Source organism: Coregonus lavaretus, assembly GCF_964263955.1.
Source record: "Coregonus lavaretus genome assembly, contig: HAP1_SCAFFOLD_933, whole genome shotgun sequence".
Taxonomy (NCBI): Eukaryota; Metazoa; Chordata; class Actinopteri; order Salmoniformes; family Salmonidae; genus Coregonus; species Coregonus lavaretus.
This window is the reverse complement of record NW_028160863.1, coordinates 99832-170827: the sequence shown is the minus strand read 5'-3', so window position 1 is coordinate 170827 and position 70996 is coordinate 99832. Positions and strand designations below refer to the sequence as shown.

The following is a 70996-nucleotide window of genomic DNA, read 5'->3' as shown; positions in this document are numbered from 1 at the left end:
TAAGGGTAGGTTGTTAGTGGTTAGAGCCAAAATCAATGACCTTGTCTTTGCTTTCCAAAATGTGTCTGCACCTAGTACAGGGCTCAGTTCTCTGTTTCACCAGGGCCCAGGCAGGTGGGTCTCCCGAGTGGCCCAGTGGTCTAAGGCACTGCATCACAGTTCTAACTGTGCCACTAGATCCTGGTTCGAATCCAGGCTCTGTCGCAGCCGGCCGTGACCGGGAGACTCATGGGCGGCGCACAATTGGCCCAGCGTCGCCCAGGGTAGGGGAGGGAATGGCCGGCAGGGATGTAGCTCAGTTGATAGAGCATGGCGTTTGCAACGCCAGGGTTGTGGGTTCGCTTCCCACGGGGGGCCAGTATAAAAAAAATAATATATATATATATATATATATATATATATGTATTCACTAACTGTAAGTCGCTCTGGATAAGAGCGTCTGCTAAATGACAAAAAAAAAAAAAAAAAAAAAGGTGTCCTATTGGAAATTCCATGTCAAGCTCTTCCAAGATGTCACTTTTTGCTCAAACTTCCAAGGCTTTTGGGAGAGGTGGGGACAGCAGAAGGGGGAGTAACTTCTGTTGTGGGGGAGATGAGGGAGCCTGATGGGTGGGTAACTTCTGTTGTGGGGAGATGAGGGAGCCTGATGGGTGGGTAACTTCTGTTGTGGGGAGATGAGGGAGCCTGATGGGTGGGTAACTTCTGTTGTGGGGAGATGAGGGAGCCTGATGGGTGGGTAACTTCTGTTGTGGGGAGATGAGGGAGCCTGATGGGTGGGTAACTTCTGTTGTGGGGAGATGAGGGAGCCTGATGGGTGGGTAACTTCTGTTGTGGGGAGATGAGGGAGCCTGATGGGTGGGTAACTTCTGTTGTGGGGAGATGAGGGAGCCTGATGGGCGGGTAACTTCTGTTGTGGGGAGATGAGGGAGCCTGATGGGTGGGTAACTTCTGTTGTGGGGAGATGAGGGAGCCTGATGGGTGGGTAACTTCTGTTGTGGGGAGATGAGGGAGCCTGATGGGTGGGTAACTTCTGTTGTGGGGAGATGAGGGAGCCTGATGGGTGGGTAACTTCTGTTGTGGGGGAGATGAGGGAACCTGATGGGTGGGTAACTTCTGTTGTGGGGAGATGAGGGAGCCTGATGGGTGGGTAACTTCTGTTGTGGGGGAGATGAGGGAACCTGATGGGTGGGTAACTTCTGTTGTGGGGAGATGAGGGAGCCTGATGGGTGGGTAACTTCTGTTGTGGGGAGATGAGGGAGCCTGATGGGTGGGTAACTTCTGTTGTGGGGAGATGAGGGAGCCTGATGGGTGGGTAACTTCTGTTGTGGGGAGATGAGGGAGCCTGATGGGTGGGTAACTTCTGTTGTGGGGGAGAGGAGGGAGCCTGATGGGTGGGTAACTTCTGTTGTGGGGAGAGGAGGGAGCCTGATGGGTGGGTAACTTCTGTTGTGGGGGAGATGAGGGAGCCTGATGGGTGGGTAACTTCTGTTGTGGGGAGATGAGGGAGCCTGATGGGTGGGTAACTTCTGTTGTGGGGAGATGAGGGAGCCTGATGGGTGGGTAACTTCTGTTGTGGGGGAGATGAGGGAGCCTGATGGGTGGGTAACTTCTGTTGTGGGGAGATGAGGGAGCCTGATGGGTGGGTAACTTCTGTTGTGGGGAGATGAGGGAGCCTGATGGGTGGGTAACTTCTGTTGTGGGGAGATGAGGGAGCCTGATGGGTGGGTAACTTCTGTTGTGGGGAGATGAGGCTGTGGAGTTGTACTCTGATTTATAGAGGGCAGAACTCTGTGGTCCTCTGTAGCTCAATTGGTAGAGCATGGCGCTTGTAATGCCAGGGTAGTGGGTTCGATCCCCGGGACCACCCATATGTAAAAATGTATGCACATGACTGTAAGTCGCTTTGGATAAAAGCGTCTGCTAAATGGCATATTATTATTATTATTATTATTATCCTGGGTGTTCTCAGGTTCTGCTCACAGACCTTTCCAAACTCTCTCTGTCACAGAGAATTGACATTTCCCTGGCCTTTCACAAACTCTCAGCTGCCGTCTCTCAGACGGTCTGCCTCTGATTTTTTTTTTTAAAGGTCTGGGAAGTTATTGGACGTGTGTTGCGTGAGTGCGTCGGGGTGGGGGAGCTGCTGCTAAGCTGTAGACGGGAGGCCCAAAAAAGGGGATTTGAGCAACATAAAGAACTGGAGGCCTGTGGCATTGCTCTGTTTGGACTATAAGATGGACCAAACGTACTGTGTACCAGGACACCTAATCACAGACTATCTGTTCATAATCAGGAGAAAGCCTTTGATAGGGTGGACCATGAATATCTGTTCAATGTGTTGTTTGTGTTGTGGGGAGAATTTTGTGGCCTGTGTTCAAATGCTGTACGCTGGGGCTTCATGTATGGTCAAGGTGTGGGGAGGGCTCAGTAGGCCAGTCTGGGTAGGGAGGGGCATTCACCAGGGATGCCCTCTGTCTGGGCAGCTATACACTCTTGTTATTGAGCCCTTTCTGGGCCTGCTACGCAGGAGGCTACAGGGAGTGTGGGAGCCAGGCATAGGGTTGGGGACAGGTATAGCAGTGTCAGCATACGCTGATGACGTCTGTGTTGGTTAGGGATGAGCAGAACCTACAGGCCCTGGAGAATAGTTTGAGGGTGTACGAGGGGGCGTCTTCTGCTTAGGTAAACTGGGGCAAGAGTGAGGCTCTGTTATGTGGGGCATGGAGGGACAGGGCACCTCCGCAGCTTCCAGGGGGGTTGCAGTGGGGCTGTGAGTGGCTCAAGATGCTTGGGGTGTATCTGGGCACGGAGGGTTGGGATAGGAAGAACTGGGAAGGAGTGTCACAAGCGGTGGTGTCGAGGCTGACGAAGTGGAGGTGGCTCATCTCCCAAGTGGCATACAGAGGGACGGTGCTGATCATCAACAACTTGGTGGCATCCTCTCTATGGCTTAAATTGGCCATTCTCAACGCCCCCGGTGGTCTGCTTGTGGACCTGCAGCGCAAGTTAGTGAATATTTTCTGTTCAGGGCGGCAGCGTTCTGACTCAACAGCACAGAGGATACTGTACCGTACGGAGGTGGGCTGGAGGGAACCAGCATGTGCTCTGTTGAGGAGGGCTGGTGGTTTGGGGCTGGATCAGCAGATCTTCATCATGCGGCCGGAGAGACTCAATACAGCAGGGGTCTCTGATTTCTATGCTGCAGTACTGAGGGCTGGAGCAGCCTGAGGAGGGGCCACCACCGTTTCCACCACTGCAAGGGACAGCAGAGACTGGGGACTGGCAGGAGAGTCCGGAGGACTTACTGACTTTTAACACTCTGAGCTTAGTGGGAGTGAAGGGGCATCAGTGGCAGGGGGTTGTGGGGGCTGAGAGCATGGCAGGGTATAGGTGGAGGGTGCTCTATAAGCTCCCAGTGCTGGAAAGGTCAGGGGTCGTCCAGTGGAGGGTATTACATGGAGCCCTGGACACCAATAGCTGGTTGGCTCGGGTTGACCTGGGAGTTGGGGAGGGGTGTCCGTTTTCTGCAATGACAGACTGTTCATCATGTTTTTTCTGTGTTGCCAGGGTAATGCCATTACTGTTGACGCCTTAGGGTTGAGTTTGAGTTGTACAAAATGATCAACAGTGTGGAGATGTTTCAGGAGGTATGGGGGCTCAGGGGGGCTGTCTGTACGGCTGGAGAGGAGGGGTTGGATGGACGGTTGGAATGTGGTGCTGGATGGTGTATTGTTCTGTGGTGTTGGGTACTGGATAATGTGATTGTGTGGAGGTTGTGGTGGCACGCAATGTGCTTTTAGGAGGGGGGGTGTTAGTGTAATGAGGATGGCTCATTAAAGTAAGACAAGTCTCTCTCTCTCTCTCTTAACAGCGCTCTGCACAGGCAGCAGTGGAGGACAGTGATAAGATCTTTACCGAGCTGATCCGCTCCATTGAGAGAAGGCGCTCTGAGGTGAAGGAGCTGATCAGAGCCCAAGAGAAGGCTCAAGTGAGTCAAGCTGAAGGACTCCTGGAGCAACTGGAGCAGGAGATAGCTGAGCTGAGGAAGAGAAGCACTGAGCTGGAGCAGCTCTCACACACAGAGGATCACATCCATTTCCTCCAGGTAACTCAACTGCCTTGATACATGTGATATGAAATTAACTTAATGTGAAACTCTCAATCATTTGGTTCTGTTCTCTCTCTCTCTCCCCCCAGAGTTATCAGTCTCTCTCCGGTACCAGTGTATCTTCAGACTTACCCAGCATCGTTGTCCGTCCTCTTCAGTACTTTGGAGATGTGAGTAAGACTGTGTCTGAACTGAGAGAGAAACTAGAAGACGTCCTTAAAGGAGAATGGACCAAGATCTCCACTACAGGTGGGTTGAAAATAATAAGAACATCAACTTTAGACCATTGAAAGTTCCCTACTAGTCATATACATGTGGAATATGGTATGATGATAACATTCCCTCTCTCTGTGAATGTGTTTGTGTGTCTGTAGTGAATATAGTGGATGTTGTACTGCCTCCAGAGCCCAAGACCAGAGAACAGTTCTTACAATGTGAGTCTCTTTATTCTGAAGTAACTAACAGTCTCTTTTTACTGACACTCCTAACAATCCCTCTAGAAATATATAGCAATAGTAGATCTAATCAAAGACTGGGTATCTATCTGACTCCTCATATTTCTCTGATTTGATCTCTGCTGTGCTCTAATCAAAGACAGGGTAGATACAGTATCTGACTTCACTTATTGTTCTAACTCCCCTCATTGGTCTCTGCTCTGCTCTTCTCCCAGATTCCTGTCAGCTCACACTGGACCCAAACACAGCATACACACACCTCTCTCTGTCTAAAGGGAACAGAAAGGTGACCTATACAGACCAAGAACAACCATATCCTGTTCATCCAGACAGATTCACCAACTACTGTCAGGTTCTGTGTAGAGAGGGTCTGTCTGGACGCTGTTACTGGGAGGTGGAGTGGAGTGGGTGGTATGTTTATACAGCAGTCTCATATAAAGACATCAGCAGAACAGGGAAAGGTAGTGGATTTGGATACAATAACAAGTCCTGGAGTTTAGAGTGCTCTAGATGTGATTATTGTTTCAGACACAATAATGTTGAGACTGAAGTATCAGGCCCTCAGTCCTCCAGAGTAGGAGTGGACCTGGATCACAAGGCAGGTACTCTGTCCTTCTACAGTGTCTCTGACACAATGACCCTCCTCCACAGAGTCCAGACCACATTCACTCAGCCCCTCTATCCTGGGTTTAATATCTCTGGTACTGCTGAGCTGGTTAAACTGTAGTAGGGTCCACATAGATACTAGTCATGCTGGTGTAGTCTATAGCTGAGCTGGTTAAACTGTAGTAGGGTCCACATAGATACTAGTCATGCTGGTGTAGTCTATAGCTGAGCTGGTTAAACTGTAGTAGGGTCCACATAGATACTAGTCATGCTGGTGTAGTCTATAGCTGAGCTGGTTAAACTGTAGTAGGGTCCACATAGATACTAGTCATGCTGGTGTAGTCTATAGCTGAGCTGGTTAAACTGTAGTAGGGTCCACATAGATACTAGTCATGCTGGTGTAGTCTATAGCTGAGCTGGTTAAACTGTAGTAGGGTCCACATAGATACTAGTCATGCTGGTGTAGTCTGTAGCTGAGCTGGTTAAACTGTAGTAGGGTCCACATAGATACTAGTCATGCTGGTGTAGTCTATAGCTGAGCTGGTTAAACTGTAGTAGGGTCCACATAGATACTAGTCATGCTGGTGTAGTCTATAGCTGAGCTGGTTAAACTGTAGTAGGGTCCACATATATACTAGTCATGCTGGTGGTGATGGTCCCCAGATGTGATGATTCATTCTGCTCTGTTTTTATGAACAATGATTTGATTGATTTGATCTTCAGAAGATGTTATGAATTACAATTCAATGCATTCATATTTTTTTAAGTGCAATGTTTTAATCTTATATATTCACATTAATCATGATGTATGCTGTTAATGTATGTTGGTTGTCATTCAGAACCATTGAAATGTTTTCTCAATTGGTTCTCTGTCTCAATGTCATTTTCCTCAGTATCATGGAACAGGTAGTGTTACTTACTTGCTAATTGAACTATATGGGCCGGTTTCCCGGACACAGATGAAGCCTAGTCCTAGACTAAAAAGCATGTTCAATGGAGATGTCCGGGAAACCGGCCCTAAATTTGGCATATTTTATTCTCCCATACTGCTCAGTCAAGCAACATTAAACCTGTCCAGCAGGTGGTGGTATTAACCAAACAATAAAAACATCAGATATCTTGACTTACCACTCAGTATATCAGTAATGTTCAGAATTGTACTTTAATATCATTGGAGATTGATGGTCTTTTTAATCCACTACCCAGAGTCAGGAACAGATGAAGTTAGGTCTGTTACTGTTCAGTTATTAAATATGATTCATGGTGATGGGAAATAAAAAATCCATCTAGTAGTAGTTTTCCTTTGCTATTTATTCCAAGGTGTGTCTTTAACTTGTGAATGGATTGTGTTGAAGCTGGCATGTGGTTGTGGATGATAGAATAGAGTGAATAGAGGAGAGAAGAGAGGAGGAGAGAGAACATCATATAGAAGACAGATAAGATAGAGAGACAATTCATACCCAGGGGAGTTACTGACTCTGGCCCAAATGACACCCTGTTCCCTAGCTAGTGCACTAGGCTACTTCTGACCAGATCTAAAGTAGTGCACTACATAGGGAATAGGATGGAGATTGGAGATTTGCTCACTGTCATTAGAATGAAGATTTCCATACAGGAGTTACTGTCTCTGTCCCAAATCTCTCCCTGTTCCCTACGTAGTGCACTAGGCTTCTTCTGACCAGAACTAAAGTAGTCTTCTAGATTTTAATGTTTTCTCCCTGTCGTTAGAAATGACAATATGGTAATGACTTTAGTGGTTTCCTCCCCCTTTGTTTTTATTGGTTGTGTGTTATGTGTGTTGTTGTGTTAGGTTTTCCCCCTGTGTTCCTAATGGAAAATCCATTAACAATGAATCACAAACAAATTATATTCCAGTTGTGTTTAGACAACTTCATGGCTGACATCCCTCCGTTCTGTTAAGACCCATTGAACTGGGTCACATTCTAAATGGTCACTTGTATTGATAGTCCATACTGGGCCTAACTGGGTTAACCATACTGGAGGGTTTCTTTCTGCACACATATTCCCTCATCTCCAGAACTTTACCTGTTTCCTGTCTCTCTCTCTCTCTCTCTCTCTCTCTCTCTCTCTCTCTCTCTCTCTCTCTGCCTCTCTTTCTCTCTCTCTCTCTCTCTCTCTCTCTCTCTCTCTCTCTGCTCTCTCTCTCTCTCTCTCTCTCTCTCTCTCTCTCTCTCTCTCTCTCTCTCTCTCTGCTCTCTCTCTCTCTCTCTCTCTCTCTCTCTCTCTTCTCTGTCTTGTCTCTGTCTCTCTCTCTCTCTCTGTCTCTCTCGCTCTCTCTCTCTCTCTCTCTCTCTCTCTCTCTCTCTCTCTCTCGCTTCTCTCGCTCTCTCTCGCTCTCTCTCTCTCTCTCTCTCTCTCTCTCTCTCTCTCTCTCTCTCTCTCTCTCTCTCTCTCTCTCTCTCTCTCTCTCTCTCTCTCTCTCTCTCTCTCTCTCTCTCTCTCTCTCTCTCTCTCTCTCTCTCTCTCCCATCAAACCGTATAGAAAGCAGCCAACCTCAATATGGTTCCATTCCTGTAGTTATCAGGACACATGAGGTGTGGAACTATTATCTCCTTTCTAAGTGTGAACTTGTCCTCTTCCCTTCATGGATTTAAAAGGAAATGACTGGTATATGTAAACTCCCTCTACCCCATGCCAACATCAATCCAATGCTGTACAATTAATTCCATAGCTTAACATGGGAAATGCTCACTGCCTCCCATAAGAGTCATTGAAGCGTTGGATGAGATAGGACCCTGCCTTCACCAGGGGATATTTGTTGGACCCGTCACAACAGGTGAGGAGGGCCTCATCCTCCAGCTGCCCAAAGAAAGCCAGGGACTGCCTTGTGCTCCAGTCTCCAGCAGGGGGCAGCAAAACCCTATAGACCTGAAAGGGAAAGTGAGGAGTAAAAACCTAAGGTGAATTTACATTGATGTTTCCATAGAGACCTGAGTCTTATTCACTAGGCACCAAACTGAAGAAAATTAAATAAAACAGGGAGGGACTAACTGAAAATAAACGTTTGTTTACGTTTTCTGTTGCAAAATGTTTTGCTACAGTGTTCCCTAATGAATACGACCCTGGATTCAAATACTATTTGAAATATTACAAAGACTTTGAGCATTTCCTTTAATCTTCCAGGTGGGCGGGGTTAGCTTATACTTTTAGGACTTTTCTATTTGTTCCGTTGGAACAGGAAAACTCAATCAAAATTATTTTAAATAGTATTTGAACACAGGTCTGTTTCCACGTGCAATAAGCCTGTAACATCTTGTATGATCTTATGAGTTAACAATGTGTCAAATGGAAGGACAAGTCTCACCACTGAGAGGAAAACATCACTGGTCCACCTCTGGATCAGGTCAGCTATGTTGATCAGTACTGTCCCAGGGATGCTGGGAGCAGAGATGAACTCCCCTGACCTGATACCCACCTATGGAGTTGTCATTTTAATATCAGTTTAACCCCATCACTGCTATAACACACACAAGCCATGTTAATAGAATGAAATGGATCCAGGTTCCATTTATTCTACAATAGATTTACTGCCTGTGGAACACTTCTCAAAAGTGGTCTTAAATCAAGGTGACTGCAGGTCTCAATCCCAAACGAATGGGGGAAGAATTAATGAAATGGCCACCCGGACTATTTACATTGACCCCCCCCCCCCACCCCCTTTTTGATTTTACACTGCTGCTACTTGCTGTTTATCTATGCATAGTCACTTTACAAATGACCTCAACTAACCTGTGCCCCCACACATTGACTGGCAGAGCTACTCCACCTCTAGAATGACCCCCTGTATATAGCCTCATTATTGTTATGTCATTTTATTGTGTTACTTTTTGATTTGATTTGATTTTTAAATTTAGTTTAATTTCTGAACTGTATTTCTTGAACAGCATTGTTGGTTAAGGGTTTGTAAGTAAGCATTTCACGGTAAGGTCTACACCTGTTGTATTCGGCGCATGTGACAAATGTAATTACATTTTATTTTATTTTATTTGAAAATGGCACCATCTAGAAAGATGGCATTTTGAGGTATGGAGAAACAAGATTCACACAACAGAGCTGACCACAACTGGACTGGACTGGCTGGGATATTTTCTTTACACATTGTCCTTTCAAGGATGGTTCCAGAACTTGGCTTGACTCAGCTCTGTAGTGTTAGCCAGCCCAGTTTGGCCCTGCTTGACTCAGCTCTGTAGTGTTAGCCAGCCCAGTTTGGCCCTGCTTGACTCAGCTCTGTAGTGTTAGCCAGCCCAGTTTGGCCCTGCTTGACTCAGCTCTGTAGTGTTAGCCAGCCCAGTTTGGCCCTGCTTGACTCAGATCTGTAGTGTTAGCCAGCCCAGTTTGACCCTGCTTGGCTTGACTCAGCTCTGTAGTGTTAGCCAGCCCAGTTTGGCCCTGCTTGACTCAGCTCTGTAGCGTTAGCCAGCCCAGTTTGGCCCTGCTTGGCTTGACTCAGCTCTGTAGTGTTAGCCAGCCCAGTTTGGCCCTGCTTGGCTCAGCTCTGTAGTGTTAGCCAGCCCAGTTTGGCCCTGCTTGACTCAGCTCTGTAGTGTTAGCCAGCCCAGTTTGGCCCTGCTTGACTCAGCTCTGTAGTGTTAGCCAGCCCAGTTTGGCCCTGCTTGACTCAGCTCTGTAGTGTTAGCCAGCCCAGTTTGGCCCTGCTTGACTCAGATCTGTAGTGTTAGCCAGCCCAGTTTGACCCTGCTTGGCTTGACTCAGCTCTGTAGTGTTAGCCAGCCCAGTTTGGCCCTGCTTGACTCAGCTCTGTAGCGTTAGCCAGCCCAGTTTGGCCCTGCTTGACTCAGCTCTGTAGTGTTAGCCAGCCCAGTTTGGCCCTGCTTGACTCAGCTCTGTAGTGTTAGCCAGCCCAGTTTGGCCCTGCTTGACTCAGCTCTGTAGTGTTAGCCAGCCCAGTTTGGCCCTGCTTGACTCAGATCTGTAGTGTTAGCCAGCCCAGTTTGACCCTGCTTGGCTTGACTCAGCTCTGTAGTGTTAGCCAGCCCAGTTTGGCCCTGCTTGACTCAGCTCTGTAGCGTTAGCCAGCCCAGTTTGGCCCTGCTTGGCTTGACTCAGCTCTGTAGTGTTAGCCAGCCCAGTTTGGCCCTGCTTGGCTCAGCTCTGTAGTGTTAGCCAGCCCAGTTTGGCCCTGCTTGACTCAGCTCTGTAGTGTTAGCCAGCCCAGTTTGGCCCTGCTTGACTCAGCTCTGTAGTGTTAGCCAGCCCAGTTTGGCCCTGCTTGACTCAGCTCTGTAGTGTTAGCCAGCCCAGTTTGGCCCTGCTTGACTCAGCTCTGTAGTGTTAGCCAGCCCAGTTTGGCCCTGCTTGACTCAGCTCTGTAGTGTTAGCCAGCCCAGTTTGGCCCTGCTTGACTCAGCTCTGTAGTGTTAGCCAGCCCAGTTTGGCCCTGCTTGACTCAGCTCTGTAGTGTTAGCCAGCCCAGTTTGGCCCTGTTTGACTCAGCTCTGTAGTGTTAGCCAGCCCAGTTTGGCCCTGCTTGACTCAGCTCTGTAGTGTTAGCCAGCCCAGTTTGGCCCTGCTTGACTCAGCTCTGTAGTGTTAGCCAGCCCAGTTTGGCCCTGCTTGACTCAGCTCTGTAGTGTTAGCCAGCCCAGTTTGGCCCTGCTTGACTCAGTTCTATAGTGACAAACCGTCATCAGTGTGTTGGAGGGGATCAGTCTGATCAAGGAGAGGCACAGAATCACTGATCTGGACCACTTAGTGAGTCAATATTTGAGATGCAAGTGGATTTTCTAGATTAGTGAGTCTGTGCAGTTCACCGCAATGGATTTGATCTAAAACATGCACAATGTCATGAAGACCACTGCTACTCCATAGAATGAAACCATCCCCTATGAGGACTAATGACCAACTCTGAAACTCACCACACTATGCTGGACTGACAGCATCATCATCACACTAGCATTAATGTTCACACTCTGGGGCTCATTTGTCCACATTTAAACTGGTCTAGGTCTCCTTACAGGTAAGACACATTTAAACTGTTATTCTGGTCCAAGATGAATGCTGATATAGAGCAGACAGTCAGAGCCTGTATACAGTACCAGTCAAAAGTTTGGATACCTTCACTACTGGTCAAACGTTTTAGAACACCTACTCATTCAAGGGTTTTCCTTTATTTGACTATTTTCTACATTGTAGAATAATAGTGAAGACATCTAAACTATGAAATAACACATGGAATCATGTAGTAAAAGTGTTCAATCAAATCAAAATATATTTTAGATTTTAGATTCTTCAAAGTAGCCACCCTTTGCCTTGACAGCTTTGCACACTCTTGGCATTCTCTCAAACCGCTTCATGAGGAATGTTTTTCCAACAGTCTTGAAGGAGTTCCCACATATGCTGAGCACTTGTTGGCTGCTTTTCCTTCACTCTGCGGTCCAACTCATCACAAACCATCTCAATTGGGTTGAGGTCGGGTGATTGTGGAGGACAGGTCATCTGATGCAGCACTCCATCACTCTCCTTCTTGGTCAAATAGCCCTTACACAGCCTGGAGGTGTGTTGGGTCATTGTCCTGTTGAAAAACAAATGATAGTCCCACTAAGACCAAACCAGATGGGATGGCGTATCGCTGCAGAATGCTGTGGTAGCCATGCTGGTTAAGTGTGCCTTGAATTCTAAAGAAATCCCAGACAGTGTCATAAGTAAAGTACCCCCACACCATCACACCATCTACTCCATGCTTTACGGTGGGAACCACACATGTGGATATCATCCGTTCACCTACTCTGTGTCTCACAAAGACACTGCGGTTGGAACCCAAAATATCAAATTTGGACTCATCAGACCAAAGGACAGATTTCCACCGGTCTAATGTCCATTGCTTATGTTTCTTGGCCCAAGCAAGTCTCTTCTTCTTATTGGTGTCCTTTAGTGGTGATTTCTTTGCAGCAATTTAACCATGAAGGCCTGATTCTCCTCTGAACAGTTGATGTTGGGATGTGTCTGTTACTTGAACTCTGTGAAGCATTTATTTGGGCTGCAATCTGAGGTGCAGTTAACTCTAATGAACTTATCCTCTGCAGCAGAGGTAACTCTGGGTCTTCCTTTCCTATGGCGGTCCTCATGAGAGCCAGTTTCATCATAGCGCTTGATGGTTTTTGCGACTGCACTTGAAGAAACTTTCAAAGTTCTTGAAATGTTCCGTATTGACTGACCATGTTTTAAAGTAATGATGGACTGTCGTTGCTCTTTGCTTATTTGAGCTCTTCTTGCCATAATATGGACTTGGTCTTTTACCAAATAGGGCTATCTTCTGTATACCACCCCTCCCTTGTCACAACACAACTGATTGGCTCAAACGCATTAAGAAGGAAAGAAATTCCACAAATTAACTTTTAAGAAGGAACACCTGTTATTTGAAATGAATTCCAGGTGACTACCTCATGAAGCTGGTTGAGAGAATGCCAAGAGTGTGCAAATCTATCATCAAGGCAAAGGGTGGCTATTTGAAGAATCTCAAATATATAAAATATATTTTGATTTGTCTAACACTTATTTGGTTACTACATGATTCGATATGTGTTATTTCATAGTTTTGATGTCTTCACTGTTATTCTACAATGTATAAAATAGTCCAAATAAAGAAAAACCCTTGAATGAGTAGGTGTTCTAAAACTGCCTTATTGCTATTAACGTACCAACGTAATTAGAGCAGTAAAATAAATGTTTTGTATACGGTCTGATATACCACGGCTGTCGGCCAATCAGCATTCAGGGCTTGAACTACCCAGTTTATAAATATATTTACACTCCAGACTCCTACATTGCTCGTCCTAATATTTATATATTTCTTAATTCCATTCCTTTACTTTTTAGATGTGTGTATTGATCGTTATTACTGCCCTGTTGGAGCCAGGAACACAAGCATTTCGCTACACCTGCAATAACATCTGCTAAATATGTGTATGCGACCAATAATTTGATTGGATTTTTGAAAGTGTTACATCATTCTCAATCCGCGTTGCGTTGTGCCTAAGAACAGCCCTTAGCTGTGGTATTGTATATTGGCCATATACCACACCTCCTCAGGCCTTATTGCTTAAGTAGAACACATTAGCGTATTATAAGGCATTATAAAGGTCATTAAAATAATTATACATATGTTCTTCATAGAAACTGTTATCCTTTATATATTCTAACAACTCACATTTTAAGATTCATTATTTCATTTGTTCCATGTTAAGGACTGTAACCTAGGAACAAAACTATTTGTCTCCCTCTTCCTGTTGCATGCAGTTCCTCTCTCTCTTCCTCCCTTCTTCTAACCCTTCCCTCCCTCCTTTTAACCCCACCCCTCTGGCAGAACCAGGAAGTCCCTCCCCTCCACAAACTCTATTCTGAGGAAACGAAACTGATCTGAGTCTCTGTGTCGTCTGTCTGTGTGAGAGTGAACAACCGTCCAAATGGCTCAGCAGGGAGTTCTGCTGGACCAGGACCAGTTCTGTTGTTCTGTCTGTCTGGATCTACTGAAGGAGCCGGTCACTACTGCCTGTGGACACAGTTACTGTAGAAGCTGTATTGAGGACTGCTGGGATCAGGATGTTCTGAAAGGTGTCTATAGCTGTCCTCAGTGCAGAGAGACCTTCACTCCAAGGCCTAATCTGAGGAAAAATAACATGTTGGCTGAGTTGGTGGAGAAACTGAAGAAGACAGGACTCCAGGCTGCTCCCCCTCCTGCTCTGTGCTATGCTGGACCTGGAGATGTGGCGTGTGATTTCTGCACTGGGACCAGAAAGCAGAAAGCCCTCATGTCCTGTTTGGTGTGTCTGGCCTCTTACTGTGAGACTCACCTCCAACCTCACTATGAATTTCCTGGTTTCAAGAAACACAAGCTGGTCAAAGCCACCGCACAACTACAGGAGAAGATCTGCTCTCATCATGACAAACTGCTGGAGGTTTTCTGTCGTACCGATCAGCAGTGTATCTGTTATCTGTGTACAATGGATGAACATAAAGGCCATGATACAGTGTCAGCTGCAGCAGAGAGGACTGAGAAACAGGTAAGACCAGAACTACTTGTTGGTGACTGTCTGATAAACAAAGAATTAAAGATACAGTAGGAACTAAGGCTGTTTGAATATGAGATCATTCAAATTATCCACGGCAGAACAGATATGAACACAAACCTTGATTATATAGATATGTTAACCCAGATTCTCCAAATGTATCACCATTTTCTAAAGTCAAACACCATTATCAAACACCATTATCATTCGTTATCAAACACCATTATCATTCGTTATCAAACACCCAATCAGCTCCCCCTGTTTTGTGCACTGTTAAAACTATAATCATTCACATAACAATATAATAATATAATTTCACACAGACTCTTCCTCAACATATTAATCTCTATCTTCTATGGGCCCTATGTCCCATTACTATACTATTGATCTACTGGACAAATAAAGCTTGATAGCTCATTGAAGAGTGATTCTCCACAGAGGCAGCTGGGGATGAGTCAGCAGAAGGTCCAGGAGAGATTCCAGGAGAGAGAGAAGGAGATGAAGGAGCTCCAACAGGCTGTGGAGTCTCTCAAGGTGAGTATTGTTGACCAGAGGAGACACACCATTTCACTTCTCACTTCCAGTCAGAGAGAGAGAGAGGCCCCTATCCAATCCCACTGTTGGGAACAGGCTGTCTGGACCCCTTTCAGAGAATAGACTGCTTAATGTAACCGGTGGGATATGAACCCAGGTCTACTGAGGAGAGAAACCAACATCTTGACTGTTTCACCAAGAGGTCATTCCCCATTAGGCTGACACTGATTTTGACGTCGCAAGAGGGGTTACCTCATCACATAACCTTGAGTAACCATGAAAGACTCAAGTCCCCTATACATTAACATGGAGCTCTCTCTCTCTCTCAATTCAATTGAATTCAAAGGGCTTTATTGGCATGGGAAACATATGTTTACATTGCCACAGCAAGTGAAATAGATAATAAACAAAAGTGAAATAAACCACCAGAAATGAACAGTAAACATTACACTCACAAAAGTTTCAAAGGAATAGAGACTTTCAAATGTTATAACTCAAGTGCAAACAGAGTGAGTCAGACCGAGTTCTGGAGGTGAAATGGAAATGAATGAGGGAGAGTTAAGTGAGGTAGAATTTGTGGTGAAGAGCTCAGAACCAGAGCCTGGTATCAATGGACATGATAAAGAAGAATTGGGTGCAGCAGGAATTACATTTTTGGAGAAAGTGGATCCATACCTTTTGGTAGATCCATTTGCGGTTTCAGGGTGGGTGGGAAAGGAGTTGGGTGCAGTTGAATCAGTGAAGGTAACCTGTAGTGGACTTGTGATATTTGTTTGTGTTTCTTCTGACCAGAGGGAGTGGGCGCTCCGTGTCACGCAACTTGGGTCAAGATCTGTTTCTTGCTTTGCTCTTAGGAACAGGGCACCATTGAAAGGAGTGATTTCTGGGGTAGCGTTAAGTGTGGAGGTGGAGAAATTGAAGATGAAGATTCCTGGTGTTTGTGATTCCCGCCGTTTGGTGGGACGCAGACCCGGTGGTGAGCGTGGTGAAACATAGGAGTCAGTCCTTTTGAGTTTTGAGTCTTTACCAGAGAAAGTCATGTTATGATATATCAGTTATCTTGATTCAAGCTTTTGTGGCAAATCCATAAATTCAGGTGCAACGTTTATGGTCATTTCGCAGCAGTTTGTGGGAGGGAAATTCCAAGATGTTTTATGTGTGCGGAAGAGAATGGGATAAAGGATTGTTCTGGTGAATAAAGTGTGTGTCAACTGTTGGGATACCCATGTTGCTGGGGATCGGAAGTGTCCGGTGCGAGAGAGGCAGGTTGAGGTGGCTGGAGTCAGAGTAGTGCAGAAGGTGTCGTATGCTGAGGCAGTGAAGGAAGTAGAGGAGGATGGGTCAAGGGTGAGAGATCCTGAGAGGATCCCTGTGAGTAGTAGATCTGTGCCAGCACAGAGGGATAGGCCAACGAGTGATATATGCTTTAGTAAAGTTAGCTTCTTAGCGTTCATAGCAATGGTTATCAACTGTACCGCACAAATGGAATGTAAATCACAGAAAATAGATGTTGTGGTGGCAGCTGCAGAGAAGTATTTGGGCATACAAGATTAGACTTCAGAAGAGTTACAGGGTGTGTTGAGTGGTGGTGTCCCGTCCTCCCAGGCCGTTGGCATGGTGCAGGAGCAGATAGGGTCAAAGTAGTGGAATGGGGTAGTGGTTTATTTAATGAGTGTAGGGTTAGTTGGAAGGTTTTTAATTAAATGTTCCTTTCCCCTTTTCCCATTTTGTATAACAAAGTATAATGGATTTATATTATAGTCCAGTTGGGGACGGTAATGCAACATATTGGATGCCAACCGCCGTTAAACTCCAAAGAAGAAGAAACGTTACATTATGGCAATGTACAGTGTTCCACTGGGTAGAGGTGAGGCCAAATGTAAGATCAGAGCCATTTTGATAGATGTGTGGTAGAAGAGATGGTACTCTGAGCACAAGGGCCGGCATTTATATGAATAGTTGAGTAGAAAATTGTACATTGATCTCGTCATTACATCTGGTTGGCAAGCATGGGAATGGTTTGTGTCTGGAGGGTACGGTCGATGAAACGGTGGAGCATGTGTTGTTATATTGTTGTAAGTATGTTGAAGAGAGGGAAAGATTGAAGTGTAGGGTCATTGAGGTTGGACGGGGTTGGGGGGGTTTGGAAGGGATTTTGGGGATGGGGGAGGGTCTATTAGAAGTTAGTAGGGCTCTTCTTTATTTTCTCAGAAGTACTGAGTTAGGTAGGAGGATTTAGAAATGTTGGAAACCGTGATTGACCACACACTCCAGCACAGTAGGTGGCGGCATGCACCTTTAACGTTGGTTTGTGGACCGCCATTATATCATAGAAGAAGAAGTTGTTGCTGTGAGAGATTTGTGGTTCGTGAGGAGGGCTACTATTCTTTTTTCTTTTGGTTCTTGCGTATTTTCTGAATGTATTTTCTGATGGTGGAGGGTTTGTTTATTGGTTTCCACTGTTTATTGTTTAGAGTTGAGGGGGGAGTAGGGGTAGTTTGTTAGGGCGGCGTGATGGCCTCAACCGAGTGGAGAAGAAACGCTGTCGCTTCGGGTCCGTTCCGGAGAAAGGTGTGGAGGAAGTTTTGCTCATGGTCAGCGAACAGGTTGGAGCGGAACATCTGGACTCTGCATCCAGAATGAACAAGGCGGTGGTTGTGTTAATGAAAAAGGTTTGTCTTGTTGTGAGGGGTGTGTTGGTGCAGATGTCGCCTCTTTCGATAAGAGTTGTGGTGGCTAATCTGCCTCCGTTTATTGCTTCCGAACAGACCCCAAGTAGTTGGTTAGTTTTGGTAAATTTGCAAGTGGTTTCCGTGTGCTCTCGGCTGGGTGCCAAGCGGAATCCGTTAAACATGTCTCTTTTCGTAGACAAGTGTTTGTTTCTTAACAAACTTCAAGGTTACACAGGGGAGGGGTGGAACACAGGGTTTGCTAGCACAGATAGTTTTGGGTGTTTCTAGTGTGGGGATCATCAGTTATAGGCTACAAGCAGCAATATGATTGATAGGTAGGACAGGTATTGAACCCAAATAATCCCTACTCAGATGCGCTAACCTCAACCCTAGTAAACATGCATTATAAAAACCTTCTATATAAAATTATCTCATATTGGGAGTAAATAGCCTCTGAATAGAAAAGAAAAAACACTGCATCTTCCAGCCCACCAATAAATGACATAATGCAACCTTGGCGGATAGCATATTTACCTCAACATGCCCCTCGCTTGCCTGAGAAGGCAGAGTGCTCGATGCTGGTTGATGAATTTGACAATTAATGTACTAGGAAAATACGTTTTTGTCGACCAGAGGTGACTGAATTAATGTTTAGGCTTATTGATAATCATTATAGTAATGAAGTATAATTTCAAAACATGAAAGTTGTCAAGTGGTGGTGGTACCAGGAGGGAGGAGAGTAGAGCAGGGTCAAGTGGTGGTGGTACCAGGAAGGAGGAGAGTAGAGCAGGGTCAAGTGGTGGTGGTACCAGGAGGGAGGAGAGTAGAGCAGGGTCAAGTGGTGGTGGTACCAGGAGGGAGGAGAGTAGAGCAGGGTCAAGTGGTGGTTTTACCAGGAGGGAGGAGAGTAGAGCAGGGTCAAGTGGTGGTGGTACCAGGAAGGAGGAGAGTAGAGCAGGGTCAAGTGGTGGTGGTACCAGGAGGGAGGAGAGTAGAGCAGGGTCAAGTGGTGGTGGTACCAGGAGGGAGGAGTGTAGAGCAGGGTCAAGTGGTGGTGGTACCAGGAGGGAGGAGTGTAGAGCAGGGTCAAGTGGTGGTGGTACCAGGAGGGAGGAGTGTAGAGCAGGGTCAAGTGGTGGTGGTACCAGGAGGGAGGAGAGTAGAGCAGGGTCAAGTGGTGGTGGTACCAGGAGGGAGGAGTGTAGAGCAGGGTCAAGTGGTGGTGGTACCAGGAGGGAGGAGAGTAGAGCAGGGTCAAGTGGTGGTGGTACCAGGAGGAGAGTAGAGCAGGGTCAAGTGGTGGTGGTGGTACCAGGAGGAGAGTAGAGCAGGGTCAAGTGGTGGTGGTCGTACCAGGAAGGAGGAGAGTAGAGCAGGGTCAAGTGGTGGTGGTACCAGGAGGGAGGAGAGTAGAGCAGGGTCAAGTGGTGGTGGTACCAGGAGGGAGGAGAGTAGAGCAGGGTCAAGTGGTGGTGGTACCAGGAGGGAGGAGAGTAGAGCAGGGTCAAGTGGTGGTGGTACCAGGAAGGAGGAGAGTAGTGCAGGGTCAAGTGGTGGTGGTACCAGGAGGGAGGAGAGTAGAGCAGGGTCAAGTGGTGGTGGTACCAGGAAGGAGGAGAGTAGAGCAGGGTCAAGTGGTGGTGGTACCAGGAAGGAGGAGAGTAGAGCAGGGTCAAGTGGTGGTGGTACCAGGAAGGAGGAGAGTAGAGCAGGGTCAAGTGGTGGTGGTACCAGGAAGGAGGAGAGTAGAGCAGGGTCAAGTGGTGGTGGTACCAGGAAGGAGGAGAGTAGAGCAGGGTCAAGTGGTGGTGGTACCAGGAAGGAGGAGAGTAGAGCAGGGTCAAGTGGTGGTGGTACCAGGAAGGAGGAGAGTAGAGCAGGGTCAAGTTGTGGTGGTACCAGGAGGGAGGAGAGTAGAGCAGGGTCAAGTGGTGGTGGTACCAGGAGGGAGGAGAGTAGAGCAGGGTCAAGTGGTGGTGGTACCAGGAAGGAGGAGAGTAGAGCAGGGTCAAGTGGTGGTGGTACCAGGAGGGAGGAGAGTAGAGCAGGGTCAAGTGGTGGTGGTACCAGGAGGGAGGAGAGTAGAGTAGAGCAGGGCCAAGTGGTGGTGGTACCAGGAGGGAGGAGAGTAGTGCATGGCCAAGTGGTGGTGGTACCAGGAAGGAGGAGAGTAGAGCAGGGTCAAGTGGTGGTGGTACCAGGAAGGAGGAGAGTAGAGCAGGGTCAAGTGGTGGTGGTACCAGGAAGGAGGAGAGTAGAGCATGTTCAAGTGGTGGTGGTACCAGGAGGGAGGAGAGTAGAGCAGGGTCAAGTGGTGGTGCGCAGGCTGTGGAGAAAGCGGTGGTGGGGAGGGTTGCAGCTGGGCTACATGAGCTGAGGCAGGTTTCTGTAGTAACAGAGACTCCGGTGGGCGAAGGCTTGGTGGGCTCATCCCAGGAAATATTGCCTGTCATTGGGGAAGAGGCACTGATCATGGGGGAAGTGCAGGGGGGCAGAGACTGGGGAGGAGGAGGACGGTACCGTGCCAATGGAGGAGGAGGAAGAGGGGGGTGGTGAGTCTGCGGGAGCGGAGGACAAGGCGTCTCGTTTTCAGACGGCTCATTGGATCCAGAGCTGACAGCCAGTCAGGCTGAGGGCCCAGTATATACGGTGAGAGAACTTTCTACCTTCCTGATGGAGACTAAAGGGGAAAATGAAGGTTCTGCTGGAGTCTTATTTGAATGATCCTGGAAGGTTTGTAAGGTCAGTACAACACGTGATGAAGAATGAGGGGTTTAGTGTCCTCTCACCCAGGAAGCGGTATAGGCTGAGAAAATGGGTCATGGGTTCTTAAGGGCATGTCTTCAGAATCTGCTTAAATGGATGGTTTTTTCTGGCATGGCGGCTTTATGGGCTTCTCTACTGGTTTCTGATTGTGGTGATTTTCGGCCAAAAACATTTAAACGTGATTTTTTTGCAAGAGACACACAGTGATGTGATTAATTAAGTGTATTGGGGGTCTGGTGGAAAGGGGGCGCAGGTGCTGAGCCATGGCACAAATCTTAGTGCAGGGGTAGCAAAAGAGGTGTGTAAGGGTAGGTTGTTAGTGGTTAGAGCCAAAATCAATGACCTTGTCTTTGCTTTCCAAAATGTGTCTGCACCTAGTACAGGGCTCAGTTCTCTGTTTCACCAGGGCCCAGGCAGGTGGGTCTCCCGAGTGGCCCAGTGGTCTAAGGCACTGCATCACAGTTCTAACTGTGCCACTAGATCCTGGTTCGAATCCAGGCTCTGTCGCAGCCGGCCGTGACCGGGAGACTCATGGGCGGCGCACAATTGGCCCAGCGTCGCCCAGGGTAGGGGAGGGAATGGCCGGCAGGGATGTAGCTCAGTTGATAGAGCATGGCGTTTGCAACGCCAGGGTTGTGGGTTCGCTTCCCACGGGGGGCCAGTATAAAAAAAAATATATATATATATATATATATATATATATGTATTCACTAACTGTAAGTCGCTCTGGATAAGAGCGTCTGCTAAATGACTAAAAAAAAAAAAAAAAAAAAGGTGTCCTATTGGAAATTCCATGTCAAGCTCTTCCAAGATGTCACTTTTTGCTCAAACTTCCAAGGCTTTTGGGAGAGGTGGGGACAGCAGAAGGGGGAGTAACTTCTGTTGTGGGGGAGATGAGGGAGCCAGATGGGTGGGTAACTTCTGTTGTGGGGAGATGAGGGAGCCTGATGGGTGAGTAACTTCTGTTGTGGGGGAGATGAGGGAGCCAGATGGGTGGGTAACTTCTGTTGTGGGGAGATGAGGGAGCCTGATGGGTGGGTAACTTCTGTTGTGGGGAGATGAGGGAGCCTGATGGGTGGGTAACTTCTGTTGTGGGGAGATGAGGGAGCCTGATGGGTGGGTAACTTCTGTTGTGGGGAGATGAGGGAGCCTGATGGGTGGGTAACTTCTGTTGTGGGGAGATGAGGGAGCCTGATGGGTGGGTAACTTCTGTTGTGGGGAGATGAGGGAGCCTGATGGGTGGGTAACTTCTGTTGTGGGGAGATGAGGCTGTGGAGTTGTACTCTGATTTATAGAGGGCAGAACTCTGTGGTCCTCTGTAGCTCAATTGGTAGAGCATGGCGCTTGTAATGCCAGGGTAGTGGGTTCGATCCCCGGGACCACCCATATGTAAAAATGTATGCACATGACTGTAAGTCGCTTTGGATAAAAGCGTCTGCTAAATGGCATATTATTATTATTATTATTATTATCCTGGGTGTTCTCAGGTTCTGCTCACAGACCTTTCCAAACTCTCTCTGTCACAGAGAATTGACATTTCCCTGGCCTTTCACAAACTCTCAGCTGCCGTCTCTCAGACGGTCTGCCTCTGATTTTTTTTTTTAAAGGTCTGGGAAGTTATTGGACGTGTGTTGCGTGAGTGCGTCGGGGTGGGGGAGCTGCTGCTAAGCTGTAGACGGGAGGCCCAAAAAAGGGGATTTGAGCAACATAAAGAACTGGAGGCCTGTGGCATTGCTCTGTTTGGACTATAAGATGGACCAAACGTACTGTGTACCAGGACACCTAATCACAGACTATCTGTTCATAATCAGGAGAAAGCCTTTGATAGGGTGGACCATGAATATCTGTTCAATGTGTTGTTTGTGTTGTGGGGAGAATTTTGTGGCCTGTGTTCAAATGCTGTACGCTGGGGCTTCATGTATGGTCAAGGTGTGGGGAGGGCTCAGTAGGCCAGTCTGGGTAGGGAGGGGCATTCACCAGGGATGCCCTCTGTCTGGGCAGCTATACACTCTTGTTATTGAGCCCTTTCTGGGCCTGCTACGCAGGAGGCTACAGGGAGTGTGGGAGCCAGGCATAGGGTTGGGGACAGGTATAGCAGTGTCAGCATACGCTGATGACGTCTGTGTTGGTTAGGGATGAGCAGAACCTACAGGCCCTGGAGAATAGTTTGAGGGTGTACGAGGGGGCGTCTTCTGCTTAGGTAAACTGGGGCAAGAGTGAGGCTCTGTTATGTGGGGCATGGAGGGACAGGGCACCTCCGCAGCTTCCAGGGGGGTTGCAGTGGGGCTGTGAGTGGCTCAAGATGCTTGGGGTGTATCTGGGCACGGAGGGTTGGGATAGGAAGAACTGGGAAGGAGTGTCACAAGCGGTGGTGTCGAGGCTGACGAAGTGGAGGTGGCTCATCTCCCAAGTGGCATACAGAGGGACGGTGCTGATCATCAACAACTTGGTGGCATCCTCTCTATGGCTTAAATTGGCCATTCTCAACGCCCCCGGTGGTCTGCTTGTGGACCTGCAGCGCAAGTTAGTGAATATTTTCTGTTCAGGGCGGCAGCGTTCTGACTCAACAGCACAGAGGATACTGTACCGTACGGAGGTGGGCTGGAGGGAACCAGCATGTGCTCTGTTGAGGAGGGCTGGTGGTTTGGGGCTGGATCAGCAGATCTTCATCATGCGGCCGGAGAGACTCAATACAGCAGGGGTCTCTGATTTCTATGCTGCAGTACTGAGGGCTGGAGCAGCCTGAGGAGGGGCCACCACCGTTTCCACCACTGCAAGGGACAGCAGAGACTGGGGACTGGCAGGAGAGTCCGGAGGACTTACTGACTTTTAACACTCTGAGCTTAGTGGGAGTGAAGGGGCATCAGTGGCAGGGGGTTGTGGGGGCTGAGAGCATGGCAGGGTATAGGTGGAGGGTGCTCTATAAGCTCCCAGTGCTGGAAAGGTCAGGGGTCGTCCAGTGGAGGGTATTACATGGAGCCCTGGACACCAATAGCTGGTTGGCTCGGGTTGACCTGGGAGTTGGGGAGGGGTGTCCGTTTTCTGCAATGACAGACTGTTCATCATGTTTTTTCTGTGTTGCCAGGGTAATGCCATTACTGTTGACGCCTTAGGGTTGAGTTTGAGTTGTACAAAATGATCAACAGTGTGGAGATGTTTCAGGAGGTATGGGGGCTCAGGGGGGCTGTCTGTACGGCTGGAGAGGAGGGGTTGGATGGACGGTTGGAATGTGGTGCTGGATGGTGTATTGTTCTGTGGTGTTGGGTACTGGATAATGTGATTGTGTGGAGGTTGTGGTGGCACGCAATGTGCTTTTAGGAGGGGGGGTGTTAGTGTAATGAGGATGGCTCATTAAAGTAAGACAAGTCTCTCTCTCTCTCTCTTAACAGCGCTCTGCACAGGCAGCAGTGGAGGACAGTGATAAGATCTTTACCGAGCTGATCCGCTCCATTGAGAGAAGGCGCTCTGAGGTGAAGGAGCTGATCAGAGCCCAAGAGAAGGCTCAAGTGAGTCAAGCTGAAGGACTCCTGGAGCAACTGGAGCAGGAGATAGCTGAGCTGAGGAAGAGAAGCACTGAGCTGGAGCAGCTCTCACACACAGAGGATCACATCCATTTCCTCCAGGTAACTCAACTGCCTTGATACATGTGATATGAAATTAACTTAATGTGAAACTCTCAATCATTTGGTTCTGTTCTCTCTCTCTCTCCCCCCAGAGTTATCAGTCTCTCTCCGGTACCAGTGTATCTTCAGACTTACCCAGCATCGTTGTCCGTCCTCTTCAGTACTTTGGAGATGTGAGTAAGACTGTGTCTGAACTGAGAGAGAAACTAGAAGACGTCCTTAAAGGAGAATGGACCAAGATCTCCACTACAGGTGGGTTGAAAATAATAAGAACATCAACTTTAGACCATTGAAAGTTCCCTACTAGTCATATACATGTGGAATATGGTATGATGATAACATTCCCTCTCTCTGTGAATGTGTTTGTGTGTCTGTAGTGAATATAGTGGATGTTGTACTGCCTCCAGAGCCCAAGACCAGAGAACAGTTCTTACAATGTGAGTCTCTTTATTCTGAAGTAACTAACAGTCTCTTTTTACTGACACTCCTAACAATCCCTCTAGAAATATATAGCAATAGTAGATCTAATCAAAGACTGTGTATCTACCTGACTCCTCATATTTCTCTGATTTGATCTCTGCTGTGCTCTAATCAAAGACAGGGTAGATACAGTATCTGACTTCACTTATTGTTCTAACTCCCCTCATTGGTCTCTGCTCTGCTCTTCTCCCAGATTCCTGTCAGCTCACACTGGACCCAAACACAGCATACACACACCTCTCTCTGTCTAAAGGGAACAGAAAGGTGACCTATACAGACCAAGAACAACCATATCCTGTTCATCCAGACAGATTCACCAACTACTGTCAGGTTCTGTGTAGAGAGGGTCTGTCTGGACGCTGTTACTGGGAGGTGGAGTGGAGTGGGTGGTATGTTTATACAGCAGTCTCATATAAAGACATCAGCAGAACAGGGAAAGGTAGTGGATTTGGATACAATAACAAGTCCTGGAGTTTAGAGTGCTCTAGATGTGATTATTGTTTCAGACACAATAATGTTGAGACTGAAGTATCAGGCCCTCAGTCCTCCAGAGTAGGAGTGGACCTGGATCACAAGGCAGGTACTCTGTCCTTCTACAGTGTCTCTGACACAATGACCCTCCTCCACAGAGTCCAGACCACATTCACTCAGCCCCTCTATCCTGGGTTTAATATCTCTGGTACTGCTGAGCTGGTTAAACTGTAGTAGGGTCCACATAGATACTAGTCATGCTGGTGTAGTCTATAGCTGAGCTGGTTAAACTGTAGTAGGGTCCACATAGATACTAGTCATGCTGGTGTAGTCTATAGCTGAGCTGGTTAAACTGTAGTAGGGTCCACATAGATACTAGTCATGCTGGTGTAGTCTATAGCTGAGCTGGTTAAACTGTAGTAGGGTCCACATAGATACTAGTCATGCTGGTGTAGTCTATAGCTGAGCTGGTTAAACTGTAGTAGGGTCCACATAGATACTAGTCATGCTGGTGTAGTCTATAGCTGAGCTGGTTAAACTGTAGTAGGGTCCACATAGATACTAGTCATGCTGGTGTAGTCTGTAGCTGAGCTGGTTAAACTGTAGTAGGGTCCACATAGATACTAGTCATGCTGGTGTAGTCTATAGCTGAGCTGGTTAAACTGTAGTAGGGTCCACATAGATACTAGTCATGCTGGTGTAGTCTATAGCTGAGCTGGTTAAACTGTAGTAGGGTCCACATATATACTAGTCATGCTGGTGGTGATGGTCCCCAGATGTGATGATTCATTCTGCTCTGTTTTTATGAACAATGATTTGATTGATTTGATCTTCAGAAGATGTTATGAATTACAATTCAATGCATTCATATTTTTTTAAGTGCAATGTTTTAATCTTATATATTCACATTAATCATGATGTATGCTGTTAATGTATGTTGGTTGTCATTCAGAACCATGGAAATGTTTTCTCAATTGGTTCTCTGTCTCAATGTCATTTTCCTCAGTATCATGGAACAGGTAGTGTTACTTACTTGCTAATTGAACTATATGGGCCGGTTTCCCGGACACAGATGAAGCCTAGTCCTAGACTAAAAAGCATGTTCAATGGAGATGTCCGGGAAACCGGCCCTAAATTTGGCATATTTTATTCTCCCATACTGCTCAGTCAAGCAACATTAAACCTGTCCAGCAGGTGGTGGTATTAACCAAACAATAAAAACATCAGATATCTTGACTTACCACTCAGTATATCAGTAATGTTCAGAATTGTACTTTAATATCATTGGAGATTGATGGTCTTTTTAATCCACTACCCGGAGTCAGGAACAGATGAAGTTAGGTCTGCTACTGTTCAGTTATTAAATATGATTCATGGTGATGGGAAATAAAAAATCCATCTAGTAGTAGTTTTCCTTTGCTATTTATTCCAAGGTGTGTCTTTAACTTGTAAATGGATTGTGTTGAAGCTGGCATGTGGTGTGGATGATAGAATAGAGTGAATAGAGGAGAGAAGAGAGGAGGAGAGGAGAACATCATATAGAAGACAGATAAGATAGAGAGACAATTCATACCCAGGGGAGTTACTGACTCTGGCCCAAATGACACCCTGTTCCCTAGCTAGTGCACTAGGCTACTTCTGACCAGATCTAAAGTAGTGCACTACATAGGGAATAGGATGGAGATTGGAGATTTGCTCACTGTCATTAGAATGAAGATTTCCATACAGGAGTTACTGTCTCTGTCCCAAATCTCTCCCTGTTCCCTACGTAGTGCACTAGGCTTCTTCTGACCAGAACTAAAGTAGTCTTCTAGATTTTACATGTTTTCTCCCTGTCGTTAGAAAATGACAATATGGTAATGACTTTAGTGGTTTCCTCCCCCTTTGTTTTTATTGGTTGTGTGTTATGTGTGTTGTTGTGTTAGGTTTTCCCCCTGTGTTCCTAATGGAAAATCCATTAACAATGAATCACAAACAAATTATATTCCAGTTGTGTTTAGACAACTTCATGGCTGACATCCCTCCGTTCTGTTAAGACCCATTGAACTGGGTCACATTCTAAATGGTCACTTGTATTGATAGTCCATACTGGGCCTAACTGGGGTTAACCATACTGGAGGGTTTCTTTCTGCACACATATTCCCTCATCTCCAGAACTTTACCTGATGTCCTGTCTCTCTCTCTCTCTCTCTCTCTCTCTCTCTCTCTCTGCCTCTCTTTTTCTGCCTCTCCTCTCTCTCTCTCTCTCTCTCTCTGCCTCTCTCTCTCTCTCTCTCTCTCTCTCTGCCTCTCTCTCTCTCTCTCTCTCTCTCTCTCTCTCTCTCTCTCTCTCTCTCTGCCTCTCTCTCTCTCTCTCTCTCTCTCTCTCTCTCTCTCTCTCTCTCTCTCTCTGTCTCTGTCTCTGTCTCTGTCTCTGTCTCTGTCTCTCTCTCTCTCTCTGTCTCTCTCGCTCTCTCTCTCTCTCTCTCTCTCTCTCTCTCTCTCTCTCTCTCTCTCTCTCGCTCTCTCTCGCTCTCTCTCGCTCTCTCTCTCTCTCTCTCTCTCTCTCTCTCTCTCTCTCTCTCTCTCTCTCTCTCTCTCTCTCTCTCTCTCTCTCTCTCTCTCTCTCTCTCTCTCTCTCTCTCTCTCTCTCCCCCATCAAACCGTATAGAAAGCAGCCAACCTCAATATGGTTCCATTCCTGTAGTTATCAGGACACATGAGGTGTGGAACTATTATCTCCTTTCTAAGTGTGAACTTGTCCTCTTCCCTTCATGGATTTAAAAGGAAATGACTGGTATATGTAAACTCCCTCTACCCCATGCCAACATCAATCCAATGCTGTACAATTAATTCCATAGCTTAACATGGGAAATGCTCACTGCCTCCCATAAGAGTCATTGAAGCGTTGGATGAGATAGGACCCTGCCTTCACCAGGGGATATTTGTTGGACCCGTCACAACAGGTGAGGAGGGCCTCATCCTCCAGCTGCCCAAAGAAAGCCAGGGACTGCCTTGTGCTCCAGTCTCCAGCAGGGGGCAGCAAAACCCTATAGACCTGAAAGGGAAAGTGAGGAGTAAAAACCTAAGGTGAATTTACATTGATGTTTCCATAGAGACCTGAGTCTTATTCACTAGGCACCAAACTGAAGAAAATTAAATAAAACAGGGAGGGACTAACTGAAAATAAACGTTTGTTTACGTTTTCTGTTGCAAAATGTTTTGCTACAGTGTTCCCTAATGAATACGACCCTGGATTCAAATACTATTTGAAATATTACAAAGACTTTGAGCATTTCCTTTAATCTTCCAGGTGGGCGGGGTTAGCTTATACTTTTAGGACTTTTCTATTTGTTCCGTTGGAACAGGAAAACTCAATCAAAATTATTTTAAATAGTATTTGAACACAGGTCTGTTTCCACGTGCAATAAGCCTGTAACATCTTGTATGATCTTATGAGTTAACAATGTGTCAAATGGAAGGACAAGTCTCACCACTGAGAGGAAAACATCACTGGTCCACCTCTGGATCAGGTCAGCTATGTTGATCAGTACTGTCCCAGGGATGCTGGGAGCAGAGATGAACTCCCCTGACCTGATACCCACCTATGGAGTTGTCATTTTAATATCAGTTTAACCCCATCACTGCTATAACACACACAAGCCATGTTAATAGAATGAAATGGATCCAGGTTCCATTTATTCTACAATAGATTTACTGCCTGTGGAACACTTCTCAAAAGTGGTCTTAAATCAAGGTGACTGCAGGTCTCAATTCCAAACGAATGGGGGAAGAATTAATGAAATGGCCACCCGGACTATTTACATTGACCCCCCCCCCCCACCCCCTTTTTGATTTTACACTGCTGCTACTTGCTGTTTATCTATGCATAGTCACTTTACAAATGACCTCAACTAACCTGTGCCCCCACACATTGACTGGCAGAGCTACTCCACCTCTAGAATGACCCCCTGTATATAGCCTCATTATTGTTATGTCATTTTATTGTGTTACTTTTTGATTTGATTTGATTTTTAAATTTAGTTTAATTTCTGAACTGTATTTCTTGAACAGCATTGTTGGTTAAGGGTTTGTAAGTAAGCATTTCACGGTAAGGTCTACACCTGTTGTATTCGGCGCATGTGACAAATGTAATTACATTTTATTTTATTTTATTTGAAAATGGCACCATCTAGAAAGATGGCATTTTGAGGTATGGAGAAACAAGATTCACACAACAGAGCTGACCACAACTGGACTGGACTGGCTGGGATATTTTCTTTACACATTGTCCTTTCAAGGATGGTTCCAGAACTTGGCTTGACTCAGCTCTGTAGTGTTAGCCAGCCCAGTTTGGCCCTGCTTGACTCAGCTCTGTAGTGTTAGCCAGCCCAGTTTGGCCCTGCTTGACTCAGCTCTGTAGTGTTAGCCAGCCCAGTTTGGCCCTGCTTGACTCAGCTCTGTAGTGTTAGCCAGCCCAGTTTGGCCCTGCTTGACTCAGATCTGTAGTGTTAGCCAGCCCAGTTTGACCCTGCTTGGCTTGACTCAGCTCTGTAGTGTTAGCCAGCCCAGTTTGGCCCTGCTTGACTCAGCTCTGTAGCGTTAGCCAGCCCAGTTTGGCCCTGCTTGGCTTGACTCAGCTCTGTAGTGTTAGCCAGCCCAGTTTGGCCCTGCTTGGCTCAGCTCTGTAGTGTTAGCCAGCCCAGTTTGGCCCTGCTTGACTCAGCTCTGTAGTGTTAGCCAGCCCAGTTTGGCCCTGCTTGACTCAGCTCTGTAGTGTTAGCCAGCCCAGTTTGGCCCTGCTTGACTCAGCTCTGTAGTGTTAGCCAGCCCAGTTTGGCCCTGCTTGACTCAGCTCTGTAGTGTTAGCCAGCCCAGTTTGGCCCTGCTTGACTCAGCTCTGTAGTGTTAGCCAGCCCAGTTTGGCCCTGTTTGACTCAGCTCTGTAGTGTTAGCCAGCCCAGTTTGGCCCTGCTTGACTCAGCTCTGTAGTGTTAGCCAGCCCAGTTTGGCCCTGCTTGACTCAGCTCTGTAGTGTTAGCCAGCCCAGTTTGGCCCTGCTTGACTCAGCTCTGTAGTGTTAGCCAGCCCAGTTTGGCCCTGCTTGACTCAGCTCTGTAGTGTTAGCCAGCCCAGTTTGGCCCTGCTTGACTCAGTTCTATAGTGACAAACCGTCATCAGTGTGTTGGAGGGGATCAGTCTGATCAAGGAGAGGCACAGAATCACTGATCTGGACCACTTAGTGAGTCAATATTTGAGATGCAAGTGGATTTTCTAGATTAGTGAGTCTGTGCAGTTCACCGCAATGGATTTGATCTAAAACATGCACAATGTCATGAAGACCACTGCTACTCCATAGAATGAAACCATCCCCTATGAGGACTAATGACCAACTCTGAAACTCACCACACTATGCTGGACTGACAGCATCATCATCACACTAGCATTAATGTTCACACTCTGGGGCTCATTTGTCCACATTTAAACTGGTCTAGGTCTCCTTACAGGTAAGACACATTTAAACTGTTATTCTGGTCCAAGATGAATGCTGATATAGAGCAGACAGTCAGAGCCTGTATACAGTACCAGTCAAAAGTTTGGATACCTTCACTACTGGTCAAACGTTTTAGAACACCTACTCATTCAAGGGTTTTCCTTTATTTGACTATTTTCTACATTGTAGAATAATAGTGAAGACATCTAAACTATGAAATAACACATGGAATCATGTAGTAAAAGTGTTCAATCAAATCAAAATATATTTTAGATTTTAGATTCTTCAAAGTAGCCACCCTTTGCCTTGACAGCTTTGCACACTCTTGGCATTCTCTCAAACCGCTTCATGAGGAATGTTTTTCCAACAGTCTTGAAGGAGTTCCCACATATGCTGAGCACTTGTTGGCTGCTTTTCCTTCACTCTGCGGTCCAACTCATCACAAACCATCTCAATTGGGTTGAGGTCGGGTGATTGTGGAGGACAGGTCATCTGATGCAGCACTCCATCACTCTCCTTCTTGGTCAAATAGCCCTTACACAGCCTGGAGGTGTGTTGGGTCATTGTCCTGTTGAAAAACAAATGATAGTCCCACTAAGACCAAACCAGATGGGATGGCGTATCGCTGCAGAATGCTGTGGTAGCCATGCTGGTTAAGTGTGCCTTGAATTCTAAAGAAATCCCAGACAGTGTCATAAGTAAAGTACCCCCACACCATCACACCATCTACTCCATGCTTTACGGTGGGAACCACACATGTGGATATCATCCGTTCACCTACTCTGTGTCTCACAAAGACACTGCGGTTGGAACCCAAAATATCAAATTTGGACTCATCAGACCAAAGGACAGATTTCCACCGGTCTAATGTCCATTGCTTATGTTTCTTGGCCCAAGCAAGTCTCTTCTTCTTATTGGTGTCCTTTAGTGGTGATTTCTTTGCAGCAATTTAACCATGAAGGCCTGATTCTCCTCTGAACAGTTGATGTTGGGATGTGTCTGTTACTTGAACTCTGTGAAGCATTTATTTGGGCTGCAATCTGAGGTGCAGTTAACTCTAATGAACTTATCCTCTGCAGCAGAGGTAACTCTGGGTCTTCCTTTCCTATGGCGGTCCTCATGAGAGCCAGTTTCATCATAGCGCTTGATGGTTTTTGCGACTGCACTTGAAGAAACTTTCAAAGTTCTTGAAATGTTCCGTATTGACTGACCATGTTTTAAAGTAATGATGGACTGTCGTTGCTCTTTGCTTATTTGAGCTCTTCTTGCCATAATATGGACTTGGTCTTTTACCAAATAGGGCTATCTTCTGTATACCACCCCTCCCTTGTCACAACACAACTGATTGGCTCAAACGCATTAAGAAGGAAAGAAATTCCACAAATTAACTTTTAAGAAGGAACACCTGTTATTTGAAATGAATTCCAGGTGACTACCTCATGAAGCTGGTTGAGAGAATGCCAAGAGTGTGCAAATCTATCATCAAGGCAAAGGGTGGCTATTTGAAGAATCTCAAATATATAAAATATATTTTGATTTGTCTAACACTTATTTGGTTACTACATGATTCAATATGTGTTATTTCATAGTTTTGATGTCTTCACTGTTATTCTACAATGTATAAAATAGTCCAAATAAAGAAAAACCCTTGAATGAGTAGGTGTTCTAAAACTGCCTTATTGCTATTAACGTACCAACGTAATTAGAGCAGTAAAATAAATGTTTTGTATACGGTCTGATATACCACGGCTGTCGGCCAATCAGCATTCAGGGCTTGAACTACCCAGTTTATAAATATATTTACACTCCAGACTCCTACATTGCTCGTCCTAATATTTATATATTTCTTAATTCCATTCCTTTACTTTTTAGATGTGTGTATTGATCGTTATTACTGCCCTGTTGGAGCCAGGAACACAAGCATTTCGCTACACCTGCAATAACATCTGCTAAATATGTGTATGCGACCAATAATTTGATTGGATTTTTGAAAGTGTTACATCATTCTCAATCCGCGTTGCGTTGTGCCTAAGAACAGCCCTTAGCTGTGGTATTGTATATTGGCCATATACCACACCTCCTCAGGCCTTATTGCTTAAGTAGAACACATTAGCGTATTATAAGGCATTATAAAGGTCATTAAAATAATTATACATATGTTCTTCATAGAAACTGTTATCCTTTATATATTCTAACAACTCACATTTTAAGATTCATTATTTCATTTGTTCCATGTTAAGGACTGTAACCTAGGAACAAAACTATTTGTCTCCCTCTTCCTGTTGCATGCAGTTCCTCTCTCTCTTCCTCCCTTCTTCTAACCCTTCCCTCCCTCCTTTTAACCCCACCCCTCTGGCAGAACCAGGAAGTCCCTCCCCTCCACAAACTCTATTCTGAGGAAACGAAACTGATCTGAGTCTCTGTGTCGTCTGTCTGTGTGAGAGTGAACAACCGTCCAAATGGCTCAGCAGGGAGTTCTGCTGGACCAGGACCAGTTCTGTTGTTCTGTCTGTCTGGATCTACTGAAGGAGCCGGTCACTACTGCCTGTGGACACAGTTACTGTAGAAGCTGTATTGAGGACTGCTGGGATCAGGATGTTCTGAAAGGTGTCTATAGCTGTCCTCAGTGCAGAGAGACCTTCACTCCAAGGCCTAATCTGAGGAAAAATAACATGTTGGCTGAGTTGGTGGAGAAACTGAAGAAGACAGGACTCCAGGCTGCTCCCCCTCCTGCTCTGTGCTATGCTGGACCTGGAGATGTGGCGTGTGATTTCTGCACTGGGACCAGAAAGCAGAAAGCCCTCATGTCCTGTTTGGTGTGTCTGGCCTCTTACTGTGAGACTCACCTCCAACCTCACTATGAATTTCCTGGTTTCAAGAAACACAAGCTGGTCAAAGCCACCGCACAACTACAGGAGAAGATCTGCTCTCATCATGACAAACTGCTGGAGGTTTTCTGTCGTACCGATCAGCAGTGTATCTGTTATCTGTGTACAATGGATGAACATAAAGGCCATGATACAGTGTCAGCTGCAGCAGAGAGGACTGAGAAACAGGTAAGACCAGAACTACTTGTTGGTGACTGTCTGATAAACAAAGAATTAAAGATACAGTAGGAACTAAGGCTGTTTGAATATGAGATCATTCAAATTATCCACGGCAGAACAGATATGAACACAAACCTTGATTATATAGATATGTTAACCCAGATTCTCCAAATGTATCACCATTTTCTAAAGTCAAACACCATTATCAAACACCATTATCATTCGTTATCAAACACCATTATCATTCGTTATCAAACACCCAATCAGCTCCCCCTGTTTTGTGCACTGTTAAAACTATAATCATTCACATAACAATATAATAATATAATTTCACACAGACACTTCCTCAACATATTAATCCCTATCTTCTATGGGCCCTATGTCCCATTACTATACTATTGATCTACTGGACAAATAAAGCTTGATAGCTCATTGAAGAGTGATTCTCCACAGAGGCAGCTGGGGATGAGTCAGCAGAAAGTCCAGCAGAGATTCCAGGAGAGAGAGAAGGACCTGAAGGAGCTCCAACAGGCTGTGGAGTCTCTCAAGGTGAGTATTGTTGACCAGAGGAGACACACCATTTCACTTCTCTACTCCAGTCAGAGAGAGAGAGGGGCCCCTATCCAATCCCACTGGCCCCACTGTTGGGAACAGGCTGTCTGGACCCCTTTCAGAGAATAGACGGCTTAATGTAACCGGCGGGATATGAACCCGGGTCTACTGAGGAGAGAAACCAACATCTTGACTGTTTCACCAAGAGGTCATTCCCCATTAGGCTGACACTGATTTTGACGTCGCAAGAGGGGTTACCTCATCACATAACCTTGAGTAACCATGAAAGACTCAAGTCCCCTATACATTAACATGGAGCTCTCTCTCTCTCTCTCAATTCAATTGAATTCAAAGGGCTTTATTGGCATGGGAAACATGTTTACATTGCCACAGCAAGTGAAATAGATACTAAACAAAAGTGAAATAAACCACCAGAAATTAACAGTAAACATTACACTCACAAAAGTTTCAATGGAATAGAGACTTTCAAATGTTATAATTCAAGTGAAAACCGAGTGAGCCGTGCGCCAGACCGAGTTCTGGAGGTGAAATGGAAATGAATGAGGGAGAGTTAAGTGAGGTAGAAGGTGTGGTGAAGAGCTCAGAACCAGAGCCTGGCATCAATGGACATGATAAAGAAGAATCTGGTGCAGTAGGAGTTACATTGTTGGAGAAAGTGGATCCATACCTTTTGGTAGATCCATTTGTAGTTTCAGGGTGGGTGGGAAAGGAGGTGGGTGCAGTTGAATCAGTGAAGGTAACCTGTAGTGGACTTGGGATATTTGTTTGTGTTTCTTCTGACCAGAGGGACTGGGCGCTCCGTGTCACGCAACTTGGGTCAAGATCTGTTTCTTGCTTTGCTCTTAGGAACAGGGAACCATTGAAAGGAGTGATTTCTGGGGTAGCGTTAAGTGTGGAAGTGGAGCAATTCAAGTTTAAGCTTCCTGGTGTTTGTGATATCCGCCGTTTGGTGCAACACAGACCCGGTGGTGAGCGTGGTGAAACAGAGGAGTCACTGTCAGTCCTTTTGAGTTTTGAGTCTTTACCCAACAAAGTCATGGTAGGATATATCAGTTATCCTGTTAGAGCTTTTGTGGCGAATCCACTGCTTTGTTTCAGGTGCAACGTTTATGGTCAGCAGTTTGTAGGAGGGAGATCCAAGATGTGGGAAGATTTGGGCATACAAGATTAGACTTCAGAGGAGTTACAGGGTGTGTTGAGTGGTGGTGTCCCGTCCTCCCAGGCCGTTGGCATGGTGCAGGAGCAGATAGGGTCAAAGTAGTGGAATGGGGTAGTGGGTATTTAATGAGTGTAGGGTAAGTAGGAAGGTTTTTAATTAAATGTTCCTTTCCCCTTTTCCCATTTTGTATCACAAAGTAAAATAGATTTATATTATAGTCCAGTTGGGGCGGTAATGCAACATATTGGATGCCAACCGCCGTTAAACTCCAAAGAAGAAGAACCGTTATATTATGTCTATGTACAGTATTATAACGATGTTCATGTCTCTCTCATTCATTAACTTGTGCTCTCGGCTGGGTGCCAAGCTGAATCCGTTAAACATGTCTGTTTTCATAGACAAGTGTTTGTTTCTTAACAAACCTCAAGGTTACACAGGGGAGGGGTGGAACACAGGGTTTGCTAGCACAGATAGTTTTGGGTGTTTCTAGTGTGGGGATCATCAGTTATAGGCTACAAGCAGCAATATGATTGATAGGTAGGACAGGTATTGAACCCAAATAATCCCTACTCAGATGCGCTAACCTCAACCCTAGTAAACATGCATTATAAAAACCTTCTATATAAAATTATCTCATATTGGGAGTAAATAGCCTCTGAATAGAAAAGAAAAAACACTGCATCTTCCAAACCACCAATAAATGACATAATGCAACCGTCGCGGTTAGCATATTTACCTCAACATGCCCCTCGCTTGCCTGAGAAGGCAGAGTGCTCGATGCTGGTTGATGAATTTGACAATTAATGTACTAGGAAAATACGTTTTTGTCGACCAGAGGTGACTGAATTAATGTTTAGGCTTATTGATAATCATTATAGTAATGAAGTATAATTTCAAAACATGAAAGTTGTCAAGTGGTGGTGGTACCAGGAGGGAGGAGAGTAGAGCAGGGTCAAGTGGTGGTGGTACCAGGAGGGAGGAGAGTAGAGCAGGATCAAGTGGTGGTGGTACCAGGAGGGAGGAGAGTAGAGCAGGGTCAAGTGGTGGTGGTACCAGGAGGGAGGAGAGTAGAGCAGGGTCAAGTGGTGGTGGTACCAGGAGGGAGGAGAGTAGAGCAGGGTCAAGTGGTGGTGGTACCAGGAAGGAGGAGAGTAGAGCAGGGTCAAGTGGTGGTGGTACCAGGAGGGAGGAGAGTAGAGCAGGGTCAAGTGGTGGTGGTACCAGGAGGGAGGAGAGTAGAGCAGGGTCAAGTGGTGGTGGTACCAGGAGGGAGGAGAGTAGAGCAGGGTCAAGTGGTGGTGGTGGTACCAGGAGGGAGGAGAGTAGAGCAGGGTCAAGTGGTGGTGGTACCAGGAGGGAGGAGAGTAGAGCAGGGCCAAGTGGTGGTGGTACCAGGAGGGAGGAGAGTAGAGCAGGGTCAAGTGGTGGTGGTACCAGGAAGGAGGAGAGTAGAGCAGGGTCAAGTGGTGGTGGTACCAGGAGGGAGGAGAGTAGAGCAGGGTCAAGTGGTGGTGGTACCAGGAGGGAGGAGAGTAGAGCAGGGTCAAGTGGTGGTGGTACCAGGAGGGAGGAGAGTAGAGCAGGGTCAAGTGGTGGTGGTACCAGGAGGGAGGAGTATAGAGCAGGGTCAAGTGGTGGTGGTACCAGGAGGGAGGAGAGTAGAGCAGGGTCAAGTGGTGGTGGTACCAGGAAGGAGGAGAGTAGAGCAGGGTCAAGTGGTGGTGGTACCAGGAGGGAGGAGAGTAGTGCAGGGTCAAGTGGTGGTGGTACCAGGAGGGAGGAGAGTAGAGCAGGGTCAAGTGGTGGTGGTACCAGGAGGGCGGAGAGTAGAGCAGGGTCAAGTGGTGGTGGTACCAGGAGGGAGGAGAGTAGAGCAGGGTCAAGTGGTGGTGGTACCAGGAAGGAGGAGAGTAGAGCAGGGTCAAGTGGTGGTGGTACCAGGAGGGAGGAGAGTAGAGCAGGGTCAAGTGGTGGTGGTACCAGGAAGGAGGAGAGTAGAGCAGGGTCAAGTGGTGGTGGTACCAGGAAGGAGGAGAGTAGAGCAGGGCCAAGTGGTGGTGGTACCAGGAGGGAGGAGAGTAGAGCAGGGTCAAGTGGTGGTGGTACCAGGAGGGAGGAGAGTAGAGCAGGGTCAAGTGGTGGTGCGCAGGCCGTGGAGAAAGCGGTGGTGGGGAGGGTTGCAGCTGGGCTACATGAGCTGAGGCAGGTTTCTGTAGTAACAGAGACTCCGGTGGGCGAAGGCAAATATTGCCTGTCATTGGGGAAGAGGCTCTGATCAGGGGGGAAGTGCAGGGGGGCAGAGACTGGGAAGGAGGAGGACGGTACCGTGCCAATGGAGGAGGAGGAAGAGGGGGGAGGTGAGTCTGCGGGAGCGGAGGACAAGGCGTCTCGTTTTCAGACGGCTCATTGGATCCAGAGCTGACAGCCAGTCAGGCTGAGGGACCAGTATATACGCTGAGAGAACTTTCTAGGTTCCTGATGGAGACTAAAGGGGAAAAAGAAGGTTCTGCTGGAGTCTTATTTGATTGATCCTGGAAGGTTTGTAAGGTCAGTACAACACGTGATGAAGAATGAGGGGTTTAGTGTCCTCTCACCCAGGAAGCGGTATAGGCTGAGAAAATGGGTCATGGGTTCTTATAATAATAATATAATATGCCACTTAGCAGACGCTTTTATCCAAAGCGACTAACAGTCATGAATGCATACATTTTTACATATGGGTGGTCCCGGGGATCAAACCCACCACCCTGGCATTACAAGCACCATGCTCTACCAATTGAGCTACAGAGGACCACATTTAGCAGATGCTCTTATCCAGAGCGACTTACAGTTAGTGAGTGCATACATTTTCATACTGTCCCCCCATGGGAAACGAACCCACAACCCTGGCATTGCAAGCACCATGCTCTACCAATTGAGCTACAGAGGACCACATTTAGCGCTTGTAATGCCAGGGTAGTGGGTTCGATCCCCGGGACCACCCATATGTAAAAATGTATGCACATGACTGTAAGTCGCTTTGGATAAAAGCGTCTGCTAAATGGCATATTATTATTATTATTATTATCCTGGGTGTTCTCAGTTTCTGCTCACAGACCTTTCCAAACTCTCTCTGTCACAGATAAATCAAACAGACATTTCCCTGGCCTTTCACAAACTCTCAGCTGCTGTCTCTCAGACGGTCTTAAGGGCATGTCTTCAGAATCTGCTTAAATTGATGTTTTTTTCTGGCATTGCTGCTTTATGGGCTTCTCTACTGGTTTCTGATTGTGGTGATTTCCCTCCCACCTCTTATGGAGATTTCACGGTTAGACTTCCTTAACATGAACGGCGGCAAAGACTGGGGGAATATGTAAACCAAAAACATTTAAATGCCATGGCAGAAATCTTAGTGCAGGGGTAGCAAAAGAGGTGTGTAAGGGTAGGTTGTTAGTGTTTAGAGCCCAAATAATGACCTTGTCTTTGCTTTCATCAATGTGTCTGCACCTGGTCCTCTGTAGCTCAGCTGGTAGAGCACGGCGCTTGTAACGCCAGGGTAGTGGGTTCGATCCCCGGGACCACCCATACACAACAAAAAAAAATATATATATATATGCACGAATGACTGTAAGTCGCTTTGGATAAAAGCGTCTGCAAAATGGCACATTATATTATATTATAGTACAGGGCTCAGTTCTCTGTTTCACCAGAGGGGTTGGAAAAACAGAGTGGGGAAACCAAGAAAATCCCTTGTTTTACGTTTGTCTGATGGGTGGGTAACTTCTGTTGTGGGGAGATGAGGGAGCCTGATGGGTGGGTAACTTCTGTTGTGGGGAGATGAGGGAGCCTGATGGGTGGGTAACTTCTGTTGTGGGGAGATGAGGGAGCCTGATGGGCGGGTAACTTCTGTTGTGGGGAGATGAGGGAGCCTGATGGGTGGGTAACTTCTGTTGTGGGGAGATGAGGGAGCCTGATGGGTGGGTAACTTCTGTTGTGGGGGAGATGAGGGAGCCTGATGGGTGGGTAACTTCTGTTGTGGGGAGATGAGGGAGCCTGATGGGTGGGTAACTTCTGTTGTGGGGAGATGAGGGAGCCTGATGGGTGGGTAACTTCTGTTGTGGGGAGATGAGGGAGCCTGATGGGTGGGTAACTTCTGTTGTGGGGAGATGAGGGAGCCTGATGGGTGGGTAACTTCTGTTGTGGGGGAGATGAGGGAGCCTGATGGGTGGGTAACTTCTGTTGTGGGGGAGATGAGGGAGCCTGATGGGTGGGTAACTTCTGTTGTGGGGAGATGAGGGAGCCTGATGGGTGGTTAACTTCTGTTGTGGGGGAGATGAGGGAGCCTGATGGGTGGGTAACTTCTGTTGTGGGGAGATGAGGGAGCCTGATGGGTGGGTAACTTCTGTTGTGGGGGAGATGAGGGAGCCTGATGGGTGGGTAACTTCTGTTGTGGGGAGATGAGGGAGCCTGATGGGTGGGTAACTTCTGTTGTGGGGGAGATGAGGGAGCCTGATGGGTGGGTAACTTCTGTTGTGGGGGAGATGAGGGAGCCTGATGGGTGGGTAACTTCTGTTGTGGGGAGATGAGGGAGCCTGATGGGTGGGTAACTTCTGTTGTGGGGGAGATGAGGGAGCCTGATGGGTGGGTAACTTCTGTTGTGGGGAGATGAGGGAGCCTGATGGGTGGGTAACTTCTGTTGTGGGGAGATGAGGGAGCCTGATGGGTGGGTAACTTCTGTTGTGGGGGAGATGAGGGAGCCTGATGGGTGGGTAACTTCTGTTGTGGGGAGATGAGGGAGCCTGATGTGTGGGTAACTTCTGTTGTGAGGAGGTGAGGCTGTGGAGTTGTACTCTGATTTATAGAGGGCAGAACTCTGTGGGCCTCTGTAGCTCAATTGGTAGAGCATGGCACTTGTAGTGCCAGGGTAGTGGGTTCAATCCCCGGGACCACCCATATGTAAAAATGTATGCACATGACTGTAAGTTGGTGTACGAGGGGGCGTCTTCTGCTTAGGTAAACTGGGGAAAGAGTGAGGCTCTGTTATGTGGGGCATGGAGGGACAGGGCACCTCCGCAGCTTCCAGGGGGGTTGCAGTGGGGCTGTGAGTGGCTCAAGATGCTTGGGGTGTATCTGGGCTCGGAGGGTTGGGATAGGAAGAACTGGGAAGGAGTGTCACAAGCGGTGGTGTCGAGGCTGACGAAGTGGAGGTGGCTCATCTCCCAAGTGGCATACAGAGGGAGGGTGCTGATCATCAACAACTTGGTGGCATCCTCTCTATGGCTTAAATTGGCCATTCTCAACGCCCCCGGTGGTCTGCTTGTGGACCTGCAGCGCAAATTAGTAAACATTTTCTGGTCAGGGTGGCAGCGTTCTGACTCAGCAGCACAGAGGATACTGTACCGTACGGAGGTGGGCTGGAGGGAACCAGCATGTGCTCTGTTGAGGAGGGCTGGCGGTTTGGGGCTGGATCAGCAGCTCTTCATCATGCGGCAGGAGAGACTCAATACAGCAGGGGTCTCTGATTTCTATGCTGCAGTACTGAGGGATGGAGCAGCCTGAGGAGGGGCCACCACCGTTTCCACCACTGCAAGTGACAGCAGAGACTGGGGACTGGCAGGAGAGTCCGGAGGACTTACTGACGTTTAACACTCTGAGCCTGGGGGAGTTTGAGGAGGTGGGGGGTAAGGTGCTGTACACCCTCAGTGTCAAGGTTAGACACCTCAGGAGCTTAGCGGGAGTGAAGGGGTGTTAGATTAATTTGGATTTTAAGTATAATGACTAAAGGATTTCACCCCAAACACAGTATAAATGTTAGAATTATCATGTAGTGTCAACCCACTAACAGAAGGAGCGGTACTAACCATTCAAGGGGGAAGGCGGAAACTGTTTAGAAAAGTCACCTAAAGGTGGGAGGAGTCAAGTCCAGGAGGTATAAAATCGTCTGTTTGTGTCATTGGCGGAAGAGCTCTCTCCATGAATAAAAATACAGATAAGACTTGTGGGTTGTGGACCTTGAATCATTGATGATTAAAACCAGAGCCTTACAACCTCTGGTAATGATTCAAGCTTAGGTTGAATTAGAGATAGAAATTCACATGACAAGGGGCATCAGTGGCAGGGGGTTGTGGGGGCTGAGAGCATGGCAGGGTATAGGTGGAGGGTGCTCTATAAGCTCCCAGTGCTGGAAAGGTCAGGGGTCGTCCAGTGGAGGGTATTACATGGAGCCCTGGACACCAATACCTGGTTGGCTCGGGTTGACCTGGGAGTTGGGGAGGGGTGTCCGTTTTCTGCAATGACAGACTGTTCATCATGTTTTTTCTGTGTTGCCAGGGTAATGCCATTACTGTTGACGCCTTAGGCTTGAGTTTGAGTTGTACAAAATGATCAACAGTGTGGAGATGTTTCAGGAGGTATGGGGGCTCAGGGGGGCTGTCTGTACAGCTGGAGAGGAGGGGTTGGATGGACGGTTGGAATGTGGTGCTGGATGGTGTATTGTACTGTGGTGTTGGGTACTGGATAATGTGATTGTGTAGAGGTTGTGGTGTCACGCAATGTGCTTTTAGGGGTGGGGGTGTTAGTGTAATGAGGATGGCTCATTAAAGTAAGACAAGTCAGTCTCTCTCTCTCTCTCTCTCTCTCTCTTAACAGCGCTCTGCACAGGCAGCAGTGGAGGACAGTGATAAGATCTTTACTGAGCTGATCCGCTCCATTGAGAGAAGGCGCTCTGAGGTGAAGGAGCTGATCAGAGCCCAAGAGAAGGCTCAAGTGAGTCAAGCTGAAAGACTCCTGGAGCAACTGGAGCAGGAGATAGCTGAGCTGAGGAAGAGAAGCACTGAGCTGGAGCAGCTCTCACACACAGAGGATCACATCCATTTCCTCCAGGTAACTCAACTGCCTTGATACATGTAATATGAAACTAAAACTCAATGTGAAACTCTCAATCATTTGGTTCTGTTCTCTCGCTCTCTCTCTCTCTCTGTCTCTAGAGTTATCAGTCTCTCTCCAGTACCAGTGTATCTTCAGACTTACCCAGCATCGTTGTCCGTCCTCTTCAGTACTTTGGAGATGTGAGTAAGACTGTGTCTGAACTGAGAGAGAAACTAGAAGATGTCCTTAAAGGAGAATGGACCAAGATCTCCACTACAGGTGTGTTGAAAATAATAAGAACATCAACTTTAGACCATTGAAAGTTCCCTACTAGTCATATACATGTGGAATATGGTGTGATGATAACATTCCCTCTCTCTGTGAATGTGTTTGTGTGTCTGTAGTGAATATAGTGGATGTTGTACTGCCTCCAGAGCCCAAGACCAGAGAACAGTTCTTACAATGTGAGTCTCTTTATTCTGAAGTAACTAACAGTCTCTTTTTACTGACACTCCTAACAATCCCTCTAGAAATATATAGCAATAGTAGATCTAATCAAAGACTGGGTATCTATCTGACTCCTCATATTTCTCTGATTTGATCTCTGCTGTGCTCTAATCAAAGACAGGGTAGATACAGTATCTGACTTAACTTATTGTTCTAACTCCCCTCATTGGTCTCTGCTCTGCTCTTCTCCCAGATTCCTGTCAGCTCACACTGGACCCAAACACAGCAGGCACACACCTCTCTCTGTCTGAAGGGAACAGAAAGGTGACCGATACAGGCCAAGTCCAACCATATCCTGTTCATCCAGACAGATTCACTAACTACTGCCAGGTTCTGTGTAGAGAGGGTCTGTCTGGACACTGTTACTGGGAGGTGGAGTGGAGTGGGGAGTGTGTTTATACAGCAGTCTCATATAAAGACATCAGCAGAACTGGGACAGATGGTAGATTTGGATACAGTGACAAGTCCTGGAGTTTACTGTGTTATAGTGGTGGTTATTGGTTCAGACACAATAATGTTGTGACTAAAGTATCAGGCCCTCAGTCCTCCAGAGTAGGAGTGGACCTGGATCACAAGGCAGGTAATCTGTCCTTCTACAGTGTCTCTGACACAATGACCCTCCTCCACAGAGTCCAGACCACATTCACTCAGCCCCTCTATCCTGGGTTTTATCTCTGTGGTACTGCTGAGCTGGTTAAACTGTAGTAGGGTCCACATAGATACTAGTCATGCTGGTGTAGTCTATAGCTGAGCTGGTTAAACTGTAGTAGGGTCCACATAGATACTAGTCATGCTGGTGGTGATGGTCCCCAGATATAATACTCTGTTTTTCTGTACAATTATTTTTGTCTGACTGATTTAATCTTCAGAGTTTAATTAAAACTTAACGTATTTTTATCAAATGCAATGTTTTAATTGGCTACATTTACATTAATTATGATGTTTGCTGTTAATGTATGTTGGTTTTCATTCAGAACCATTGAAATGTTTTCTCAATTGGTTCTCTGTCTCAATGTAATTATCCTCAGTATCATGGAACAGGTAGTGTTACTTACTTGCTAATTGAACTATATGGGCCGGTTTCCCGGACACAGATGAAGCCTAGTCCTAGACTAAAAAGCGTGTTCAATGGAGATGTCCGGGAAACCGGCCCTAAATTTGGCATCTTTTATTCTCCCATACTGCTCAGTCAAGCAACATTAAACATGTCCAGCAGGTGGTGCTATTAACCAAACAATAAAAACAGCAGATATCTTGACTTGTCACTCAGTATATCAGTAATGTTCAGAATTGTACTTTAATATAATTGGAGATTGATGGTCTTTTTAATCCACTATCTAGAGTCAGGAACAGATGAAGTTAGGTCTGCTACTGTTCAGTTATTAAATATGATTCATGGTGATGGGAAATAAAAAATCCATCTAGTAGCAGTTTTCCTTTGCTATTTATTCCAAGGTGTGTCTTTAACTTGTAAATGGATTGTGTTGAAGCTGGCATGTGGTGTGGATGATAGAATAGAGTGAATAGAGGAGAGGAGAACATCATATTTACATTTTACGTCATTTAGCTGACGCTCTTATCCAGAGCGACTTACATTATTATTTTCATACTGGCCCCCCGTGGGAAACAAACCCACAACCCTGGCGTTGCAAACACCATGCTCTATCAACTGAGCTACCTCCCTGCCTGCCATTCCCTCCCCTACCCTGGACCAATTGTGCGCCGCCCCATATGTCTCCCGGTTGCGGCCGGCTACAGCAGAGCCTGGATTCGAACCAGGATCTCTAGTGGCACAGCTAGCACTGCGATGCAGTGCCTTAGACCACTGCGCCACTCGGAAGACAGATAAGATAGAGAGACAATTCATACCCAGGGGAGTTACTGACTCTGGCCCAAATGACACCCTGTTCCCTACGTAGTGCACTAGGCTACTTTTGACCAGATCAAAAGTAGTGCACTACATAGGGAATAGGGTGGAGATTGGAGATTTGCTCACTGGCATTAGAATATTAGAATATCATACTGTAATGTTAGTGGTTGCCTCATTAGAATATCATACTGTAGTATTATTGGTTGCCTCATTAGAATATCATACTGTAATGTTAGTGGTTGCCTCATTAGAATATTAGAATATCATACTGTAATGTTAGTGGTTGCCTCGTTAGAATATCATACTGTAATGTTAGTGGTTGCCTCATTAGAATATTATACTGTAATGTTAGTGGTTGCTTCATTAGAATATCATACTGTAATGTTAGTGGTTGCCTCATTAGAATATCATACTGTAATGTTAGTGGTTGCCTCATTAGAATATCATACTGTAATGTTAGTGGTTGCCTCATTAGAATATCATACTGTAATGTTAGTGGTTGCCTCATTAGAATATCATACTGTAATGTTAGTGGTTGCCTCATTAGAATATCATACTGTAATGTTAGTGGTTGCCTCATTAGAATATTAGAATATCATACTGTAATGTTAGTGGTTGCCTCGTTAGAATATCATACTGTAATGTTAGTGGTTGCCTCATTAGAATATCATACTGTAATGTTAGTGGTTGCCTCGTTAGAATATCATTGTAATGTTAGTGGTTGCCTCATTAGAATATCATACTGTAATGTTAGTGGTTGCCTCGTTAGAATATCATACTGGAATGTTACAGTGAGGGAAAAAAGTATTTTTATCCCCTGCTGATTTTGTACGTTTGCAAACTGACAAAGAAATGATCAGTCTATAATTTCAATGGTAGGGTTATTTGAACAGTGAGAGACAGAATAACAAAACAAAAATCCAGAAAAACGCATGTCAAAAATGTTATAAATTGATTTGTATTTTAATGAGGGGAATAAGTATTTGACCCCTCTGCAAAACATGACTTAGTACTTAGTGGCAAAACCCTTGTTGGCAATCACAGAGGTCAGACGTTTCTTGTAGTTGGCCACCAGGTTTGCACACATCTCAGGAGGGATTTTGTCCCACTCCTCTTTGCAGATCTTCTCCAAGTCATTAAGGTTTCGAGGCTGACGTTTGGCAACTCGAACCTTCAGCTCCCTCCACAGATTTTCTATGGGATTAAGGTCTGGAGACTGGGTAGGCCACTCCAGGACCTTAATGTGGTTCTTCTTGAGCCACTCCTTTGTTGCCTTGGCCGTGTGTTTTGGGTCATTGTCATGCTGGAATACCCATCTACTTCCCTCAACCAGGGCATTGAAAATCACCCAAGATTTGACGGTACATGGCCCCGTCCATCGTCCCTTTGATGCAGTGAAGTTGTCCTGTCCCCTTAGCAGAAAAACACCCCCAAAGCATAATGTTTCCACCTCCATGTTTGACGGTGGGGATGGTGTTCTTGGGGTCATAGGCAGCATTCCTCCTCCAAACACGGCGAGTTGAGTTGATGCCAAAGAGCTCCATTTTGGTCTCATATGACCACAACACTTTCGCCCAGTTCTCCTCTGAATCATTCAGATGTTCATTGGCAAACTTCAGACGGGCATGTATATGTGCTTTCTTGAGCAGGGGGACCTTGCAGGCACTGCAGGATTTCAATCCTTCACGGCGTAGTGTGTTACAAATAGTTTTCTTGGTGACTATGGTCCCAGCTGCCTTGAGATCATTGACAAGATTGGTAGGCTGATGGATGCCACATTGGCAAAGGTGTCATCATTCTCCTCAATGGCCTGCTTTATTTCAGACAGACGTATGTCATTCCTGGCCCTCACCATTTCCACCACTGCCCACTCCTGCTGGTCGGTTTAGCACACGACCACCACTATAGGGTCTTCTGTCAATTCTGAGGGTAGAACAAAAGTATACTGTCAGTAGATCATACTGTAAGAATACTGGAACATGTTTTGTGAATTTACTAAGAGTTGTGAAACTTTACCACACACTTGTGAAAATAGTACCAAGACAACACTGGGGAACAGGTTGTCTGGAATCCAGTAACAGTGGAAATTGACCCCCTCCTCTCTCTCTGTGAGTTATCAGTGCTCTGTACAGGTAGAAGCTAGTAAGTATGAGACAATCTTTACTGAACTGATCGGGTCCATTGAGAGAATACTCACTGAGGTGAAAAGGTTGATTAGAGGCCAGGAGAAGACTACAGTGAGACGGGTTAAAGGACTCCTGGAGCAACTGGAGCAGGAGATAGCTGAGCTATGGAAGAGAAGCACTGAGCTGGAGCAGCTCTCACACACAGAGGATCACATCCATTTCCTCCAGGTAACTCAACTGCCTTGATACATGTGATATGAAGTTGCATTTTTTAATAGTGACAGAATTCGAAATGTCTCCTGAGCTGAAGACCAAAGAAGAGTTGTCCCTCTGTAAGTGATATTCAAACACCCTCTCAAAGACAACATACATGTTCTTTCTTTTACTTATTGGGTTTTGTTGTTCATCAGTCAGACGTCCTCCAGCTGACATTGGATCTGAAAACAGCTCATCCAGAACTCGGCCTGTCTGAGGGAAACTGGAAGGTGACAGCCACTGATAAAGCTCAGCCCTATCCTGACTACTGGAGACAGCTGCTGTGTAGAGAGGGCCTGTCTGGAGTCTGCTACTGGGAGGTAGAGTGGAGCGGTGGATGGGTTGAAATAGCAGTGTCATATAGAGGGATCATCAGGAAAGGAAAGGTCCCAGAGTCTACATTTCTAGGTAACAGTCAGTCCTGGACTTTGGAGTGCTATCCCCCCCCATTGTAGGGTTTGGCACAATGCTAATAAAACAGAAATATCTGTCCCCTGGTCCTCCAGAGTAGGAGTGTACCTGGACCACAGGGCAGGTACTCTGTCCTTCTACAGCGTCTCTGACACAATGACCCTCCTCCACAGAGTCCAGACCACATTCACTCAGCCCCTTTATCCTGGGTTTGGGATTGGTACAAAATCATATCTCAATAATTACCAGTAGGTACAGATGATTTCAACCATTTCAGACATGTTGATGCAGAGCTTCTGGGTTATTAACAGTCTTCCGGTAGGCCTATGATCTGGTTCAATTCCCCTTTTTTAACGTTATTGTAAAAATAAAAATAAAAGCCTGGTCCCAGATCTGTTAGTGCTCTTGCTTAACAGATGGCATGATGGCACATACAGACTGACACTCAGGCTTCAGACTTTTACTGTCTACCTGATCACCTCTTGGCTGTTGCAATCCTCTGGAAATGGGTCTCTTTTTCTCTTGATGTAAACTGTAGTACTGGCAAACCAGTCAAATCAGAAACTCTACGTAGCAGTATATCCACAGGGGGAGGAAGTGCAGGGAGATGCCTCTGATATGACTGGGTGTCAGGTGGAAGGAGATCACAGAGCCTGGAACAGAGAAGAGAGGAAGGCTGGGAAGAGAAAGAAGCATTCATTTGGTTCAAACGTCTCTTGTCTGTCTCTAATACACCAGTAGGGGGCAGGTACACCAGTAGGGTGTGTGTGTGTGTGTGTGTGTGTGTGTGTGTGTGTGTGTGTGTGTGTGTGTGTGTGTGTGTGTGTGTGTGTGTGTGTGTGTGTGTGTGTGTGTGTGTGTGTGTGTGTCTTTCTCTGTGTGTGTTTGTGTGTGTATCTGTGCCGTGTGTGTGTGTGTGCTTACTGATGACTCTGGCGTGGGAGAAGGGTGTTTTCTCCATAGACAGGTAGCAGGAGGTGACACACTCCATGAGAGGGGCCAGCAGCAGCAGAGGTAGGATGCTGATGACGTTCATGGCACCGATGGGCAGGAGGAAGCTGTTCAGGTGCAGGTTAGAGGTCATGGTCTGAATGTAGTAACTTGATGGAATCTGTGGGAGAGGTCAGGGTAACAACAGATTCTAGGACAACTTTATGGAGCATAAATAAACATTATAGATTTGCCAGTTTTACCCCCAACATCTGAAAAATAATGTATTTGGACTTTCCACTGAAAACAAACAATGACCTGAAAATGTTCTAAAAATCAATGAAGGAAGTTTCTACAGATGAAGGAAGTTTCTAACTAGCATTAGCGCTATGAAGTCTATAGTAACTGCTAGCATGCCATAGACTTCCAGTCATTGCTCTAACGCTAGTTGGCATTGGCTCCCAAAACGACCTCTAACTTCCTTCATACAGGATGCAGAGACATTAAAATGGTGTCCCTGAGTTCATCTGACTCTGGGGAAATAGATAAAGGGCTTCACTGCCTAAATCCCCAAGAATCCCTTTAAATTGAGTTTTTCAGTGATTGCAATTATTAATTTTTGCATTTACATTTACATTGTAATCATTTAGCAGACACTCTTATCCAGAGCGACTTTTAATTATTGCAAAATGTGAATCACAATTTTAAAAAATGGTATAGAAAAGTATTTAGTATTTTGAAATGTTTAGTTCAGCCCAGTGTGATTCAAATGACAAAATACTCAAAGTCATTAAAATACGTATTTCAAATAGATGTAAGAGAAATACTGAACATCTCTGGCTACTACCCAACACTCTGTCACACTTCCTTATCAAAGAAAACACACCCCCTCTACATACAGAGTACACAGTCAATAGGAAGCCCCTCCCTGTCCTCTGGTGTAGAGTTCCATGAAACAGAAAGTTATCTTTGACACTGCCATTGCTTAACCTATGGGAGAGAGCACCAAAATGGCAGAGAATCGGGAACTGTTCTGTTGCTCCATCTGTCTGGATCCACTGAAGGATCCAGTGACTACTGCCTGTGGACACAGCTACTGTATGGGCTGTATTAAAGAAAGCTGGGATCAGGATGATCTGAAAGGGTTCTATAGCTGTCCTCAGTGCAGAGAGACCTTCACTCCAAGGCCTAATCTGAGGAAAAATAACATGTTGGCTGAGTTGGTGGAGAAACTGAAGAAAACAGGACTCCAGGCTGCTCCCCCTCCTGCTCTGTGCTATGCTGGACCTGGAGATGTGGCGTGTGATGTCTGCACTGGGACCAGAAAGCAGAAAGCCCTCATGTCCTGTCTGGTGTGTCTGGCCTCTTACTGTGAGATTCACCTCCAACCTCACTATGAATCTCCTGCTTTCAAGAAGCACAAGCTGGTCAAAGCCACCGCACAACTACAGGAGAAGATCTGCTCTCATCATGACAAACTGCTGGAGGTTTTCTGTCGTACCGATCAACAGTGTATCTGTTATCTGTGTACAATGGATGAACATAAAGGCCATGATACAGTGTCAGCTGCAGCAGAGAGGACTGAGAAACAGGTAAGACCAGAACTACTTGTTGATGACTGTCTGATAAACAAATAATTAAAGATACAGTAGGAACTAAGGCTGTTTGAATATGAGATCATTCAAATGATATCGATCCACGGCAGAACAAATATGAACACAAACCTTGAGTATATTGTGTTTGCTCCCAATGTATCACCATTTTCTGAAGTCAAACACTATTATCATTCCGAATGCCCTTTTAGGAGTTCAAAGTTCAGTCTCAACCCCTTGATACATGTACGTCTACCATAAAAACTAGAATCATTCACATAGCAACATTTAAATATCTTATGGTAAAGGGACTTCCTCAAGATTTTAGACCTTCCTCTCTATTGGCCCTATGTCCCATTACTATACTATTGATCTACTGGACAAATAAAGCTTGGTAGCTCATTGAAGAGTGATTCTCCACAGAGGCAGCTGGGGATGAGTCAGCAGAAGGTCCAGCAGAGATTCCAGGAGAGAGAGAAGGAGCTGAAGGAGCTCCAACAGGCTGTGGAGTCTCTCAAGGTGAGTATTGTTGACCAGAGGAGACACACCATTTCACTTCTCTCCTCCAGTCAGAGAGAGAGAGAGAGAGAGAGGGGCCCCTATCCAATCCCACTGACCCCACTATTGGGAACAAGCTGTCTGGACCCCTTTCAGAGTATAGACTGCTTAATGTAACCGGCGAGGTGGGGACAGCTGAAGGGGGAGTTTGAGTCTCTCTGTCAGTGATGGGATGTAAGGCAAGCCCAGAGCTAGATTTCCGTGTTGAGAGAGATGGATGCTCCCAGCTCTTTCTTTTTGGGGTTGGAAAAACAGAGTGGGGAAACCAAGAAGATCCCTTGTTTTATGTTTGTCTGATGGGCGGGTAACTTCTGTTGTGGGGAGATGAGGGAGCCTGATGGGTGGGTAACTTCTGTTGTGGGGAGATGAGGGAGCCTGATGGGTGGGTAACTTCTGTTGTGGGGAGATGAGGGAGCCTGATGGGCGGGTAACTTCTGTTGTGGGGAGATGAGGCCGCGGCTGTGGAGTTGTACTCTGATTTATAGAGGGCATAACTCTGTGATCCTGGTTGTTCTCAGGTTCTGCTCACAGACCTTTCATACTCTCTCTGTAACAGAGAATTGACATTTCCCTGGCCTTTCACAAACTCTCAGCTGCCGTCTCTCAGACGGTCTGCCTCTGATTTAAAAAAAAAAAAAGGCCTGGGGAATTATTTTACAGGACGTGTTGTGTGAGTGCGTCGGGGTGGGGGAGCTGTCGCTAAGCTGTAGACGGGAGGCTTTGACTCTCCTGCCCAAAATAGGGATTTGAGCGACATAAAGAACTGGAGGCCTGTGGCATTGCTCTGTTTGGACTATAAGGTCTTTACCAACGTCCTCGTTAACAGACTGAAGTCCCACCTGGACTCTATTGTACAGAAGGACCAAACGTACTGTGTACCAGGACGCTCAAACACAGACAATCTGTTCATAATCAGGAGAAAGCCTTTGATAGGGTGGACCATGAATATCTGTTCAATGTGTTGTTTTGGTTGTGGGGAGAATTTTGTGGCCTGTGTTCAAATGCTGTACACTGGGGCTTCATGTATGGTCAAGGTGTGGGGAGGGCTCAGTAGGCCAGTCTGGGTAGGGAGGGGCATTCACCAGGGATGCCCACTGTCAGGGCAGCTATACACTCTTGTTATTGAGCCCTTTCTGGGCCTGCTACGCAGGAGGCTACAGGGAGTGTGGGAGCCAGGCATAGGGTTGGGGACAGGCATAGCAGTGTCAGCATACGCTGATGACGTCTGTGTTGGTTAGGGATGAGCAGAACCTAAAGGCCCTGGAGAATAGTTTGAGGGTGTACGAGGGGGCGTATTCTGCTTAGGTAAACTGGGGCAAGAGTGAGGCTCTGTTATGTGGGGCATGGAGGGACAGGGCACCTCCCATCTTCCAGGGGGGTTGCAGTGGGGCTGTGAGTGGCTCAAGATGCTTGGGGTGTATCTGGGCTCGGAGGGTTGGGATAGGAAGAACTGGGAAGGAGTGTCACAAGCGGTGGTGTCGAGGCTGACGAAGTGGAGGTGGCCCATCTCCCAAGTGGCATACAGAGTGAGGGTGCTGATCATCAACAACTTGGTGGCATCCTCTCTATGGCTTAAATTGGCCATTCTCAACGCCCCCGGTGGTCTGATTGTGGACCTGCAGCGCAAGTTAGTGAATTTAAATTAGTGCACGCAAATTAGTGCACCTCCGCAGCTTCCAGGCATTCTGCTTGTGGACCTGCAGCGCAAGTTAGTAAACGTTTTATGGTCAGGGTGGCAGCGTTCTGACTCCCTCAGTGTCAATGTTAAACACATCAGGAGCTTAGCGGGAGTGAAGGGGCATCAGTGGCAGGGGGTTGTGGGGGCTGAGAGCATGGCAGGGTATAGGTGGAGGGTGCTCTATAAGCTCCCAGTGCTGGAAAGGTCAGGGGTCGTCCAGTGGAGGGTATTACATGGAGCCCTGGACACCAATAGCTGGTTGGCACGGGTTGACCTGGGAGTTGGGGAGGGGTGTCCGTTTTCTGCAATGACAGACTGTTCATCATGTTTTTTCTGTGTTGCCAGGGTAATGCCATTACTGTTGACGCCTTAGGGTTGAGTTTGAGTTGTACAAAATGATCAACAGTGTGGAGATGTTTCAGGAGGTATGGGGGCTCAGGGGGGCTGTCTGTACGGCTGGAGAGGAGGGGTTGGATGGATGGTTGGAATGTGGTGCTGGATGGTGTATTGTACTGTGGTGTTGGGTACTGGATAATGTGATTGTGTGGAGGTTGTGGTGGCACGCAATGTGTTTTTAGGAGTGGGGGTGGGGGTGTTAGTGTAATGAGGATGGCTCATTAAAGTAAGACAAGTCAGTCTCTCTTTCTCTCTCTCTCTCTCTCTCTTAACAGAGCTCTGCACAGGCAGCAGTGGAGGACAGTGATAAGATCTTTACCGAGCTGATCCGCTCCATTGAGAGAAGGCGCTCTGAGGTGAAGGAGCTGATCAGAGCCCAAGAGAAGGCTCAAGTGAGTCAAGCTGAAGGACTCCTGGAGCAACTGGAGCAGGAGATAGCTGAGCTGAGGAAGAGAAGCACTGAGCTGGAGCAGCTCTCACACACAGAGGATCACATCCATTTCCTCCAGGTAACTAAACTGCCTTGATACATGTGATATGAAATTAAAACTGAATGTGAAACTCTCAATCATTTGGTTCTGTTCTCTCTCTCTCTCTCTCTCTCCCTCCAGAGATATCAGTCTCTCTCCGGTACCAGTGTATCTTCAGACTTACCCAGCATCGTTGTCCGTCCTCTTCAGTACTTTGGAGATGTGAGTAAGACTGTGTCTGAACTGAGAGAGAAACTAGAAGACGTCCTTAAAGGAGAATGGACCAAGATCTCCACTACAGGTGTGTTGAAAATAATAAGAACATATACTTTAGACCATTGAAAGTTCCCTACTAGTCATATACATGTGGAATATGGTATGATGATAACATTCCCTCTCTCTGTGAATGTGTTTGTGTGTCTGTAGTGAATATAGTGGATGTTGTACTGCCTCCAGAGCCCAAGACCAGAGAACAGTTCTTACAATGTGAGTCTCTTTATTCTGAAGTAACTAACAGTCTCTTTTTACTGACACTCCTAACAATCCCTCTAGAAATATATAGCAATAGTAGATCTAATCAAAGACTGGGTATCTATCTGACTCCTCATATTTCTCTGATTTGATCTCTGCTGTGCTCTAATCAAAGACAGGGTAGATACAGTATCTGACTTCACTTATTGTTCTAACTCCCCTCATTGGTCTCTGCTCTGCTCTTCTCCCAGATTCCTGTCAGCTCACACTGGACCCAAACACAGCACACACACTCCTCTCTCTGTCTGAAGGGAACAGAAAGGTGACCTATACAGACCAAGTCCAACCATATCCTGTTCATCCAGACAGATTCACCAACTACTATCAGGTTCTGTGTAGAGAGGGTCTGTCTGGACGCTGTTACTGGGAGGTGGAGTGGAGTGGGTGGTGTGTTACAGCAGTCTCATATACAGACATCAGCAGAACAGAGACAGATGGTGGATTTGGAGAAAATGACAAGTCCTGGAGTTTACTGTGTTATAGTGTTGGTTATTGGTTCAGACACAATAATGTTGTGACTAAAGTATCAGGCCCTCAGTCCTCAAGAGTAGGAGTGTACCTGGATCACAAGGCAGGTACTCTGTCCTTCTACAGTGTCTCTGACACAATGACCCTCCTCCACAGAGTCCAGACCACATTCACTCAGCCCCTCTATCCTGGGTTTTATCTCTCTGGTACTGCTGAGCTGGTTAAACTGTAGTAGGGTCCACATATATACTAGTCATGCTGGTGTAGTCTATAGCTGAGCTGGTTAAACTGTAGTAGGGTCCACATAGATACTAGTCATGCTGGTGTAGTCTATAGCTGAGCTGGTTAAACTGTAGTAGGGTCCACATAGATACTAGTCATGCTGGTGTAGTCTATAGCTGAGCTGGTTAAACTGTAGTAGGGTCCACATAGATACTAGTCATGCTGGTGTAGTCTATAGCTGAGCTGGTTAAACTGTAGTAGGGTCCACATAGATACTAGTCATGCTGGTGTAGTCTATAGCTGAGCTGGTTAAACGGTAGTAGGGTCCACATAGATACTAGTCATGCTGATGTAGTCTATAGCTGAGCTGGTTAAACGGTAGTAGGGTCCACATAGATACTAGTCATGCTGGTGTAGTCTATAGCTGAGCTGGTTAAACTGTAGTAGGGTCCACATAGATACTAGTCATGCTGGTGTAGTCTATAGCTGAGCTGGTTAAACTGTAGTAGGGTCCACATAGATACTAGTCATGCTGGTGTAGTCTATAGCTGAGCTGGTTAAACTGTAGTAGGGTCCACATAGATACTAGTCATGCTGGTGTAGTCTATAGCTGAGCTGGTTAAACGGTAGTAGGGTCCACATAGATACTAGTCATGCTGGTGTAGTCTATAGCTGAGCTGGTTAAACTGTAGTAGGGTCCACTTAGATACTAGTCATGCTGGTGTAGTCTATAGCTGAGCTGGTTAAACTGTAGTAGGGTCCACATAGATACTAGTCATGCTGGTGTAGTCTATAGCTGAGCTGGTTAAACTGTAGTAGGGTCCACATAGATACTAGTCATGCTGGTGTAGTCTATAGCTGAGCTGGTTAAACTGTAGTAGGGTCCACATAGATACTAGTCATGCTGGTGTAGTCTATAGCTGAGCTGGTTAAACTGTAGTAGGGTCCACATAGATACTAGTCATGCTGGTGGTGATGGTCCCCAGATGTGATGATTCATTCTGCTCTGTTTTTATGTACAATGATTTGATTGATTTGATCTTCAGAAGATGTTATGAATTACAATTCAATGCATTCATATTATTTGTAAGTGCAACGTTTTAATCTTATATATTCACATTAATCATGATGTATGCTGTTAATGTATGTTGGTTGTCATTCAGAACCATTGAAATGTTTTCCCAATTGGTTCTCTGTCTCAATGTAATTTTCCTCAGTATCATGGAACAGGTAGTGTTATTTACTTGCTAATTGAACTATATGGGCCGGTTTCCCGGACACAGATGAAGCCTAGTCCTAGACTAAAAAGCATGTTTAATGGAGATGTCCGGGAAACCAACCCTAAATTTGATATATTTTATTCTCCCATCCTGCTCAGTCAAGCAACATTAAACCTGTCCAGCAGGTGGTGTTATCAATCAAACAATAAAAACAGCAGATATCTTGACTTGTCACTCAGTATATCAGTAATAATCAGAATTGTACTTTAATATCATTGGAGATTGATGGTCTTTTTAATCCACTACCCAGAGTCAGGAACAGATGAAGTTAGGTCTGCTACTGTTCAGTTATTAAATATGATTCATGGTGATGGGAAATAAAAAATCCATCTAGTAGTAGTTTTCCTTTGCTATTTATTCCAAGGTGTGTCTTTAACTTGTAAATGGATTGTGTTGAAGCTGCTATGTGGTGTGGATGATAGAATAGAGTGAATAGAGGAGAGAAGAGAGGAGGAGAGGAGAACATCATATAGAAGACAGATAAGATAGAGAGACAATTCATACCCAGGGGAGTTACTGACTCTGGCCCAAATGACTCCCTGTTCCCTACGTAGTGCACTAGGCTACTTCTGACCAGATCAAAAGTAGTGCACTACATAGGGAATAGGGTGGAGATTGGAGATTTGCTCACTGGCATTAGAATATTAGACTATCAAACTGTAATGTTAGATGTTGCCTCATTCCAATATTAGAATATCATACTGTAATGTTATTGGTTGCCTCGTTAGAATATCATACTGTAATGTTAGTGGTTGCCTCATTAGAATATCATACTGTAATGTTAGTGGTTGCCTCGTTAGAATATCATAATATAATGTTAGTGATTGCCTCATTAGAATATCATACTGTAATGTTAGTGGTTGCCTCGTTAGAATATCATACTGTAATGTTAGTGGTTGCCTCATTAGACTATCATAATGTAATGTTAGTGGTTGCCTCGTTAGAATATCATAATATAATGTTAGTGGTTGCCTCGTTAGAATATCATACTGTAATGTTAGTTGTTGCCTCATTAGAATATCATACTGTAATGTTAGTGGTTGCCTCATTAGAATATCATAATGTAATGTTAGTGGTTGCCTCTTTAGAATATTATACTGTAATGTTAGTGGTTGCCTCATTAGAATATCATACTGTAATGTTAGTGGTTGCCTCATTAGAATATCATACTGTAATGTTAGTGGTTGCCTCGTTAGAATATCATAATATAATGTTAGTGGTTGCCTCATTAGAATATCATACTGTAATGTTAGTGGTTGCCTCATTAGAATATCATACTGTAATGTTAGTGGTTGCCTCATTAGAATATCATAATATAATGTTAGTGGTTGCCTCATTAGAATATTAGAATATCATAATGTAATGTTAGTGGTTGCCTCATTAGAATATTAGAATATCATACTGTAATGTTAGTGGTTGCCACAGAATATCATAATGTAATGTTAGTGGTTGCCTCATTAGAATATCATAATGTAATGTTAGTGGTTGCCTCGTTAGAATATTAGAATATCATACTGTAATGTTAGTGGTTGCCTCATTAGAATATCATACTGTAATGTTAGTGGTTGCCTCATTAGAATATCATAATGTAATGTTAGTGGTTGCCTCATTAGAATATTAGAAAATCATACTGTAATGTTAGTGGTTGCCTCATTAGAATATTAGAAAATCATACTGTAATGTTAGTGGTTGCCTCGTTAGACTATCATAATGTAATGTTAGTGGTTGCCTCGTTAGAATATTAGAAAATCATACTGTAATGTTAGTGGTTGCCTTGTTAGAATATCATAATGTAATGTTAGTGGTTGCCTCATTAGAATATCATACTGTAATGTTAGTGGTTGCTTCATTAGAATATCATACTGTAATGTTAGTGGTTGCCTCGTTAGAATATCATACTGTAATGTTAGTGGTTGCCTCGTTAGAATATCATACTGTAATGTTAGTAGTTGCCTCATTGGAATATCATACTGTAATGTTAGTGGTTGCCTCATTAGAATATCATACTGTAATGTTAGTGGTTGCCTCGTTAGAATATCATACTGTAATGTTAGGGGTTGCCTCATTAGAATATCATACTGTAATGTTAGTGGTTGCCTCATTAGAATATCATACTGTAATGTTAGTGGATGCCTCGTTAGAATATCATACTGTAATGTTAGTGGTTGCCTCATTAGAATATTAGAATATCATACTGTAATGTTAGTGGTTGCCTCATTAGAATATCATAATGTAATGTTAGTGGTTGCCTCATTAGACTATCATAATGTAATGTTAGTGGTTGCCTCGTTAGAATATTAGAAAATCATACTGTAATGTTAGTGGTTGCCTCATTAGAATATCATAATGTAATGTTAGTGGTTGCCTCGTTAGAATATTAGAATATCATACTTTAATGTTATTGGTTGCCTCATTAGAATATCATAATGTAATGTTAGTGGTTGCCGCATTAGAATATCATAATGTAATGCTAGTGGTTGCCTCATTAGAATATTAGAATATCATACTGTAATGTTAGTGGTTGCCTCATTAGAATATTAGAATATCATACTGTAATGTTATTGGTTGCCTCATTAGAATATCATAATGTAATGTTAGTGGTTGCCTCATTAGAATATTAGAAAATCATACTATAATGTTAGTGGTTGCCTCATTAGAATATTATAATATCATACTATAATGTTAGTGGGTGCCTCGTTAGAATATCATACTGTAATGTTAGTGGTTGCCTCATTAGAATATCATACTTTAATGTTAGTGGTTGCCTCATTAGAATATTAGAATATCATACTATAATGTTAGTGGTTGCCTCATTAGAATATCATACTGTAATGTTAGGGGTTGCCTCGTTAGAATATCATACTGTAATGTTAGTGGTTGCCTCATTAGAATATCATACTGTAATGTTAGTGGTTGCCTCATTAGAATATCATACTTTAATGTTAGTGGTTGCCTCATTAGAATATCATACTGTAATGTTAGTGGTTACATCATTAGAATATCATACTGTAATGTTAGTGGTTGCCTCATTAGAATATCATACTGTAATGTTAGTGGTTGCCTCGTTAGAATATCATACTGTAATGTTAGTGGTTGCCTCATTAGAATATCATATTGTAATGTTAGTGGTTGCCTCATTAGAATATCATACTGTAATGTTAGTGGTTGCCTCGTTAGAATATCATACTGTAATGTTACAGTGAGGGAAAAAAGTATTTGATCCCCTGCTGATTTTGTACGTTTGCAAACTGACAAAGAAATGATCAGTCTATAATTTTAATGGTAGGTTTATTTGAACAGTGAGAGACATAATAACAACAAAAAAATCCAGAAAAACGCATGTTTTTTTTTTTTTTTTTTATAAATTGATTTGCATTTTAATGAGGGAAATAAGTATTTGACCCCTCTGCAAAACATGACTTAGTACTTGGTGGCAAAACCCTTGTTGGCAATCAGAGGTCAGACATTTCTTGTAGTTGGCCACCAGGTTTGCACACATCTCAGGAGGGATTTTGTCCCACTTCTCTTTGCAGATCTTCTCCAAGTCATTACGGTTTCGAGGCTGACGTTTGGCAACTCGAACCTTCAGCTCCCTCCACAGATTTTCTATGGGAATAAGGTCTGGAGACTGGGTAGGCCACTCCAGGACCTTAATGTGGTTCTTCTTGAGCCACTCCTTTGTTGCCTTGGCCGTGTGTTTTGGGTCATCGTCATGCTGGAATACCCATCCACGACCCATTTTCAATGCCCTGGCTGAGGGAAGGAGGTTCTCACCCAAGATTTGACGGTACATGGCCCCGTCCATCGTCCCTTTGATGCGGTGAAGTTGTCCTGTCCCCTTAGCAGAAAAACAACCCCAAACCATAATGTTTCCACCTCCATGTTTGACGGTGGGGATGGTGTTCTTGGGGTCATAGGCAGCATTCCTCCTCCAAACACGGCGAGTTGAGTTGATGCCAAAGAGCTCCATTTTGGTCTCATATGACCACAACACTTTCACCCAGTTCTCCTCTGAATCATTCAGATGTTCATTGGCAAACTTCAGACGGGCATGTATATGTGCTTTCTTGAGCAGGGGGACCTTGCAGGCGCTGCAGGATTTCAATCCTTCACGGCGTAGTGTGTTACCAATAGTTTTCTTGGTGACTATGGTCCCAGCTGCCTTGAGATCATTGACAAGATCCTCCCGTGTAGTTCTGGGCTGATTCCTCACCGTTCTCATGATCATTGCAACTCCACGAGGTGAGATCTTGCATGGAGCCCTAGGCCGAGGGAGATTGACAGTTCTTTTGTGTTTCTGCCATTTGCGAATATTCGCACCAACTGTTGTCACCTTCTCACCAAGCTGCTTGTCGATGGTCTTGTAGCCCATTCCAGCCTTGTGTAGGTCTACAATCTTGTCCCTGACATCCTTGGAGAGCTCTTTGGTCTTGGCCATGGTGGAGAGTTTGGAATCTGATTGATTGTTTGCTTCTGTGGACCGGTGTCTTTTACACAGGTAACAAGCTGAGATTAGGAGCACTCCCTTTAAGAGTGTGCTCCTAATCTCAGCTCGTTACCTGTATAAAAGACACCTGGGAGCCAGAAATCCTTCTGATTTGAGAGGGGATCAAATACTTTTTTCCCTCACTGTAGTAGTTGCGTTCCCCCTTTTTCTTCTGTTGTTTTCCCTCAGTGTTCCTTATTGAAAATCAATTAACAATTCATCCCCCCCAAAAGAAATCCTATTACGGTTTTGTTTTAATCACTTTGGTACTATTTTCACAAGCAGGTGGTACATTTTCACAACTCTTAGTATAAAACTCCAAGCTGGTCATGCTTGTAAGGCAGCCAGTCTTTCATTCAAAACCTGTCATTGTGCATTCATTTGGATTGGAAACATCTCTCACCACACAACCATTGATTCAAAATATAAATGTAATGAGAGCATTGGTTTAATCACCAAAACAACTTAAAACTACTCAATTGAAAATATATCATTAACTACCAGTTAATCCAATAGCAATCACTGCAAGATAATTGTTTCAAATAACCCTTAGAAGTGCTGAAATTAATATGCTACAGTACTGTAGATGACAGTTTACATTAGGCAATACACTTACATTACCCAACAAAATTGACAATCTATCATTTCCATGATATCTATCCAATGTGTAATCAAAGGTGTGATCAATGATGACATCCTCTACAATCATTCATGGGGAATTTTTACTATTTTTCTGATATAATTGCAACATACAATACTGTCTGTAATTAGATGTAAGACATTTAAATGAAACATTACATGAATGAAAATAAAATAATGTTTAGCACGCATTAATTTGCATCAAGCCTATCTAGCGCATTTGGCCATAAATTCTCATCCACATCAGTAAATGTCCTCATTGTTCAGGCACCGCTGGAGAAACCTTTCGGCATGTTGAATCAAAGCTTGACATTGGTCTGCATTGACGTCATCACATGCCTCTTCCATGGCCAGAAGGAGGGTGGCACGCTCATGGGGATGGCGATCGTACACCTTCCACCTCCCATGATGAAAAAAATAATTTAATAAGGTTGAGGAAGGAGAGTACCGGGGGGGCTGGTATAGGGTCACGAATCAGGGAGGGACCTGAAACCATGCCTGACCCACCTCTGAATGGTGGAACCTGACATTGTCCCACACAATGACATAGGTGACCCCTTCACCTTGACAGGCCTGCTCCATTTCATTGAGAAACCCAATGAGGTGTGCAGCGTGGTAGGATCCAAGTAATGGTCTACGTCCTACCACACCATCTTCAGAGATAGCTGCTGCACTTGGAAATGTTTCCCCCACGTTGTCCAGGCACTTGGACGGACGCCCGTTGGCCAATGAGGTTCCGCCCACGGCGCCAAGTTTTGGCCCAGGTTGAAGCCCGCTTCATCAACAAAGATATACTTGATTTTACAGTATAGTTCCAGTTGTTTTTACAGTATAGTTCCATTATGATATTGTGAAGTAGCATGTGCATTAATAGCAACAGTAATACAGTGTATTTATATAGTGCTGTACCTGAACATACTCGGCCCCCAGTTGTTTCTCCCAGAAGGCTCCAGGTCAATGTGTTCCATAGATACCTGGTGCCTCTTCAAAAGGCGGGTGATTGTTGGTAGGCTGATGGATGCCACATTGGCAAAGGTGTCATCATTCTCCTCAATGGCCTGCTTTATTTCAGACAGACGTATGTCATTCCTGGCCCTCACCATTTCCACCACTGCCCACTCCTGCTGGTCGGTCAGCACACGGCCACCACCACGGGGTCTTCTGTCAATTCTGAGGGTAGAACAAGAGTATACTGTCAGTAGATCATACTGGAAGAATACTGGAACAAGTTATGTGAATTTACATGCATTACAACATGTAATTTATTGTAAATGTAATGGTAAAGCATAGTACATATCCAGCAGACTTACCGGTTTGCTTGGAGAAAATGTTCTTATGATTGAATTGACAGTTGATCTTTTCAGATTGGGGTGAACTAATCTGTCAGCCTCTGCCATGGTAAGGCCTCTGTTTACCACATGGTCAACAACGATGGCCCAGACTTCATTAGACACAACAGTTCCCTGCCGTCTGCCTCCCTCTCTCTGATGTCCAGCTCTTTGACGGGACCCATGTCCACCTCTTTGACCTCTGACCTCTTTGACGGGACCCATGTCCTCCTCTTTGACCTCTCTGACCTCTTTAATGGGGCCCATCCCTCCTCTCTGATTGGCCCCTTGTCCACGAGCTCTTTGATTTCTTCCTCTCCCTTGCTGTCTATCCTGCTCCATGTTGAAAGAAATGTTCATAAACATCCTTTTATATGGTGACCAATTGTGGTTCCCACTATGTGGAATCAATTAGCAATAATGAGCAGTCGTTATGTATGGTTATCATGTATCATACATGTTATCTAGATGTTTATACTTTACAAACACATTTTATTTCTGTAGTTCTCAAAATCCTTATATAGTAGACAAACCAGTTTAAAATCTATAGTTTTACCAAACGGTTAAGTGATTAACCATTAAGCGCAGTTAGACTAAGTGATGGTCAAATGTATTTAAACAAATGAGAAGAGAATCATATGAAAAGTATTGTGAGCATTGCATTGTGAAAGGCATTTACTTTATATGAAAGGTATTTCTAGATGAAACACTGATTTAGGTTTGGTGAAAATGTTACTGTGTGGTTTTGTGTTTTGTACTTAGTCAATTGAAAATGTGCTTCAAGTTTTGAAGAAAAAAGTAACAGCCTTTTTGACGATCTGTGATGAGTTTTGTTCTAAGAGTTGTGAAATTTTACCACACACTTGTGAAAATAGTACCAAGACAACACTGGGGAACAGGTTGTCTGGAATCCAGTAACAGTGGAAATTGACCCCCTCCTCTCTCTCTGTGAGTTATCAGTGCTCTGTACAGGCAGAAGTTAGTAAGTATGAGACAAATCTTTACTGAACTGATCGGGTCCATTGAGAGAATACTCACTGAGGTGAAAAGGTTGATTAGAGGCCAGGAGAAGACTGCAGCGAGACGGGCTGAAGGACTCCTGGAGCAACTGGAGCAGGAGATAGCTGAGCTGAGGAAGAGAAGCACTGAGCTGGAGCAGCTCTCACACACAGAGGATCACATCCATTTCCTCCAGGTAACTCAACTGCCTTGATACATGTGATATGAAGTTGCATTTTTTAATAGTGACAGAATTCGAAATGTCTCCTTAGCTGAAGACCAAAGAAGAGTTGTCCCTCTGTAAGTGATATTCAAACACCCTCTCAAAGACAACATACATGTTCTTTCTTTTCCTTATTGGGTTTTGTTGTTCATCAGTCAGACGTCCTCCAGCTGACATTGGATCTGAATACAGCTCATCCAGAACTCAGCCTGTCTGAGGGAAACTGGAAGGTGACAGCCACTGATAAAGCTCAGCCCTATCCTGACTACTGGAGACAGGTGCTGTGTAGAGAGGGCCTGTCTGGAGTCTGCTACTGGGAGGTAGAGTGGAGCGGTGGATGGGTTGAAATAGTAGTGTCATATAGAGGGATCATCAGGAAAGGAAAGGTCCCAGAGTCTACATTTCTAGGTAACAGTCAGTCCTGGACTTTGTAGTGCTATCCCCCCCCCATTGTAGGTTTTGGCCCAATGCTAATAAAACAGAAATATCTGTCCCCTGGTCCTCCAGAGTAGGAGTGGACCTGGACCACAGGGCAGGAACTCTGTCCTTCTACAGCGTCTCTGACACAATGACCCTCCTCCACAGAGTCCAGACCACATTCACTCAGCCCCTTTATCCTGGGTTTGGGATTGGTACAAAATCATATCTCAATAATTACCAGTAGGTACAGATGATTTCAACCATTTCAGACATATTGATGGAGAGCTTCTGGGTTATTAACAGTCTTCCAGTAGGCCTATGATCTGGTTCAAATCCCCTTTTTTAACGTTATTGTAAAAATAAAAATAAAAGCCTGGTCCCATATCTGTTAGTGGTCTTGCTTAACAGATGGCATGATGGCACATACAGACTGACACTCAGGCTTCAGACTTTTACTGTCTACCTGATCACCTCTTGGCTGTTGCAATCCTCTGGAAATGGGTCTCTTTTTCTCTTGATGTAAACTGTAGCACTGGCAAACCAGTCAAATCAGAAACTGGGATCATTGTTGATCCATTTATGATCAGATGAGAATATTTAAATCACCCATGTACATGTATGAATACAAACAATTCTGTTTTCTGAATCAATGTGATCTTTCAAAATAAAACTCATCATCATGACATTGGAATTGCTCTGTTATTGAATTGATTGACCCAATGAATCAGCTATTTCCAGTCATCTATGTACCAGTACATCCATTTAGACAAATAGACGACACATAATACACCCACACATTATATTGGAGCAGGAAGGAACACAAAGGTTGAAGTCTATAACCATCTAAACTGTCTAAAACTGACTGTCAATGAAAAGAAAACACAGTCCATACATAAATAAACCAAGTGGAAGTCCAGCGCTACAGGGGACTAAGGTAGTGTAGAGGTCACAACCCTGTTTCCATGGAGACTGTTGTGGAGGAGCGTTCCATGGTGTCGTGGAATCACAGGCAGGTCTTGTACTGCAGGAGTTTCTCTGCCAGAAGGCTGCTTCCTACTCCTCTACTCTGCACCACACTCAGGTCTAGGTTCCTGGGACACAGGGGAGGAGAGACTGCTAGGGTGGATCTGTCTCAATACTGTCACCTGCCTCAATACTGTCAGCTGTATCAAAACTGTCACCTGTCTCACTACTGTCACCTGTCTCAATACTGTCACCTGTCTCAATTCTGTCACCTGTCTCAAATACTGTCACCTGTCTCAATATTGTCAACTGCCTCAATACTGTCACCTGCCTCAATACTGTCACCTGTCTCAATACTGTCACCTGTCTCAATTCTGTCACCTGTCTCAAATACTGTCACCTGTCTCAATATTGTCACCTGCCTCAATACTGTCACCTGTCTCAATACTGTCACCTGCCTCAATACTGTCACCTGTCTCAATACTGTCATCTGTCTCAATACTGTCACCTGTCTCAATACTGTCACCTGTCTCAATACTGTCACCTGTCTCAATACTGTCACCTGTCTCAATACTGTCAGCTGTCTCAATACTGTCAGCTGTCTCAGTACTGTCACCTGTCTCAGTACTGTCACCTGTCTCAGTACTGTCACCTGTCTCAATACTGTCACCTGTCTCAAAACTGTCACCTGTCTCAGTACTGTCACCTGTCTCAGTACTGTCACCTGTCTCAGTACTGTCACCTGTCTCAATACTGTCACCTGTCTCAAAACTGTCACCTGTCTCAGTACTGTCACCTGTCTCAGTACTGTCACCTGTCTCAGTACTGTCACCTGTCTCAATACTGTCACCTGTCTCAAAACTGTCACCTGTCTCAGTACTGTCAACTGTCTCAGTACTGTCACCTGTCTCAATACTGTCACCTGTCTCAGTACTGTCACCTGTCTCAATACTGTCACCTGTCTCAATACTGTCACCTGTCTCATTACTGTCTCAATACTGTCACCTATCTCAATACTGTCACCTGTCTCAATACTGTCACCTGTCTCAATACTGTCAGCTGTCTCAATACTGTCACCTGTCTCAATACTGTCACCTGTCTCAATACTGTCACCTGTCTCAATACTGTCACCTGTCTCAATACTGTCACCTGTCTCATCTGCACAGACTATATTCATACTTTGTTCAGGTCACCTCAAGGGGTCAAGGAAATTCTCAAATTTGTATCACTGAAAATCCTCATGTCCTTTGCCTCATCTACAGTGACTATATTGATACATGAGAGGTTGTCATCCTGGACCTGGAAGATATCCACCAGAACACCCGAGTGTTTATGGTCATCAACATGGCTAAGAAGAAGAAGAAATGCTCCAGATTCCCTTCATGCAGTGTGTTTGGGTAGAAGTTACCTGTAGTTGGACAGGAGAACAGTACTATCAGTGGCCATAGGACTGAATCACCATAATGCAGACAGAACCCCATTAACCATTCCAACATGCATGTATGTTCCTCTTCAGTTTCTATGGTTACGATGATGCATCTGTTAGTGAAGCCTTTACCTCCAGAGAGTAGGTAGACCAGCTGGATGATGAGGGCTCCCAGGAAACAGCCCCCTCCGTAGGACAGGGGGAGGAAGTGCAGGGAGATGCCTCTGATATGACTGGGTGTCAGGTGGAAGGAGATCACAGAGCCTGGAACAGAGAAGAGAGGAAGACTGGGAAGAGAAAGAAGCATTCATTTGGTTCAAACGTCTCTTGTCTGTCTCTAATACACCAGTAGGGGGCATCCTAACCCTAGCTTCCAGAGTTCAGAATACTATCCTCCATGTTGGCAGTTGGTTCCAACACTCCACATTCTAACTTCATCCTAACTACATATGGTGTCCATTGACATTCGAAATCTCAAACCCAGTTTGTCTCTGTGTACGAACAATGTAGCAGCAATAGGTGTGTCAGAAATACGTGCTCAGCCAGCCCCAGTAGGATGTACTGGGGGAGCCAGCTGGAAGCAGGCCATGGCGGACACCTGGAGCACCTTCCCTGACAGGGCCTGCTCCGTCAGAGGATAGCCCTTCCTGTGGACCTCAGACAGGCCCGCTACCAGGACAGACTGGGCCGCACACGCATGACCCAGCACTGAGAGAGGAGAGGAGGGAGGGGACAGGGAGAGAAACAGAGAGAGAGAGGGAGAGAGAGAGAGAGAGAGACATTAACACTGACTGGCTCATTGATGTGGATGGTATTTGTGTGTGTGTGTGTGTGTGTCTGTGTGTGTGTGTCGTGTATGTGTCTGTGTGTGTCTGTGCGTGTGTGTGTCTCTGTCTGTGTGTGTGTGTGTTTGTCTGTTTGTCTGTCTGTCTGTCCGTGTGTGTGTCTGTGTGTGTCTGTGTGTGTGTGTCTGTGTGTGCTTACTGATGACTCTGTCGGGGGAGAAGGGTGTTGTGATCTCCACATGAATCTAGGTAGCCATAACCAAATCAGCTAGTCACTGAGAGACGATATATCAACACAGAGATGGGCAAAATATACTGTACATCAAAAATGGATACTCTAAAGACTAATGTATCAAACTTAAATACAAAATACTTTTGTAGTTGTATGTAGATAAAATACAAATACATACAGGTAAATACATTTGCTAGTATACACCTTCACTACAACAACATTCTCAGTGACGGAAGAAAACAGCTTTTAACTTTCTATGACTGTGATATGAGATTGTTCATCTACCTTAGTTGAATGTACTGATGGTAAGTCTCTCTGGATATGAGTCTCTGCTAAATGACTAAAATGACAATGTAAAAATGAACAATTGCAAAGCACACTGGGTATTATTATTGGCCTTCTTTTGGGTGCAGAGCTCATTATTTTAATACCCAGCATATTTTTCAAGTGTTCTTTTTTACATGTATATTTAGTTCATTTAGCAGACGCTCTTATCACACCATAGTGCTATCAGACTTCTGATACCAATGCAGGGTGAAAGCGGGGCCACACGATGTGAACCGCTATAAAAAATGGTATAGAAAAGTATTTTGTATTTTCAAAATATATTGGAGTGCAGTTCATCCCAGCATAATTCAAATGACTAAATACTCAGAAGTAATTAATATATGTATTTCAAATGCATGTAACATAAATACAAACTATCTCTGCCGACTACCAAAAAATCTGTGTACACTTCCTTATCAAAGAAACCACACCCCTTCTACATACAGAGTACACATTTTAGTCATTTACTAGTCACTTTATCAAACCATAGTGCCATCAGACTTCTGATACCAATGCAGGATGAAAGGGGAACACAAAATGTCCAACCCCTATAAAGAATGGGATAGAAAAATATGTTGTATTTTACAACAACAAAATGTTTTTACAAATTACAGGTCTCAAAAGTATCTTGTTCCAAATACATAGGATTGTAGTTCAGGCCAGTGCAATACAAAATGACAAAATAGTCAAAAGTCATTGAAATATGTATTTCAAATACGTATTAACAGAGATACTGCCCATCTCTGTCTCCACATTATCTTCTGTAACATGTTGAAGGGAATGCCTGCTGTTGGAAGCGTACTCCACCCTAAAGCCACTCTCCAATTAGGGCCACATCCTAGTTAAGCAGTACACCTTGCTGCAGTCAACTCTCTATGCCCGTTTGGTGAGCCACCATGAGGCTGGTGGGGTCTCCAACCCAGCCACTATCTCAAAGACTATGGACCTCTTGATGAACTCTTTTGATGTAGTTTTGATTGGTATGGTGGCCAAAGACATTTCAGTTATAGTTTTGTTCTTAAAGGGATACTTCAGGATGTTGTCAATGAAGCCCTATATTTATTTCCCCAGTCAGATGAACTTGTGGATAACATTTGTGGTGACAGAAATTGACTTAGGTACAAGGTAATTAAGTAAGATGACAAACAGTTAGTCTTAAAGGTACTAAACATAGTTATTGTGTGAAGAAGATATAATGAAGAAAACATTCTGCCAGTAAAACTTCATTAGAACAGTGTGTCGCACAAGTTCCTCTTTCTGGTCGTCTGTCTAAACCAACTGTTCTAGGAGGAGTGCCAAAACAGCTTCTGGGTGAGGGGCAGCATCCTGTTGTTGATCCTCTGTCTAAACCAACTGTTCTAGGCGGAGTGCCAAAACAGCTTCTGGGTGAGGGGCAGCATCCTGTTGTTGATCCTCTGTCTAAACAAACTGTTCTAGGAGGAGTGCCAAAACAGCTTCTGGGTGAGGGGCAGCATCCTGTTGTTGATCCTCTGTCTAAACCAACTGTTCTAGGAGGAGTGCCAAAACAGCTTCTGGGTGAGGGGCAGCATCCTGTTGTTGATCCTCTGTCTAAACCAACTGTTCTAGGAGGAGTGCCAAAACAGCTTCTGGGTGAGGGGCAGCATCCTGTTGTTGATCCTCTGTCTAAACCAACTGTTCTAGGCGGAGTGCCAAAACAGCTTCTGGGTGAGGGGCAGCATCCTGTTGTTGATCCTCTGTCTAAACCAACTGTTCTAGGAGGAGTGCCAAAACAGCTTCTGGGTGAGGCGCAGCATCCTGTTGTTGATCCTCTGTCTAAACCAACTGTTCTAGACGGAGTGCCAAAACAGCTTCTGGGTGAGGGGCAGCATCCTGTTGTTGATCCTCTGTCTAAACCAACTGTTCTAGGAGGAGTGCCAAAACAGCTTCTGGGTGAGGGGCAGCATCCTGTTGTTGATCCTCTGTCTAAACCAACTGTTCTAGGCGGAGTGCCAAAACAGCTTCTGGGTGAGGGGCAGCATCCTGTTGTTGATCCTCTGTCTAAACCAACTGTTCTAGGAGGAGTGCCAAAACAGCTTCTGGGTGAGGGGCAGCATCCTGTTGTTGATCCTCTGTCTAAACCAACTGTTCTAGGCGGAGTGCCAAAACAGCTTCTGGGTGAGGGGCAGCATCCTGTTGTTGATCCTCTGTCTAAACCAACTGTTCTAGGCGGAGTGCCAAAACAGCTTCTGGGTGAGGGAAAGCATCCTGTTGTTGATCCTCTGTCCAAACCAACTGTTCTAGGCGGAGTGCCAAAACAGCTTCTGGGTGAGGGGCAGCATCCTGTTGTTGATCCTCTGTCCAAACCAACTGTTCTAGGCGGAGTGCCAAAACAGCTTCTGGGTGAGGGGCAGCATCCTGTTGTTGATCCTCTGTCTAAACCAACTGTTCTAGGCGGAGTGCCAAAACAGCTTCTGGGTGAGGGGCAGCATCCTGTTGTTGATCCTCTGTCTAAACCAACTGTTCTAGGCGGAGTGCCAAAACAGCTTCTGGGTGAGGGGCAGCATCCTGTTGTTGATCCTCTGTCTAAACCAACTGTTCTAGGCGGAGTGCCAAAACAGCTTCTGGGTGAGGGGCAGCATCCTGTTGTTGATCCTCTGTCTAAACCAACTGTTCTAGGAGGAGTGCCAAAACAGCTTCTGGGTGAGGGGCAGCATCCTGTTGTTGATCCTCTGTCTAAACCAACTGTTCTAGGAGGAGTGCCAAAACAGCTTCTGGGTGAGGCGCAGCATCCTGTTGTTGATCCTCTGTCTAAACCAACTGTTCTAGGCGGAGTGCCAAAAAAGCTTCTGGGTGAGGGGCAGCATCCTGTTGTTGATCCTCTGTCTAAACCAACTGTTCTAGGAGGAGTGCCAAAACAGCTTCTGGGTGAGGCGCAGCATCCTGTTGTTGATCCTCTGTCTAAACCAACTGTTCTAGGTAGAGTGCCAAAACAGCTTCTGGGTGAGGGGCAGCATCCTGTTGTTGATCCTCTGTCTAAACCAACTGTTCTAGCCGGAGTGCCAAAACAGCTTCTGGGTGAGGGGCAGCCTCCTGTTGTTGATCCTCTGTCTAAACCAACTGTTCTAGGAGGAGTGCCAAAACAGCTTCTGGGTGAGGGGCAGCCTCCTGTTGTTGATCCTCTGTCTAAACCAACTGTTCTAGGCGGAGTGCCAAAAGAGCTTCTGGGTGAGGGGCAGCATCCTGTTGTTGATCCTCTGTCTAAACCAACTGTTCTAGGCGGAGTGCCAAAACAGCTTCTGGGTGAGGGGCAGCATCCTGTTGTTGATCCTCTGTCTAAACCAACTGTTCTAGCCGGAGTGCCAAAACAGCTTCTGGGTGAGGGGCAGCATCCTGTTGTTGAGATAGAAGTCACAACAGCTCAGCATTAGGGTTGAAAACTGAGATGTGTCAGTTCTCAGAACCCTGTTCCGAGAACTGAAACAACACCCTGATCTCTTGAGTTTGTAAGTGATTGCCCAGTAATTATGCTCTGAGGAGAGATAGGTATTTTATTTTGCCTTTTCAATGCCTTTTCAAAGTGATTTGTGAAACATTTCTTTTTAATAAAACTCCAGGACATTTTCCTGTTTAAACCGGTCCTTTGCCTCCAGTGTCCTGGTCATGCCCTGAAAACCCCCTGCAGACAGAGTATTCTACTACCACGGATGGGTAGAAATTACTACATACAATTACAAAATACAGATACAAAATACCATCAAGATCAATGTATCAAAATAAACTACTAAATACTTGTATTTTGTAATGTATTTCATTCAATGTAATGTATTCATTTTAAATACAAAAACACATTTGCAAGTAACCGATCCGAACACCAACAACATTCTCAGAAACAGTGACAAAACCTTTTTTCTTGCTATGACAGTGACACTGTATTTTGCTATCTACCTTAGTTGAGCAAGTCACTCTGGATAAGCTAAATGACTAAAATGTAAATGTATATGTGAAAATGAACCTACCAAATTAACTGTAAAGCACACTGGGTATTATTATTG

At 45.4% G+C, this 70996-nt stretch overlaps 3 protein-coding genes across 4 annotated transcripts in view; all 3 read left to right on the top strand.

Annotated features, from left to right (window-relative positions):
• Positions 1 to 6030, top strand: part of LOC311121372 (tripartite motif-containing protein 16-like) — a 13500-nt gene extending 7470 nt beyond the window's left edge. Inside the window, exons 3-7 of one of the 2 annotated variants that reach the window (XR_014612269.1) lie at positions 3872 to 4105; positions 4198 to 4357; positions 4483 to 4542; positions 4779 to 5537; positions 5601 to 6030. Coding sequence is in view for 1 of the 2 variants with exons in the window: in XM_084195873.1 (XP_084051999.1) it covers positions 3872 to 4105; positions 4198 to 4357; positions 4483 to 4542; positions 4779 to 5290 (966 nt within the window). In the remaining variant the exon portion in view is untranslated. Of the gene's footprint in view, positions 1 to 3871; positions 4106 to 4197; positions 4358 to 4482; positions 4543 to 4778 lie in introns of both variants that reach the window. The other variant, XM_084195873.1, reaches the window with a different exon arrangement.
• Positions 6031 to 13595: 7565 nt separating this feature from the next.
• LOC311121373 (tripartite motif-containing protein 16-like) lies at positions 13596 to 26771 on the top strand. The gene is made up of 6 exons (XM_084195874.1): positions 13596 to 14211; positions 14656 to 14751; positions 23579 to 23812; positions 23905 to 24064; positions 24190 to 24249; positions 24486 to 26771. The coding sequence occupies exons 1-6, from the start codon at positions 13615 to 13617 to the stop codon at positions 24995 to 24997; spliced, it is 1659 nt and encodes a 552-aa protein (XP_084052000.1). The 5' UTR covers positions 13596 to 13614; the 3' UTR covers positions 24998 to 26771.
• A 5862-nt stretch (positions 26772 to 32633) lies between these two features.
• On the top strand, positions 32634 to 53885 carry LOC311121369 (uncharacterized protein; the record flags this gene model as incomplete). The annotated part of the gene is made up of 12 exons (XM_084195871.1): positions 32634 to 33292; positions 33737 to 33832; positions 41643 to 41876; positions 41981 to 42140; positions 42266 to 42325; positions 42562 to 43067; positions 48962 to 49552; positions 49976 to 50071; positions 52460 to 52693; positions 52796 to 52933; positions 53092 to 53140; positions 53377 to 53885. Exons 1-12 carry the CDS (start codon positions 32696 to 32698, stop codon positions 53883 to 53885), a joined length of 3270 nt encoding a protein of 1089 aa, XP_084051997.1. The 5' UTR covers positions 32634 to 32695.
• Between the last annotated feature and the right edge of the window lie 17111 nt (positions 53886 to 70996).

Coding starts and splice junctions, on each gene's coding strand:
- LOC311121373 (XM_084195874.1), top strand. CDS start 13,615: ATGGCTCAGCAGGGAGTTCTGCTGGACCAGGACCAGTTCTGTTGTTCT. Junction 14,212..14,655: donor CAGAGAGGACTGAGAAACAG/GTAAGACCAGAA, acceptor GATTCTCCACAG/AGGCAGCTGGGGATGAGTCA. Junction 24,065..24,189: donor GACCAAGATCTCCACTACAG/GTGGGTTGAAAA, acceptor GTGTGTCTGTAG/TGAATATAGTGGATGTTGTA.